We start from the raw sequence: 72,089 nt of genomic DNA, 5'->3' as shown, positions 1-72,089 counted from the left end.
TTGTTTTGTAATATCTTACTTAGTTGTTAGATAGATTTTTTTTGCATTCCAGATAAGGATTCATAAGGATGGAATATGCTCCATTTCTCATTTTTTAAAAATAATTTCAGAAAATGGTAGTAACACAAAATGAATATATAAGTAAATTTTATATCTTTCTTAAGCATTCACAAAATGCTAACTTGAAAAAGACAATTGCATTATGAAGTATTTATTAGAAATGTCTTAATTTAGGGATGCCTGGGTGGCTCAGTCAGTTAAAGCCTTGGTCTTCAGCTCAGATGATGATCCCAGAGTCCTAGGATCCAGTCTTGCATTGAACTCCTTGCTCAGTGGGGAGCCTGCTTCTCCCTTTGCCTGCTGTTCCCCCCCCCCCCCGGCTCGTGCTCTCTCTTTTTTTCTCTCTTTTTCTCTCTCTCTCTGACAAATAAAAATCTTAAAAAAAAAAGTTTTGATTTATTAAATTAGTAAAGTACATTTGTCTTGTGGTGAATGAAAATTAATTTTGTCTTATTGTTTTTTGAAGAGCACTTAAAGTTCTAAATTGCTAAATTACATAAATTATTTTCTTAATAAAAATGAATCACTTTCTCATTACCAAGATAATAAAAGAGCTATCATTCATCATTATTACATGTGTTATGATAATGAGACTGTTTGAAATGTTTCATTTAAATTGGTGCTTTCATACTTCACAAAATTAATATAAAATCCAAAAATTTTTATACCATCTCAGAAAGTTGTAACACTTAATACCCACCTTTATTAAGTCAGAACATTTTTTACCTTTGATAATTCTGTTGGGTATATCATAACTCTTTCAACAGATGATTAAGACTAAGAATGATTTAGTAAAAGCATCTTAATTACAGCTTAGAAAATTAAATTTTAAAAATTGTCTTTTGCTCTTGGAAATTTTTTAAAAGGAAAGAAATCATTATTGAAAATTTTATATATTTATTTCACTAAAACTTCTATTGTACAAAAATAACCAGTAAGACATTTTTTGCCAATATCCATATATTTCCACTTATCATGATGGCACCAAAATATCTTCTTTCAATTTTCAACTTTTTCCTTCTTCTTTAGTCACATTAACATATAAAGCAGGTAATATTTCTCATTTAAGACAGAAGAGGGGGCGCCTGGGTGGCTCAGTGAGTTAAAACCTCTGCCTTTGGCTCAGGTCATGATCTCAGGGTCCTGGGATCTATTAAGCCCTGCATCGGGCTCTCTGCTCATCAGGGAGCCTGCTTCCCTCCACCTCCCTCCCTCTCTGCCTGCCTCTCTGCCTACTTGTGATCTCTGTCCATCAAATAAATAAATAAAATCTTAAAAAAAAAAAAAGACAGAAAGATAGGATTCAGACATGAAATTGGTGAAAAAATGTTAATCATAGTATAAGGGCAGACAAGAACAGAGGGAGAAGCTTAGAAATTATTTCAACATATTCCTTCCTTCTACCATTGTATATTTAATATTAGTTGCTAAGCTAGATGCTGATGATACAAATGTGAAATAAGATATGGACTCTGACTTTGTAAAACTTTCCCAACATGCATACTGGATATGTGTAAAATATAGGTTACAATGTATAACTTGGGTGCACTAACTGTGACTATATGGTTTCACTGTTTTGGCTAATTAAGGGGGGGATACTAGAATGTTGTCCTTCCTTTTTGCTTACACATTGGAATTTTGATTCACTATAGACTTAGAGTACACTAGGAATTTCAAGGAATCAGCATAATTAAGAAGTATTAAATTATTTGGCTAAGATCATTCATCTACTTGCAGTGACAAATTTTACTCTACTTCTCATGATACAAGTCTGGTGTGTTTGTTGTTGTTGTTGTTGTTGTTTATGTCCTAGCATAAAAGAATGGACTTAGCTGACTAGGTCATTAATTATATACCTTTTATTTCCTTATATGATTTAAAGGAAGAAGGGAAAAAATCTTTTTTTATTACAGTTTTTATGGTCATGCAGTCAAAAGTTGGTAATTATTTTTCGTATGGCTTTGTAATATTTCTATGTCTACTTTCCATTTGTTGTGTGACCTCTAAAAAATAAAAACACCTCAGACTATTTAATATTCTAACAATGAAGAAAAACTTGGACACGATACTCATCCTATAGTTAAAATTTTAAATAGCAATATTTAGGAATCTTCAGCATTATTTTTGACTTTTAATACATAATTATATCAGTTGTTTACAATAAAATATTAATTTTGACTTGATTAGAATCAATGTAAGTTGGTTATTCTAAACCACTGTCACTTCTATTTCTTTATATTGTTTCCTTAAGTTTAAATTTTTAAATTCCCCTATACTCTCCAGTTTTGTTTTATTTGTTACCTTATTCATGATTAAGTTTATAAGCTATTTTAGACAAAATGAAGCAACACTTTGTGGTCTCTGTTTAACTTATACTATTAGTCAAATATAAATGATATCCTAATAGGACCTTTATGACTCTTGCATGTGTTCAAAGAATTGAAGGTTGCCTTAATCCTTCCCCTGCCCTGTATTCTTTTGTCATTAATACCCACTCCTCATTTTATCATTGCCTTGTTTCAACATGTTCCCTAACTGCCCCTTTACAACTGCCTTTGTGTCTCTGCCACATTTGTTTAATCCTTAGAACATTATGCATTTCTCACTTTAGCCATTTTATTTTTCAAAAAGGATAAATGGTTATTTCTAATAAATTTTCAAGTTCCATCCCCAAAGTGTTACTTTTTTAGAGAATGACTGTGAAATTATCTTCTTTTGTACCCTTTGAACAGGAAAATTTTTTCAAAGTGCAATATTTTGTAAAGTTACACTGGACTGTATCTGGTACTTTGTGCCATAATTATTGTACTCTTAATAAAGTGTGACTGTTTCATAAGAAAAAACAAAACTGTATATATATATATATATATATATATATATATATATCAGAAATTCATTAAAAATTACTAAATTCAAGCTAACATTACACTGTATGTTAACTAAAAAAAAATTAATTAATTTTTAAGCACCTCTGTAGACCTCAAAAAATGAGAGTACAGATAGCCATTTAAAAAAAAAATTATTATTTATTTGACAGACAGAGATCACAAGTAGGCAGAGAGGCAGCCAGAGAGAGAGAGGAAGGGAAGCAGGCTCCCTGCTTAGCAGAGAGCCCAATGTGGGGCTCGATCCCAGGACCCTGGGATCATGACCTGAGCCGAAGGCAGAGGCTTTAACCTACTGAGCCACCCAGGTGTTCCCAGATAGCCATTTTTATCAAAGAAAAAATGTCCTGGTTCTTTCTTTTGTTTGCTTTAAAGATTTTATTTATTTATTTGGGGGGGAGAGAGAGAGTAGAGGGAAGAGCAGACTCCCTGCAGAGCAGGGACTTGATGTGGGACTTGAACCCAGGGGTGTGATCACGACTTGAGCCGAAGGCAGTCGCTTAACCAACTGAGCCACCCAGGTGCCCAAATGTACTGGTTCTTTTGTGGAAGCAACCTTTGTCTAGAAAATTTCACTAAAGGGGTTCTTCATAGAGCTTCCTGACTTTATTTCCAGTTTCATAGTATTAAGTCCTCTCTGACCACTTTCTACTCTTTAACTATTTTGCTCTCCATGCACTTTAAGGCACAGTGCTCAACAATCCTTAAGTATTTATTATGATTTCACATACTGTTTCTCAAACAACTAGATTAAGTAATTTAAAGTCATCTTGTATTTCATTTGCATATAAAGCTAGGTCCGATATTAATACTTGGTTGAGATTTGCCTTGGCATACTTCAATATCAATATACTTATGAACTGGTACTGGGAGAAAAGTATTTTCGTTTGATTTTATATTTGATAAGATCCTGGGCCAAGACCATGGAATTAAGAATAAGAGTAAAATGAAGAGTCAAGAATGACTATGATTTTCAGCCTTGGTCACTTAAGTCCCTTTATGTTTAGAGACTGGAAGGGGCAAAAGTAGGTGAGTTGGGAACAGTGGTAGGAGGAATAATAGGTTTACAGGTGGAAATAATGAGTAGATTTGGCTTGCTAAGCTCCAGGTGCCTGCATTATTTTCAGGGGTAATGACTAATAAGTAGTAGGATCCATATATATGGGTGTAGCAACTGGGTGATGAAATAGATGTGCTAAGATCTGGTATTTGAAGCTATTATATTAAATGAAATCCATTGGGAAAATGCTAGGAAAAGGACAAAGGAAGGAAGGGAGGAATGGAGGAAGGACAGGAAGAGGAAGGCAGGGAGGGAGGAGGCGAGAGAGGAAAAACAAAATGGCTTAGGAATCTGACTATAAGACTAAGGGTCAGTTATTTTCAGGCCAGATTACTGGGAATAAGCCCAGAGGAGGGTATAAAACAAGTTTAACCCATGGGTTTTTTTAGAAAGTGGTATTTAAACATGATTTATAATTTGGAAACAGAGTCTGAGACTCCAGCTTTCTACCCAAGAATATAGGAGAAACAATTCACAGGAGCTTCTGATCAACTGTTGGAACTCTCAAGCTTATCTTCAGTAACTACTAGTAGCCTAGCTAGAAGGAATTTTGAATTCAAGGAGTTTTTCTCATGAATGGACTTGGATAGCAGGTAGAAAACTAAGTTAAAAATGAGCTGAGGGTGCCTGGGTGGCTCAGTTAACTATCTGCCTTTGGCTCAGGTCATAAGGGGTCCTGGGATAAAGCCCGGCATTGGGCTTCCTGCTCCGTGGGGAAACCTGCTTCTTCCTCTTCCCTACCTCACTTGTGGTCTCTCTCTCTCCCTCTCTCTCTCTCTCTCTGAAAAAGGAAAAAAAAAAAATCTTAGAAAATAAGAAATATTCAATTTTATCAGACAAAATGAAGTTTACATAAGGGGCTTAGTTCATAAGGAACTCTAGTGCCAATGCAAAGTAAGAACACAATAGGAGTGCGTACAAAACCACCACATAGTCTCAGTATTTTCACTTGTGTCCAGAGTGGAGCTCTTTAAAGCAAAGAATACAGTTAAGTTGTTTCAGTAGACGGTTCTATGAAAGTGGGAAAGCAGCTTATCCACTCAAACACAGGCCTCCCAAAAAGGCAAAGAGCAGGCCATGTAGGCAGACCCAAAGATCAGGTGTGGAGTCTCGGGCTCAGCTCCTTCCAGGCTCTCCAATTAGCTTAGTCCCCCTTCTTCTCTGGGTAGGATTGAAAGGCAAGAGGACTGTCCAGGGAAGTCCCTCCACCTGGAAAGAAGACGATGGAACATAAAGCATTCTCCCCTAAGAGAACACTTAAGTTTTGTAGTCTCTTCTTCCAGAAAAAGTTACTGCTACTAAAGCTAATGAAAAAGCTCTATTATTTTCCTATATTCCTTTTGTAAATAATTCTTTCCTTTTTCTTTTTTTCTTTTTCCTTTTTGACAGAGTAATTCTGTGTGATAGATCAAAGTTTCCTCCTTTTAGCCGTGTTCTAGAGTGTAGTACTTCCGGTTTTCCATACTAAAGCTAAGAAGAAACCAAAGGCAGTTAAGATTTGATGAGAAGAGGCTAAATCTAGCTACTCTTATAAGTCACTAGAGTATGCCAAATAAAAGATTCATATTAGCAAGAGAATTGTTATTTTATAGTTGTTTCATTCTGATAGTAGAACAGAATTTTTCCCTTTCCTTCATCACTATTTTCTGAGCATAAAATCTGAAGACCCTGACCATTTTTCCTCAACTTGATAATAGGGAAAAAGGGGTTATAAGCCAAGTACTGAAGACCTCAAAAGAGGACTGTACTGGGATTTTCTCTCCAAACTTCCAAGGTATAGTTAGGTGATTTGTATTTATATCGGGAAAATATCCTCTTATCTGAAAAAAAAAAAAAAAATTTAAATCCACTCCCTACCCTATAATTACAGTTTCCGATTCTGAATCTTTGATACACCATCTGTATCAGTATGAACTGTGATGATAGTTTAGAAATCTAGACCCTGATCTACCCTACTGAAAAAGAGTCTCTCCTTTTGAGAACTTGACCTCTATACCTTTAATAAATTTTCTAGATAAATCTTGAGCATTCTGAATTTTTAAACCCCTGAAATCATTAAAATGTAACACATTTTTAAATCTTTAAAGAAGATTTAAAGAAGCAATATAATTGTAGATATATTATTTTCTTACTAAGAGAGCCCTGCTTTTATCTGGTTAAAACACATGGTTAAAAATAATTTCACTGGGGGCGAGGGTGCCTGGGTGGCTCAATGGGTTAACCCTCTGCCTCCAGCACAGGTCCTGTAATGGAGTTCCATGTCAGGCTCTCTGCTCAGCGGGGAGCCTGCTTACCCCTCTCTCTCTCTGCCTGCTTCTTTGCCTACTTGTGATCTCTCTGTCAAATAAATAAATAAAATATTAAGAAAAAAATTTCACTGGGGGCTGTTGTGATCTAGCCAAAGTTGTAAGTAAAGCTCCCTCAAAGCTCCCTCCCTCCTCAAGGAACTGCCTTCTTTTTGTTCTTCCTTCTGTGGTCAAGTTCCTGGGAAAAATAGCAATGTCCAAAATTACATGCTAAAGAAGGCAGATCAGGAAGCCAGTGTGAGTCTTGGTCTTTTGATGGTTTCCTTAAGTAGTTGCACTAACCTCAACTGCTACTTCCTGACTCTTATTACTTGATAAATAAATCCTATTTGTTTTAGCCACTGTGGATAAGTCTGATAAACAACTGATACAGGCACTAACGTAACACTAAAACAATAGAGGCAATCACAGCAAAAGATTGAATTTGGTATATAGTATAAGCATCACTTAGAATCAACATATGCATATGGAGTAAAAATATCTACATAATCTAATTTTGTTCACTTAATTCTTTAGAAGTTAGCCTATTTCGATTTTCATTATTTTCTTCAAAGATAAATTTAAATTTTTAAAGGTTTTTATTTATAGTCTCTTTAGTCTTTTTATTTATTTTCTTATTTTATAATATTTATTTATTTTTAGTCTCTGTATAGTTCATGAACTATTCTTTGGGAAACACTGGTGAACTCTCATAAAGTTCATTGAAGATCTTCTCTATTATTAGGAGCAGCATTCAAAGACCTTGATGTTTTACTTTATTTGAACTTTATGCTTCTACTTCCCATAATTTTAGCTTTTTACTCCCTCCTAATATTTTATCCCTATTTTTCTCTCTTTCTCTGTTTTTACATACGAGACTGACTCTCATCATTGCAAAACTTGCCACATCTAGGAAAATAATAATAATGACTAAGTGCACTGAAGAAGTATTTTTCTAAGTCACAATCAGTCTAGAAACTGTTATATACTTTTGGGAATATACTCTGGATCTATTACTTCAGGTGATTTTTCAGACTTATATATGAAGATGGCAATTTTTGAGAATTTTTCAAGTTACACTTTATAAGCATTAATTCCTCAGAATATGTTGGTGCAACAAGACTCTTTATGTCCATCTCCTGTCTTAGATTTTGGTATTAATTTTAGAAAATGTTTCTTGGCCTTTCCTTGAATAAAGCATGGTCTACCTTAAAGGAAGCAAGGAGGCTAGCAATTATAAAGTACTGAGCAGTTTCTCCTGCCTTGCTCATATTTAGTGATAAGCTAGAGAAGGCCAATGTCAGCTAGTTAAGGTCATTTCCAGTTCCATGTTAAGTGACAACAAGTTGATAGTTTGAAATTGGCCTTGATAGGTATGTTTTATCCCACAGAAACCAGCAAAGGGTACAAATTAGGACGCTGCTTTTCTTTGTTTTTACTAGAACATCACTACCTATAAAGTTGTCCATTGTATCACCTTCAACCCTGTAAGAGTTTGAGTCTTACCTCACATACCTAAGAGGGCAAGTTGATGGGAGAAATGGAAGGAAGGGAGGGGAAGGGAAGGGAAGGAAAAAGGGGAGGAAGGGCCAAAGGAAAGAAGGGAAAGAAGGGAGAGGAGGAGAGGAAGGTGGGGAGGAAAGAAAGAGGAAGGAAGAGAGGAAGGAGGGAGGAAAGGAGGGGGAGGGTAGAGAGGAAGGAAAGGAGAAGACTTAGTGAAATCAATCAAAATTTGGACCTGCCTTGTTTTTAATTTCATTCAAAATTTAAAAACAAACAACAATAAGAAAACATAAATTGGAGGGTAACGACGTGAAATAGAATCTTTCTTAATAAAATAAAAATTTTTAAAAATTGTTGCCAGTGCCATAACCAGCTTCTACTAAAATTTCTTGGTTACATTAAAATAGTTTTACTCATCCTTCTTCAAATAAAATCCAGGCATTTTTGAAAGATGGGATGGGCTATAGGAAAGACTGGTGTGGAATAGTTCTAGAACAAAGTGAGTCATATAAATGATTATTATGTTCTGTGAGACAGAGATCATAGGTTGCTGAGATCATCACAATGGAAAATATTGATTTGCTTATAAGAAAGTAGAAAGTCAGAACTGAGTCAACCCTCAAAGAACACTACAGAGTGATGCCCTATAAAATCCTACAAAGACAAGCTGCATTGTTAGGCAGCCACCACGCAATCTGGTTTTGCAAGTTGCCCTTGACTGATGCATCAAGTCAGCTCTCCTCTAATCAACATTGTATATTAATAGTGAAGAAATAATTTTGTAATTGCTTTTGTTTATGTCAGTTCCAGGGAGTCCTCAAAGCAAATTGCATAGCAAAATGGGATGAACTACCAAATCAACAGCACTCCAAAGATAACAGTTCCATAGGCTATTGATAAAGGATATTTATCATGATATGATATAGGATATACAATACATACACTCTGGTTAGAAGTCTGTATTTTGAAAGTCAATCCAAACAAGCATGTCACACACTGTGTAGCAGACTTGGAGAAAGGGTTTCAACAAGGATATGAACTTTGGGACGATAGATATGACAAAGAGACACTGTAAAAAATACAGTCACCATCCCTTCCAAAATAATACAATGGTATCAATTATTTAAGATTATCTTCCTTAGAATGTCCTAGTGAATTAATTACAATATTAGTAATTTTAAAATAACAGGAAGACTGAAGTAGACTAGGCAGTCATAAGAATGTATTAGCTATGTATACATACACATGAAGTGATCTTATTTGATTCTACTCTTTATATAAATCTGTCTCAATGGATGTCTGGTTCCATTCACTCTCACCTATATATATGCCATGAAAGACATTTTTCCTATTAGTATTAACACTGTTAATATTATCAAATGTTCTAACTACTGAACTACTTAACTAATACTAGAGAGTAAAGTTCACCTAACCTCATACATATCAAATACTCACTTGACAGAAACCTACGGAAGTCAAGAAATTAAATAAAGGGTGGATTTCACGTTAACTGGGAAGACCAGGTGTGGAGGAAACAGAGGTACAGGTGTGGATCCAGGACTCACATGTATTAGAACTCTTTCTACTTACCCTGCTTCTCTCTGCGTTTTGGCCATATTCTCTTCCCCCATTCAGTGGGGGAAATGGACAATGCCAGGACATAATTAACATATTTCATGCGCTGGGAATTCAGAAGCAAGAGAGTATCTTTTTAGCCCTCCCAGCAAAGAAAGAATGCTTCGGCAATTTAAATTATGCGCCCATTTTCTAAAACAATCACTGTGAACCGGTCAAGAGTCCATCTGTAGGCCTAAATGAGCTTAAATCAGATTCCTCCTACATCTGGGAGTGGTTTAGGTGATATGATCGACAGCCTCACCATTACCACAAGAAAGGGAAATTCAAATATTCCCCAAAGAAAGAGATTTAGGGGCAGACCAAATCAAGAAGTATTCCCTATCCCATGTAGCAAAAAAGGCAGATTTGATTTCTGGTACATTTTAACTTCCCCACATAAGTAAGCAGAATTCTAAAAGTTTTCTCCTATTCACACAGGAATAGTTGATCATATGAAATATTTCCAGCTTGCAAAGTGTTTCTTCACAGTCATCATCTTATTTGCTTCAGGCAGTTCAAGAAGATTTCTGTCACTTGTAGCTGAGAGGTCTAATTCACAAAGGTATAATGGACATAGGTTTCCAAATTTAGTTCAATTAATTGTAATTATAATGATTCCAAATGCAAAAACTGAGACTTGGAGATATTTGCCAAGTACCCAAGGTGAATAAGCATTTTCTTGCAGAATTTGAGACCAAAATTAATATTGTTCTTTTCTTTGTTTTTAAATCTTGAATGTCTTTAAATCTTGGTTTAAATCTTTTAAAATCTTTGAAACAGGTCCAAATTCTGATTTCACTTCCCTATTTGTTTATTTGTATTTATTTTATTTTCTGTATTATTATTAACCTGCCTTTTAAGAGCAACCATGCCCCCCCCCTTAGAAAGGGAAGAACCCAAGGGTTGCATTCATTTCAATGAATATTTATAAATTACCTTTTGATCAATTAGAAACAATGACTCCATTCACACTATAAGAATTCTTTATTAATTTCCCAATTTGTATCAAAAGAAATAGAAAGTTACCTTGGTTCTTAAAACAACACTGTTAGGTGAACATATTGCTCAATTTTCTGTTCATTTTGTGGAAGAAAATCAAGTGCCCTTGGCCAAAGGCACTGTTCAATGTTGCCAGGAAAAAGAATGCTCAGTAAGAACATTTTGTCCTGAAGAAGCAAGGAGGAATTTTACAGAGTTTTAGTAAGAGGGGGTATATAAAATTGAGCTAACTTGGAGAAGAGTTGATCAAAATCAGTTCTGAAAGAAGGAGAAACTTTTCTGAAAATTTGCAGTTATGTGTTGATCAATGATCAAATGAGGTCAGGAGGACGATTAGGAGCTAAGGTGATGCATAAGTAGGGTAAGAGGAAATAACTTGGGTGATAAGGACAAACAAATGCCACATTTGAAAATTACCAGTCATTCAAGGTCCCTTACAGCTCTATCCTAGTTTATGGGAATATGGACTCCTTCACCCTCACTTGTCTTTAGGTAACATTGTCTAGACTGCATTTGAATAAGATTCTACTAATGCATCTCCTTATTCATTAGCAAGAAGATTTAGCTTTTAGGTTTCCTTTTTTAAAATAAGTTATTTTTATTTCATTTGATTAAAATCCAAAGCCTAACCAAATCAAACCAAAACATTAAAAACCCTCTTTTTACTCTTTCACTTAAAAAAAAAATTAAAAATTAAATATACCTCTGATTAACCTTGATCTGTATTCTGATATAACCTGTAATTGGATAATTATGAGGGTGTAGAGCTTGATTAATGTATGAATGTAATATAATATATGATATATGTTTTAATATATTATAATTGTATAATTAATTATAAAATTATATAATTATAAATTATAATAAAATTATATAATTGTAATTTATAATAAAATAATTATATAATTAATTATATATTGTAATATTATATGTTTGTATATATATAATATATGGTCATTAAAAGGATGAACTAATATCCTAATTTAATGTTAATTCATCTAAAATCTGTGTTTTAAAATAGATTATTTGGAAAATAATATCAATAATTCTGTCCAGGGGAAATGATATAATAGGGAATCTAAAAATGTATAGGAGTTGGATAATATTCATTTTGGAAATTCATTTTCAATAAAGTATCACTGCTGTACTGTCCATCATATCATATGCTCAACAGATTTATAGTGATCTTTCTTGTGTAATAGTATCAGGGTAATACAGAGATAATAATCCAATACATCAGCCTAATTTGAAACTGTTAATTGTTTTAGTTAATAATTTAATTAAAATATATCCAAATTGTTAGGTATTTTGGTGTATTAACATGGTGACAAAACAGGTTTAACCAACATTGGAAGGTTCTCTGCCATCACCACAAAACAACATAGAAGGAAAAACAAAGAAACCCAGAGATATCTATCTATGCACAGTGTGTACATTAGACCCACCTATCTTTTGGGTCAGACTGGTTTTGAAAACAGAGTGTTTGTATAAATAAGTACAATCACCACAACAGAGAATCTCTCTGTTATGAAAATAACAAAAAATTAAAATATATCAGTTACTTCATTTTTCCCACAACATTGGACTGATCTGAGAAGCATACATGTTTCACCCTGTCAATATTTCATTGTCAATGCATATTTTAAGCATCTATTTTAGACAAACCTCCATGTAATACACGGTGCCATTGTGCTTATAAGGAATAGGAAGCCATTTCTCTAATTCTAATAATTAAGGTTTACTCAAACACAGCTGTCTGCCATTGGATTAAATTTAAAAAACATGCAGTAAAAATTATCTAAAGTAGTGAGCTTGAAAGCTAATAGTCAATTCCCTTTAAGAATAAATTTAAATGTTTCTTCTCTTCTGACTCAGAGCCTCCCAGAAATAAATGTAGCAGGGGAGTAACATTAATTGCTTCATCCAAAAATAAAAAATTTATGTGTATCAAAGCTACCAGATATCCTAGCACCCAGCCTTTCCTGTACTGTAGGACCCCAGTGGCATTAAACTCTTGGCTGTTGAGAGGCAGAATTCCGCAGTGGCTAGCCCACTGTACAGATTCTAGAGACAGCTACCTGGATGCAAACACTGACCCTATCAACTCCCTGTCTTTAGGACTTTAGACAAATCACTTAAAGTATCAACCTTAGTGTACTTACCTTCCAAAAGACAGAAACGAGAAATAAAATCCTACCCATAGCATTACTGAAATGGTTAATTAGTTGCATAGGTGCAAAACACACTATAACAGGAGCACCTGGGGGGTGCAGTTGGTTGGGCGTCTGACGTGGCTCAGGTCATGTTCCCAGAGTTCTGAGATCAAGATCCATGCCTGGCTCCACGCTCAGTGGGGAATCTGCCTCTGCCCTCTCCCTCTTCCTTTCCCCCTGCTTGTGCTCTCTGTCTCTCAAATAAATAAAATATTAAAAAAAAAAAAAAAAACCCTCTAAAACAGTACCTGGTTCATATTATGAACTGTGTGTGTTTATATTATTTTTTTATCTTTATTCTAGGTGTTCAGAGTCTCTTTCTATGGAAGAAAGCTTTTACATAAAATTTAAGGCATAAGCCTGAAACAGAGAGAAAAAAAATAGAGGTGATTAATGATTAATTTGAGAATCTCAAGGAAGTAGACTCAGTAAGTGTAGTGATTCCCATCAAAATCCAACCTTCTAGGAGCATGTAAGGAGACATGAATTGAGGGCTAGACTTTTATTTTCTTGTTCTTTTTCCTCTTTCCCAGCTACTTTTAGCGTACCGTATGGGTCCACTTTCAATGCAGTTTTGTTTCATAGTATCAATTCTCAGTTTCCAAGCAAATACAGTTGACTCTTGACCAATACAGGGATTTGGAATTCTGACCTCCCATTCTCGCATGCAGTGGAAAATCCACATACTACTTTTGACTCCCCCCAAAACTGAACTACCAGTAGCCTACTGTTGATCAGAAGCCTTAGGGATAACATAAACAGTCAATAAACACAAATTTTATTTATTATGTGTATTATAGACTATATCCTTACAATAAAATAAGCTACAGAAAAGAAAATATTATTAAGAAAATCATGAGAGAATACATGTGCAATATGGTGCTATCTTTATATATAAAAACAATCATGTATAAATGGACTTGTGCAATCTAAACCCACATTGTTTAAGAGTTAGCTGTCCTCAGAAAATATTTAAATTTTCAAAATAATTTTAGTTATCATTCTACAGATAAAATAACCCAATTTAAAAGTGATTAATTGGTCTTAAGTCACACAAGTAATCATAATTGTTAATCTCATGCTAGAATCAACCTGTAAATCTTCTAAACAATTTCATACCCTTTTCCCTGTTCTAAGGTTTTGAGTGGTAAAACTACAAGATTGAAATACTTCCTTTGGAATCCTACTATATCAAACCAATCAAGGTCAGGTCACATTTAGTAAAAAAAAAAATAGTAAAATATGTGAACTATAGAAAAACGAAAGAAATTAGTACAAAAAATCTATACCAGGCTGTCCAAGGTGAAACCACAGAAAAAGATTTAGAATGCACTGCCAAAGAAAATTTCATATTCTGAAGTTATCAAAAAATTTATTTTTCTAAATCAATTTTCTACTTTGACATTCTATCTCTCCACATCAATGGTACCATTCTCTCAGTGTGAATGACTATCTGGGGGTTTATTCTAGACTTTCCCTTTTCTCTTACCCCTACATCTTTGCAAGAAGCCCAGTGATTATACTTCAGATTTCCTCTTCATCTCATCCTTCCTCCTTTCCTTCCACAATCTCTACCTCACCTCAAGCTCTCACCAGCTTTGTGTGGATTATCTCCCGGCTTCCTTTCTCAGTCATCTTCTGTCAGAGGCCGTGAATTCCGAAATTTTAGGTTGAAATAGTAAGGCCTTATACAATGTGACCCGATCCGCATTTCCAACCTTATTTCTTACTATCCTCCATCAGCACTCTGCCTTCTTCACGGTGCCCGAAACAGCTTCTTGTACTCAGCAATTGCTAACATGCCTTCAAGTTTCCATCTCCTTTTCTTCTTCCTCTTCATTCCTTAAGATTCAAGTACTTCTTCCTCTGAAATTGCATATTCTGGATTAGCCACAGGGGAAATTTTTGGTTTTTTGTTACTGTTTCCTTCTCAGATTCCTTTCTTTGCCTCTCACAAGAAATAGAAGGACAGATGTTCCTGGGTTGGCCAGCCACAATATCCCTGCTCCACTGACAAAAGTTATTGGTCTATTTATGGATTTAGCCTGTCCAATCAGACTCCTTTTGTAATATTTTTCTTACTGTGCTAACAAAGAAACTCTTTATTTTTCCTGGCACAAAGAACAGGAAACATGTGACTCTAGGTCAGACCGTACCCATATTCTCCATCAGATGTAGGGTAGAGAATGATGCTAGGTAGGAAAAGCAAGTATAAAGATAATATTGGCAGAGTTGAATAGCTCTCTCTAATCCCTGAGGTTCCCAGAGATATCAGGGTTACTATAGAACTTCCTTCCACTGTGAGAACTTCTCTTTTGTCTTTCCAGCATATCTAATTTTTTTTTTTTTTTTTGTATAAGTAAGTTAGCTGCATTTCTGTCACTTGCAACCACAGAGTCCTAATGAGGAACAGGGCCTACCATGGACTACATACTATCAGGGCACTTTCATTTTCTGTTGTATTCATTTTATTCCCCAAATAAGACTGAAAATTGTTTTCTTTGTGGGGAGGGAAGACAATGGTGCCTCATGCATGATTCTGCAAAATACCAACACAATAATTAATACATAATGATGGAATAACTATATTAACAGAGGACTTAGTAAGCTTTTAAAATAGAGCAAATTTAAACAAATACACAATTATAAACTGAAATAATAATTTTTTGTAAATTTTAAACTTTTTTCTTATAATAAAATTATGAATTATAATGTTTGACTGCAGTTCATAAAACCCAATATTATCATTTTGCAGATGAAGGATATAGTATTCAAATGATGAAATTTTATCAAGATCACACAGTTGATATGTGACAACTTTCTCAAAAACAACAACAAAAGTAGTAAAAAAGGAATGTCCAACCAAAAGTAATTCAATAAATTAAATTAGATAAATTACTTTGTTATCTTTGTTAGTATCATTGTTTCCATTTATTTATAAATTCCATTATTTATATTTATTGTTTCTGCTTTTAACAATGAATCCCAGGGGGCACCTGGGTGGCTCAGAGTGTTAAGCCTCTGCCTTCAGCTCAGATCATGATCTCAGGGTCCTGGGATAGAGCCCCGCATCAGGCTTTCTGCTCAGCAGGGAGCCTGCTTCCCCCATCTCTCTCTGCCTACTTGTGATCTCTCTCTGACAAATAAATAAATTAAAACAAACAAACAAACAAACCCAACGAATCCCAGGAATTAAAATTTTAACCACTGTAAAAATAGATATATTTCTCTTTTATCTATTTATGTTTGTCCAAGAGACACTAAGTCAACTGTAAAAAAGAGAGTGAGTCTGTCAATATGGCACTCCAGGATAAAGAATTGATTCTTAAGCTTTTGACATTTATCATAATCATATACCATGAACATCAACCACTGAGACTTTTTGAAGATTTTCCTCCTTTATTAGAAATAAACAGTCAAAATTGATGCGAATCCGTCTTATAACATTTTCTCTGAGTACTTCACAGAGTACTTGGTGAGAAATGAAACCTTTCAAAAATATGTGTAAATATTTTTAAGTTACAATGAATTCTAAATCATAGAAAGAGTGTAAAATTTAAAAAGGCAACATTCTGGGGGTTTTTTTGAGTAAAAAAACATCGAGTTTAATCTGTTTTTATGAAAATTTCAGCATAAAATTAGGGATTAGTTTCATCTACTGAATTTAGTATCTGCAAAAACAATCGGCAACAACAACAAAAAAATCCCTTCTTGTTTAACTCATGCCCCACATCTCATTTTTCAATAAAAAGTTCACCACAACATTAGCGCATATATCATTTGACTAGTTTTCATTACCTCCATTGCTATCACCTACAGTCAATCATCATTTCTCATGTGAATTATTTCCGTAGACTCTAAACTAGATTTATACTGTCCTGTATACCACACCTCCAGCTTTCTGATCTACATAGAGTGTCATAGGGATCCTATTAAAACATAGATTTTGTCCCTCCTATGCCTTCTCAGCTTACTTAGAGAAACTATAGCCTGTATGGTGACCTATTCTACCTGCACAACCTAGCAATTACTTTCCAGATTCCCAATTACTGAATTCTTGTCATGCTTCCAACCACCCACTCTTCCCAACTCTTCTGTGAACATATCTCACATGCCCACAACTCAGGGTATGTATTTTCTCTTTCTCTCTGGAAAGCTGTGCCCCGTTATTTATACATCTTGCTTATTTACTTCCTTCAGGTCCTAAAACAAATGTCACCTGTGCAGAGGGACCTTGATGAACTGTTGTATGTAGTAGCCATTTTCCTGTAATATGCCTCACTATCTCATGGTCACCAGCTAATATGCTGAATGTTTGTTTATTTTTCATCTCCATGCACTATGATATAAGCTTCATGAGGGCAGGGACATTGCTTGTTTTGTTCATGGACATATCCTCAGAAGCAATGAGGTTCAAAAATATTTACTGGATGAAAGAATAGATAAAGAATGAATGGAAAAGCAGCATCTATAATTTTTACTGAAACGTTAAGGATATACATAGTTTTCTAACTTTTTTTCTAACTTTTGTCATTACTTCAATCATTTCCATTTTAAAGTTTGTTATTTTTATTCTAGATGGTGGTGACAAATGCTACCATTGGAGTTAGATGTGGACTTTAAAATAAATGTGACATATATTTGTATTTCTTCCAAGTTACCAAGTGATTGAGAATGCATCCTTTCCAATTTGAGCCTTCAGCAGAGATCACATTGATTATAGTCTTGTGAGAGCTTGTGAAGGAGAAGACTTGGCTTCCTAGGTCGCTGACCCACAGAAGCTGTGAAAGAATAAATTTGTGTTGTTTTTAGGCTGCTAAATTTGAAATAATTTGTTATGCGGTAATCAATAACTAGTCAGAGGAAGTAATTTTGCATGAGTTTATTTGTGCGTAGAACTTCAGAAGTACATTTTTTTCCTGGTGTTTCCTAAACTTATTTATTTATTTATGCATTTATTTAGGCAGTGCAGCAATTTATCATTAGCAATACAGTTTCCTCCAAAATAAATTTTTCTTAACCCTCAAAGGCATCCTCACCCAGATCTAAGAATAATCAATACTTCTTGAAAAGTTTTTTCTTTTTTTTAATATGGAGGGTGCTAGATAAATTATTCCATCACATATCATATGTAAAGGTTAAATATTGCTTTGAATTATTTATCGTGCTCAGTTGGTTTCTTATATAACCTATTTTACTGATGCTAAAAGAAATTGCTTATCTGTGGAATTTTCCATTTCCCACTTCTTCTAGGGCCTTTTTGATTGTTTATTCTGTTTTTGGTTTTGGTACACCGTTTGAGATTAGTCTTTGCCTACATAATCACTCACCTAATTTTATGACCACTACTTTTTTTTTTTTCCTTCCTGACTTACCATTGTTTTCCTTTAATTTATAGCAATTCTTTCTTTCTGAGTGATATATTAACTTTTCTTCTTTTACTTTATGTAATTAAGACCTTATGTCCCCAAAAACAACAACAATAATGCCGAAGACCACCAAGGCTTTACTGTCATACAAAGTTCCCTTAGCACATTTGTATTACAACATAGTCGTAGGTCATTTGTGAAAATAAGAAACTCAAAAGGAGACTTTCCTTAGAGAAAAAAGAATTGGCTGAAACTAAAGCTAATGGAATTTGGAAGTCACAAACTTAGCATCATTAACCTAGAATTTCTGTCTCTAAACCTTCGTGAAAGAAGTGGGTGGTCAATATCTTGACTAGAAAGAGCTTATGGGATCAAGTAAAATATATTCAGTTTTCAACAGGTGAGGAATGAAAACAGAATCATGATTTTAAGATCATCTGTACTAGAAAGAAAGCAATTATTGTGCCTGTTTTTCCTATACGGTTGAGTTGCATCCCTGTGTAATTAAAGGTTTGTTGTAACCTGGAGGAATACCCTTCATCTCACTGAATTCCTGAAAGAAAACTACTATATTTTTTTCCTCCATGACTTAGTGATATGTCTCTATGTATACCCTGGAGCTTAATTATGTGTCTTCAATATAATGTAAGGCAAACTATTAATTATTTGTCCTTAGAGGTCTTTACCATAAGATACAAGAAAATAGGAACAGAACGACTTTTCAGTCCTCAACAACCACAGCACTTACCTTCTTTTTTCAAGTTATTTTCTACACAGGAACTAGCCTTCAATTCAGCAGATATATTCTATTGTAAGGGATTAACTTCCTGATTTCATGCATGTTCAAGAGTTAGTTTGAGCCAAGTGACATTGAAAATCTCTGAAGTGAAAAATGGCTTAATAGCAGTCATTTTTATTGCCGAAACTAGCAGAATACTGGATTTATTCTTATTAAAAATAATAAATAAAAAATTCTTTTAAGAAATGTTAACCTACATTTGGGTTATTGTTCACTCGAAGGGAATATTTGTTTCTCACTTCCCACATTGTTGTTGCTCCGAAATGGAGAGAGGTGGGGAAGGGGCAGGGGGAGGGGGAGAGGGGGAGAGGGAGAATCTTAAGCACACTCTGTGCCCAGTATAGAGCGGGATCTCACATCCCTGAACTCATGACCTGAGCCAAAATCAAGTGTCAGAAACTTAACCAACCGAGCCACCCAGGCACCCCTCCCACATTGCTTTTAAAAACATCAAATGTGTTTGCATATAAGAGTTCATCTTTTCCAAACCCAATTATAATCATACTTTTCATCATATGTCTAGACTTGAGACAACATAATATTATGTATTATACCAACTAGATTGCCTCTTGACCCAGGTGTGGACATGCAGCTGACATAAGTTCACATTTGTCTTCAGTTGTCTGTTTACTTTCCGTGAGAACAGGAATTAGCCTTTTATTTTTTTTTAAAGATTTTATTTTGTTTATTTGACAGAGAGAGAGAGAGACAGTGAGAGAGGGAATACAAGCACAGGAAGTGGGAAACGGAGAAGCAGGCTTCCTGCGGAGCAGGGAGCCTGATGTGGGACTCGGTCCTGGGACTCTGGGATCATGACCCGAGCCGAAGACAGATGCCTAATGACTGAGCCACCCAGATGCCCCATGAATTAGTCTTTTAAAGCCAGGGCTGAACTTCTTTTGTGATCAGTGGAACAAATTGATCAAGTTGACAATTTTATTTTATTTTTTTACTGCAGGTAGAGCATATTCTCACCGTAGAAAACCTGGAATACATAATTGGGTCACATGAAAAAATTAAAACCAGGTTCTATATAGAACTTCTCTGTTACTTTCTGATTATGTTCTTCTAGGTTTTTTCCCCTTTATATCTACATAAATCAATATACACACACGCATTATATATTTTGTGTGTCTGTGCATGTGTGTGCAGTTGTATAGAAAAATACATGTAGTTGATGGACCTGTTTATATGTTTGTCTATGAATTCTTGTTACTGTAGTAACTAATCTGTTTCTCAACATCTATGAACATTTTGAGGCAAACACTAACCTATTAATAACTGTCTCATTATCTTAGAAATATGAGTATTTGTACATTCCTTTGATGTTAGTATTTGAATGTGTGCTTCAACTCATGTAAAATTAAATGTAATGGAAACAAAGCTTTGTCTACTGAGGTCAAGGCAAAATAGAAATTAGCTGAATACTTAATAAAGTAAAATTGGAAAAAAAAAGATTCCAGATTAATTTAATTACTTCTCAAAAAATATGAGAAAATAATTGCTTAAACTACAATTTAATCGGGATTAGGTAAGCCAGTATTTCTTAAAATGATTCATAAAATGTATTTCAGTGGATATTTCTAGGTGTAGGGAAAAAAATTTAGTAACAAAGTAAGTTTGGACATAGGTATCATAAGTAAAGATTATTTGTTGTCACAAAGATTATTTGTTGAGTGGATTTTGCTAAAGAAATTATGAAATCTTCTATTAAAGTACAAATCAAAATCTTGGGTGTTTCAATTATGAAGGATCTCATGGGAGCTCCCAATATAGAGATTAAAAAAGCCACCTAACTTTTACTAGTTAAAAAAGAAAACGCAAAAATAAGGAAGGAAGAATGAAAGAAAGATAAAGAAAAACTAAGACACAAAGAAAGGAAAGAAAGAAAGAAAGAGAAAAAGAGAGCAATTTTTCAATTCTAGCAATGCCTTAAAATCAGCAAATCAGAATCTTACATTTTTTATCGGTTCTTGATTGTACTAAGTCCCAATTGACTTACAATCTTATATATATTTTTTGTCCCTCCTCAACCATAACCCATATTTTCAAACACTTTCCTACAGATGATATTGCTGAGCATCTCTCATATCTTTTCTTCAATATTCCCAGCTGCAGCTACCCTTAAGTGCCTTATTGCCTGTGACCTAGATTTTTGCAATAGCATCTCTGCAGCAGGTCCTTCCACAATAATCGTCTCAAATTTTCTTGATCATGTTATTGCCAACTTATTGCCTATTCAAATTAAATATGGGGCGCTGGGAGGTTCAGTCAGTTAAGCATCTGCCTTCTGCTCAGATCCATGATCTCGGGAGGCTGAGATTGAACCCCATATCCTCGCTGAGCGGGGAACCTGCTTCTCCCTCTTCCTCTGTCCCTCCCTGCCTCATGTGCTCTCTCTCTGTCACACACACAAATAAATAAATAAAATCTTTTTAAAAAAAATAAATAGAAGCAAATGCAACATTTTTTGTCATTTTTCTAACTATGCTTCATTTAGCCAGACTAGACTCCTCAGATCTTTTGCTCATGCATTAATCTTTATATTCCTTTCCTTATATTTTTCCTCTCTACTTATACCTTTCCACGTCATTCAGGATCCAAAATGAGATTTTTGACTCATGCATTTAATTTCAAATCTGACATGTTATCATGAGAAATTTGTTTATTCTCTTTTGGCCTCAGTTTTTTGTGTGTTTGTTTTTATCTATGTGGTTGAGATGCTATCTCTCAGAGTTGTGAAATTGAAATATAAGATAATGATTGCAAAATCCCGAGCTAAATATAGATCCCCAAAAGGTTAGCTCTCTTTCCTAACTGATTTTCCCTCCCATGTAGGCCTTTTTAAATTTCTGTCATGTTTCTTTCTATTATAACCATTATTCAACTCTTTCATGGCTGTACATCTTGTTTTTCAGTAAGCTCTTAGGAAACTACACTCCTGTCTTGAATCATACTTCTTTTGTAACCACCATAGTACTTAACATGTATTATATTCATTGTCAGGCTCATCAAATATTTGTTGAGTGGATTTTGCTAAAGAAATTATGAAATCTTCTATTAAAGTACAAATCAAAATCTTGGGTGTTTCAATTATGAAGGATCTCATGGGAGCTCCCAATATAGAGATTAAAAAAGCCACCTAACTTTTACTAGTTAAAAAAGAAAACGCAAAAATAAGGAAGGAAGAATGAAAGAAAGATAAAGAAAAACTAAGACACAAAGAAAGGAAAGAAAGAGAAAAAGAGAGGACGGAATGGCAGAAGGAAAGATGGATTAAAATCTTACATTTGAAAAGCAAAATATGTATGCAGTTTAAGACAAGATCCTGATATGAGAAAGCCAGAAAACTAGTTTTATTCTCTGTGTACAATTTTGGCTACATGGTAATGCTGGGAAGAAAATATTCTGATGTGTCCTAGTTTTAATATCTTTAAAATATAGGGACTCCTGGTGGCTGAGTCAACTAAGCATTTGCTTTTGGCTCAGGTCATAATCCCAGGGTCCTGGGATAGAACTCTGTATCGGCTCTGGTGGGGAGCCTACTTCTCCCCCTCTTCCTCTGCTAGTCCCCTTGCTTATGCTCTCTCTTTCTGTCAAAAAAGTAAATAAAATCTTTTAAAAAATCTCTAAATTGCAGGTAAATTAGCTTTCAACTGTCTCATGTGAATTATAATAGTAGGACCATATCCTATATAGAGACATATTTTAAGGCTTTTATAAAATTTCAAAGAACTACTATATATAAAATGAGATCATTGTATATACTATAAACATTGTATAGATGTGTTTCTTCCCAGATATCTGATATTTGATTTATTCTTATAATTTCTTTTGATTAGTCATAGTTTTATGTTTATACATCATTCATTACACACGATATGATCTACTCTTCCTCCCCTGCCTCTCTTGCTGAGTGTGCTACCCAAAGTTGAGGCCCATCCAAGTTCAGCTGCTTTACTCATTCTTAGGGATTGTGTGCATTCGGTTTCAGAACTAAGCCTGGAGATGTCTTTATTATAATCAGAGTACAGTAAACTCTCAATTATCTATGATAATGGGTTACTGGGAGAGCGTATATAAGCAAATTGCTTTGGAGATTTGTCACCTGGAATAAACTCTCCCATCCCTGGGGAGTGGCAGAAAGGGCAGAGTGGGAGAAGCAGGCAGTCTCACTGAACCTGGGGAGGGAGCTTCACGGGTAACTTCCAGCAGTGGCCCTGTGTCATTCCCTCCTCATGCATAAAAGGCCTCAGAGCCTCTAGCAGCAAATGCTTGTTTAGCAAATGCATAAATGAGAGGATTTACTTTGGTGGAGTTTCACAAACCTGAAGTAAATAAATACATTTCACTGAAGAGACGAGTAACACCAACTTGGAACTAAGGGAGTGATCTATCATCAAATGCCTGATGTTCTTGGCGATTCTATAAAATACAGTCACTGCAATAAGGCAATAAACAACAATGAAACATTTAAAAATTAATACTAAATATAGAATCATACCTCTGTAAAGATTGCCCAATTCAGAAACAATCCTTCTTCAGCTTCTTTGGAAACTGCTGCTGATTTTCCTGTAGTAAATAACACAGAAAAATGTAAACCACTTTTTGAGACTGACGGGAAGACACATACCTTCTAATTGTGCAACTAGCTGTCAGTGACTGCGGTAGCTTGAATTCAACCAATATTCATTAAATACTTGTCAACTCTAGGCATTTTGCTAGTGACTGAGGACGAAAAGGTAAAGAAGACAGTGCCCCCTGACCCTTGCTGCTCTTATGGGTATGGGGTAAAAGTTACAGAAGGATGTGATCTCAAGCTCTAGCTTTTTAGGGCTACCTGATATTTTCCTCTCCATTCTGGGTATGGGTGTGTGTGTGTGTGTGTGTGTGTGTGTTCCAAAGAAAATGACAGTAAGTAAATATTCTTAGAAAACTAAAATTCAAAAAAAAAAAAAATTAAATTAAAAAAAAGAAAAAAACCAAAAAACTAGAATTGGGACACCAAGTGCTACATGAAGGCAAAGACTGAGGAATCCACTTTCCTAAAGGCAGTATGTGGGAGAAGAGGAAAGGACACTCTTGTGAATTCAAAGGCCCGAATCTCAGTCATAATTCCACCATTAATGATAAAACCTCAGTTATCCAGGACTCTTTTTACTCTTTGATAGGATGGGACATTTGGAGTATGTGAACTCTGAAGTTTGTTTCAGACGCCAACTACCATAAAACCATGCGTAGAGAAAGATGGGACTTTGGAGAACTACATGGATGTCAGTAGGATTTGGAAATATTGCATGTAAGGATTTGGTAGAGTGGGGAGGCTAAGGAGATCCTGAGGATTTCAGTTTGGATCACAGATCCCTGGGTAACCGTTTTAGGGAAGTTAGTTCACTCTTCCCTCCCTTAAACTGCCGGCAGGATGAGGAGAAAGCAGCAGCCAGGGGTGATTCACATGCCTGACAATTAAGCACTGATTGCCTGGGAAAGCTATAACCATTTTTTTTTTTTTTTCTGTCTCCAACTTGTGTGTTCTTGTTCTCCCATTCTAGAAAATTCCCCTGGCATAATGCATAAAAACTCATTACTCACTTAGCATGGAGAAAGCACACACTCTTCAAGGCTCATTTAATCTGTATTTACAAGGAATGATGAATACTAAGCATGGGCTTGAATTATGATTTTGAGTTAGTGGGGTAGAGCATAAAGTCATGACCACCCATGATCTCAGAGAATGGTGATATTAAGTGCAATAAGATGGAGACAGAGGCTTACAAGGCCAGTGTTAAGCGAGCTTCCATGGTGACAAAGACCCACATAAAATGAAGTAAAGGTCTGCTTGGAAAGACACATGACTGCATCAAGGGTTTAAATTTTATCACGTACTCCAGTTCCATTATCTACAAAACTGTCACCTATTTATTTGTATCCATATGACATGTTTGAAATCTTTTTTTTTAAATTTTATTTATTTATTTAACAGAGAGAGATCACAAGCAAGCAGAGAGGCAGGCAGAGAGAGAGAAGGAAGCAGGCTCCCCGCTGAGCAGAGAGCCCGATGCGGGGCTCGATCCCAAGACCCTGAGATCATGACCTGAGCCAAAGGCAGAGGCTTTAACCCCCTGAGCCACCCAGGTGCCCCTGTTTGAAATCTTTTAAGTTCAAAATAAGTTGACAATGTTCTCTTTTTATCATAATTTTGTAATTCTTCATTTTCAATCATTACAATTGATACTTGGTTTATAAGATAATAGTTATATAATTTTTCCCCCTAGGGTATTTTTAGCCCTTGTAGCTCCAACATATTGGCGGCTAAAACAATCTTTAAAATTGTGACATCAAGATAAAGGTCAGACCTGATCTCTCTCTAATTATAACACAATCATTGTGTAATTCCTTACAGGCCTATGCTCAGCCACAAATGGCCTTTCTAGAGCAATTAAAGAGAAGAGAAATTACAGGAAGATGTTCTTTTAGAAATTGGGATCTTGATTATGTCATTCTTGATGTTATCTGCTCTAAGATGTTCATTATAAAATAAAATATACTATACTTAAAATAATGCATATTTGCCCAACAAGTTTTTGAGGAATAAAAGAAATTCTGTGTGGTATAGCATTTTTTTAAAAATATTTTTTATTTAATTGACAGACAGAGATCACAAGTAGGCAGAGAGGCAGACAGAGAGAGAGGGGAAGCAGGCTCTCTGCTGAGCAGAGGGCCCGATGTGGGGCTCGATCCCAGGACCCTGAGATCATGACCTGAGCTGAAGGCAGAGGCTTAACCCACTGAGCCACCCAGGCATCCTGTGGTATAGCATTTTTAGCTAACAGTTCTATCACTGTCTTTTTCTGTTATAACAGAAGTTTAAGTATACATCTTCCCATTAAACATTCCTAACTTGTTTTAGATCACTTTTGAGCCTTGGTGATTATGACTACTAGTTCACATGTATATAAAATGCTGGTTTTCATAACCAATATTTACAAGCTTCGTCTCTCTCTCTTTTTTTTTTTTTTTTAAGATTTTATTTATCTGACAGAGAGACACAGCAAGAGAGGGAACACAAGCAGAGGGAGTGGGAAAGGGAGAAGCAGGCCTCCTGCAGAGCAGGGAGCCCAATGCTGGCCAATCCCAGGACCCTGGGATCATGAACTGAGACAAAGGCAGATGCTTAATGACTGAGCCACCCAGGGCCCCTAAACTTCATCTTTTAATATTGAGGAAAAAAAAAAAACCACAGAATAGATGCAATCTACACCTTCTGCTTTAACTTAATTCCTTAATATAATTAAGTTGAATATTTATGGGAATTAATTTTTTCTGAAAACCAGTCCAATGTTTTTGACAAATTATCATTTGGTGTCTCAGAGATAGTCTCCATGACACATAACCTACTCACACCGGCATCTCTTGGAAAATTCTGTGCTTTCTTTTGAGATACTTGACAGTTTTATGTTACCTTTAATTGCAATTGTTTGTTTCCTACATGGGCAATCTCTTCATAATTGTAAGGTCCTTCTTAGCGGGAGCAGCCCCACTTCAGTAGAACAGCCATTTTGTTGTTTATGCAGTGAACTTAGATTGACCTTGCCCCCCAGAGGAATTCACTCAGAAACGGGTCTGGGAAACCGGTAAAATATGGCTGACCAGGCCCTGATAAAAGAGCCCATATACCAGGACGTGTCAGGTCAGGGAGAGATAACAAAGCCCAGAATGCAAGGACGAGTCAGGCCAGGTAGAGACATCCAATCAGTAAAGCATACATACTATCTCCCTGACTACCAGAAATGTGGGCCCTGCCTTTTTGGCACCTTTTGGGTGCCATTTCTGACTAGAGTGATAGGCTAGTTCAAATAGTTACTATAGGGTGAGTTGTAATTCAATTGGCCACCTGTGTGTGGCCAGCCTCAACCACATGGCCTTTGCTCTATAAAAGTTAGTCTGTAAGGCCGGGAGGGGTCACCTCTTTGCAAGAGACAGCCCCAAATGGTCGGTTTGATTCTCGGTACTTGGCGTGAAATAATGTTTTGCTTGACCTTCGCTTTCTATCAGTCTCGCTCCTTTGACCATAGACTCAACAATAATGTCTCAAAAATCAAATATAGTGTAACTTTATCTTACTTTTGCACTGTATAAAACTTGGTTGTTGCCTCAAGGTAAGTGGTCACCCTGTAAGAAGAATTACATGCATTGCTTGTAAACATGTTTATATTGTATTTTCTATTCCTTTCCACAGAGGAGAATTTTTTTTTTTTTTCAATCCTGGATTGTAACAAAATATTTTAAGTTATTTTTTACGAAGTGGTGCAAATTACATAAATACTCAACTGAAGTCACAATGAGATAAACACAGAGATACTCTGTAAATAACCCCCAAAACTGATAGCAAAAACTACAATATAACCTACTCTTCAAACCGATGAACATTGAAGTAAATTTAACATAAATGGAAAACTGCATGCTCCTTTTCTTATCACTAATGTATTAAAAAGTAGTAAGATCAAGAAAATACATTAGTAATACAGTTGTCATAATAAGAAAAGCCTACTCTGTGCTCTGTACTGTGCCCAGGTTTTTCATGCTACACCTCTTAATCTTAAAGCATTCCAAAAAGTCAAATATTATCTCAGTTTTCTAGTTGAGGAAATTTAGGCACAGAATGGCTGAATAATTTGACTAAAATCCTATAGTTAACAAATGCTGGAACCCAAATTTGAACTGAATCTGCATGGCTTCTTGGATGAGAACTGTCTTAGATATTTTGGAGGAGAAATAACATTTAACTTAAACCAAGAAAACACAACACTTTTGGACTTTATTATTCTTAATATGCAATAATGGGGCACCTCATGGGGTGCCTAGGTGGTTCAGTTCATTAAGCATCTACCTTCAGCCCAGGTCATGATCCTGGGTTCCTGGTGATGAAGTTTCAGAATATTGGTGAGGTTCAGTGGGGTGGAGTTGGAGCCGATGATCAAGAAAGAATTCTTGAGAGTCTTGGTGCAAAATGGTGGTCTATTAAAGCTCAGGGACAGGACCAGTGGGCAGAAAGAGTGGTGCCCCAGGGTTATGAAGGGTGGCAGGATATATAGGATGGGGTTGGGAGAAGCAAGGAAAAGGGAGGTTTCAAAAGAACTTTCATATGCTAAAGAGGACCTACAAGATACCAGAGGAGAGGCCTTGCCATTGCCAAGGTTTATCCCTCTAGGAAGGTATTAACATTAAGATAGTTGAGAGAGTCAGGGGAAAATGTCCCACCTGTCCTACCCAAGAGTGCCAGTGGGAAGAGGTTGTCAGTTCGTGCTGTCCTCAGCTTGCCTTCTGTTCCCTCATCACTGGGATAGAGTCCCATGTCAAGCTCCCTGCTCAGTGGGGAGCCTGCTTCTCCCTCTCCCTCTGCCTGCTGCTCCTCCTGTTTGTGCTCTCTCTGTCTCTCTGTCAAATAAATAAATAAATAAATAAATAAAACTCGTTAAAAAATATATTCAAGCCCTCTGATGGGCATGTTTGAAGGAGAGGATGAGGCAGAGCAAAAACAGCTGTAATACTCTTATGACAGCAGTAGTTCCCACCATAGCCTTATTTCTTCTATCATTTCCACCTCAGATTAAGCACATTATCGAGAAATGAACCAGTAACCCTCTGTCCTTGGGCACCCACAGTCTCTGGAGCTTTTAATAAGATTCTATTCTTAGATGGCCTTTGGCTTGGGGCCCTAGAATCTTCTACCTCTTTTCAAAGCCCACGACCTCTTTCCGTCATCTTGAGAATGCTTGCTCTTCACAATCCTTTCATCCTAGCTTGGTGAAAAGTCTTTCATTACTCACCAGCTCTATTAAAATCAAGAAAGCACACTCAAATGGCATTGCTTTAGAATCATTTTGGTAGCTATTTAAAAACACAAAAGATGGGGCCACATTCCAGACTTCCTTAATCAAATTCTCCAAGGCGAAGTTCAGGAATCTGTATTTTAAATAAACACTCTTTGTGATTCTGTTGTGGAAACAGGTTTGAAAATTACCACAGAAAGACTCATGACTCAGGAGGGCTTCAAACTTAAATATCCAACCCAAGGGCATTTTCCTCCGCCCTACTTTTAAAAAGCTGCTATTTGTGCATTTTATTGGAAGATGAACTTGGGAGTGGGTAGTGTGGTTGGATTCTGATATCGCCTACCAGTTCATTTTTCATTTTGGGGCTCTTTGCCCATAAGGTAATTTAGTTTTCCAGTCAATGATCTATACTTGAAAAGCAGAAACATCATTAAAATCACATATCAAATACCTGCATGTACTAGAGGAGAGTGATTCATGAAAATTTCACTTACACAGAAGGTAATGCTGAGAAGCATTTTCAAATCTTCTTTTCAGCTCTAAGACTTGTTCTACTCTCTTGTCTGACAAATGCTACAAATGACAAATGCTTACAGTGGGGGGAAAAATAACCTTTAAAAAATAGGACTAGGAATGGAAAAAACCTTACTTTGAATATGTATCTGTATGAATGCCAGTGTATTTGAGCTGAAGGATAGACATTTATGATATGTACTTTTCAAGATGCTTAAGTTATAACAAAGAAAGAACTAATTTGCAGGAAGGGAAAGAGGTATGTGCATTTTGAATCTAGTATGGAAGCATATTTTTCTCAAGAATAGAAGTTTCATTCCTTACAGTAATAATAATTAACATTTACAGAACAACTTTTATGTTCCAAAAACTGTGCTAGCCCTTGAGTTACACATCTAATTTTATTAGTTTTTTTGTTTGTCTGTCTGTTTGTTTTGGGGTTTTGTTTTGTTTTATTTTATTTTATTATTTTTTTTTTTTTTTGCAAATACTAGGTGCTAATCTCTGTTAGACACTGGGACAATATAAAAATAAAACAAGTTACTTTCTTCTCCGCCTCTATTTCCAGTTTTTATGTTCTGGAAACACATATGGTGCTCTCTTTTTCCTGGCCATAATTGTTTAGTTAACAGAAATGTGACTTTTTTATCTAACCAGGCCCATATTAATATCCCTACAGTCCCACCCTAACTAATTTGGAAATAGATAAGAGTGAAAACGTGGGGAGAGACAGAGTTTTGAGATTAAACCCCCTCTTTTATCAGTGGGCTATTCCAATTTAACTTTGTGTAGGTTTTACCAAAATACGATAAAGAGAATAGAGCCAAGAACAGTGAGCAAATATTTCATATTTGTTATGCATGTACCAATCCATTGAATGTGTTACTTATGTAATTTGACTACGCTGAAAAGAACTGTAAAAGTCATCTAATTTGATTTTCTGACTTTTTCTTTTCTTTAAAATTTTTTGACTTTTTCTTTCCTTTAATTTTTTTTTTAAGTAGTTAAGCATCTGACGTTCCGAGTTTCAGATGGTTTGCTGACAAGATTCAGAATTCTAGTCCCCAGTTAGCTGATCTTGTCATTGTTCATCACCTCATCACTTTCTAGCTGTTAGATGTTTGTAAAAGGCTCTAAAGAGCCTTAGCAAAGATAGAAGAGAGTCAGAGTGATATCATATGCAGGAAGCATTTTAAAATGTGTTCAAATTACAAAAGTTTTATAGATTTCTAAAAACTTTAACTCCAGTATACTTAATATACAGGGTTATATCAGTTTCAGTTGTGCAGTTTAGGGATTCAGCAATACTATACCTGACTCAGGGCTCATCATGGTATGGGTACTTTTAATTCCCACCCATCCTCCACTCCTACCCCTTCCCTCTGGTAATCGTCAGTTTGTTCTCTATAGTTAAGAGTCCAAACAGTCTATATTTTTAAATATAAAATATATATTTTAAATAAATATATTACATATAGAAATAAATTAAAAATATAAATATATTAAATATATTTTAAATATTAAAAAAGAAATACATAAGCCCCAAATTATCATTTTCATTCAAAACTCTCAGCAAAAATTTTGTATTTCCATTTTCCTCTGTATTTTCTTTTTGGAATGCATTTTTTAAAAACATAGTTGGTCTATATACATTTTTAATTCCTTTTTTTAAAAGATTTTATTTATTTGAGAGAGTGTGCACAGGAGAGTTGGTGAGGGGGAGGAGGGGCAGTGTGAGAGAGAGAAGCAGACTCCTCACCAAGCAGGGAACCCTCAATTCCAGGACCCCAAGATCATGATTTGAGCTAAAGACAGACACTTAATAGACTGAGCCATCCAGGCACTCCATAATCCTTTCTCTTAAACTGGATCTCACTATGGTATGGTCTCATGACCCTCAATATTTACAAAGTTCTCACCCAAATAATACCTCAGAATTAACAAAAGTCATTATTATGCTTTTAATTGGCTTTTATACATAAAACTAGATGAATGTTTAAATGCATTTGTTTTAACAAATTTTGAAATATTTTTTCCATTTATTATGAATGGTAAGAATACTGATTGAAAGTGTGAATAGTTGAAGACTGTTGGTAGATACCAATACCTCCAAATTACTTTTCAGTGTGTTATAACAATCACCATAAGTAAATCTGGATGACTATCAAGTAAAGCTGCCTCATTTATTTTTTGTTCAAAGTGGGAAATTCTTCAGTAATCTGAATGGTGGTGTTGGTGCCTGGTACCAGCATGAATCCCAATAATGTGAAAAAGCATAAGAGCTAAATACCAGGAACCCCCATAGAAATCAGAGTCTTGGATAAATTTAGTAACTGTTAGTTCTTTAATCACTCTTTTTGCTTTTCTTTCTTCCCATTGTCTAGAATCTAAAGTAGTTACTTTTGTAAGCAATATTTTCTTATCTCAGAAGAATAGTGTTTTAACCTATTATTAACCATCCTTATAGATAAGAATTAAACAATACTGAAAGGAAATATGCTTCCCTGCATTGAGATTTTTTTGAATTTTGATTTCATTGTAACAGAAACTACAGAATACTTGTCATGAGACAAGGGTTTCAAAAACTAATAATCTGATTAGTGCTTTCTCAAGCACCAGTACCTATGGAAGCATAATAAAGGTTATAATCTTTGACATCAACTTGGGCTGGCCGAATTCTTGGCAAATGCAGATGGTGCCAATCATTTTAAAAACAGTCCTAAATTGTACCCCACCCTCATGTTTACCTCTTTTTAAGTGAAATGTTCTATGCATTTGCAGCCAATAAGTTTCTTCTTTTATTTTTAAAATAGAAGAGCTGTTTTCTTTTAATAATAATAATCCAACTCCAATATTACTAAATTATTTGCAACCAAGGACAATATCGGCCTCTGGGAGATGGTTAGAAATAATGAGAAGTAGGAAGAAGGGTTAGGAAAGGGAGTTTTTATTTGCTTGTCTCAGGGAAGAGTGGGGGGTGGGGTGCTCTTGAGATTAGGCAGGAGGATCTGGAGTTGCTAAACATTCTGCAGTTAATAAGTGAGAGGCACACTAAAAAGTCTGCTGCTGAAATGCCAAGAGAGCTACTGTTGAATATCAACAGGTTAAGCATTCTTCTTATGTGACATTCATTTTGTAGCCTTATAATGTTCCTACTTGACCAATAACCCATCTTTAATAGACTTGTTCTTTTTATCTATCTTATGGTCATGGTCATTGCAAATATTACTAGGAATACTTCATATACCCTGTCCTACACAAATAAGGAGAAATGTTAGACTTCTTTCACATTCAAATTTCCTTTGATTGTACTATTTTTGGGTAGAGAAAGTGTTTTTCAGGAGTAAAATACACAGCCAAATTAATGGAATGTTATAGAAACTCCAGAAATAGATCTCAATTACATGCCAGAATTTGCTTAAAAAAAAAAAAAAAAAAAGTAACATTTAAAATTGGGACTATTCAGTGATGTGAGTTAATTGGTTAAGTATCAAAAAATATGTGTATTCTATCTAATTTTGTACATGGTAACAAAATAAATTCCATATAGTTCAAATGTTTAAAAGTAAAACATAAACGAAGTGTTGTATAAAGAACACATGGGAGAGTTTTTTTTTTTTTTTTTGACACAGAGAGATATCACGAGTAGACAGTGAGGCAGGCAGAGAGAGAGAGAGAGAGAAGCAGCCTCCCCACTGAGCAGAGAGCCTGATGTGCGGCTTGATCCCAGGACCCTGAGATCATGACCTGAGCCGAAGGCAGAGATTTTAACCCACTAAACCACCCAGGTGTCCCGAGAGAAATTTATTTTTAAAATTAGTTAACATGGGGACGCCTGTGTGGTTTAGTGGGTTAAAATCTCTGCTTTCGGCTCAGGTCATGATCCCAGGGTCCTGGGATTGTCCCACATCGGGCTCTCTGCTCAACAGGGAGCCTGCTTCCCTCTCTCTCTCTGCCCTCCTCTCTGCCCACTTGTGATCTCTGTCTATCCCATAAATAAATAAAATCTTTTAAAAAAATTTTAAAAAAATTAGTTAATATGGGGGGGCACCTGGGTGGCTCAGTCCGCTGAGCGTCTGCCTTTGCTCAGGTCATGATCCCAGCATCCTAGGATCCAGCCCCACATTGCTCAGCAGGGAGCTGTCTTCTTCCTACCCCTCTCCCTCCACCTGCAGCTTCCCCAGCTTGAGCTCTCTCTCTGTCAAATGAATAAATATTTTTTAAAATAAATTAAAAAATAAAATAAAATTAGTTATCATGCAGTGGGAAGGGCTTTTTAAGAATGACAAAGGAAAAAACAACTCATATTGTTAATGAGAAAAATCTTTAAATTAAATTAAAAATATTTTTTTTAATTTACCTTAAAATAATAGAGACAAACAGCACGGGTTGGGGGAAGAGTATAGTTTCAACTCAAGTCTTAAGTGATCAATTTCCATAAAGAATAATTAGCAAAGTTTATTAAATTTTAAAAATTCATTTCTTATCCTTTGACATAACATTTCTAATCTAGAGATTCAATCCTTCCTCACATAAATGTATTGATTAGATAACACTGTTTATAACGATACACAATTGGAGAGCACCTACATGCCCACTGGGAAAGTACTGGTGAAATAAATTAGTATAATTGATACAATAGGATTCCCTGCTGCCATCAAAATAAGGAGTCTCTATATGAATAATATAAATATATATGTGTGTATATATATTATATACTATATAAAATGTAATACATTACATTTACATTTTAATGTAAAAGTTGTCAACCAATAAAACACATGATATTCAAATTATTATTCTATAATTCAAATTCTAAGAAAATGTACAGCATGAAAAGTAAGTCTTCCTTCTACCCATGGCCTAAGTTCCCAGATATCCTCTTGAGAAATGTCCTATGTTAAGTGTTATTTGTGAGTTGTTCTAGAGACAATCTATGCACATATAGGTATAAATGTATATATGGCTAAGAAAATAGTGTTGACTTATTTCTGTGTGATGCCCCTGGACATTATATACAATCTTTTAGTAGAATCATTTCATGCTCATTTATAGAAGAATGAAATGATTTTCTTAATTTTCAAATGATTTGTTTATTAAAGACAGTCAAAATTAAAGACCTATTTTGAGAAATAAAGTAGTGCCCAATTAAATAATAGCAGGGAACATTTACACTTGAATATTATTACATTAAACTGGATTTCATTCTAGAAAGCAAGATACCAGCTCATAAAACCAGCCTGCTAGTGTAAAAGTGAGGATATTCTTTCATGACAAACTGAAACAGATATGTACAAAACCTAACAAAAAGTTTTATTAGGTCTTATTTGCTATATATTCTCATGAAATAATACCTGATCTTACCTTGTGTAAGTTAATTCAGCAATTATATAATTCTGACTAATATAACATTTATTTTTAATATAGCCAAGGGTCACACCCAAAAAGACAAGCAATGTCACACAAAAGGGCATAACTACTTCTTTTATTATTCTGGATTAGTTACACTTGAAGAAATTACAGATACTTTATATTTGTTACATCAGGTTTATTAAACCAGTCAGGTAGTATGAAAAGAAATAGCCTAATATTTAAAAAAAAAAAAAAATCTGTTTCTGGATTAAAAGGTATTCATTTGTCAACTAGAAAAATACATTCTAAATAAAACAATAATCCTACTTCGAAAAACTATAAAATTCAGCCACAGAAATGTGTTTTGTCATGTACAGATGTTTAAATAATATAAAAATAAAATTTTAATGTATTAGAATAGCTTCTATACACTGAGGCCATTTATTTTTTTGAGTTAGAAAGAAAATAAAACAGATATTTCATTTAGGATAATATTCTAAAGTTATTTTGTGTCTACTACTTAAATTTCAGTTCTACAGAATGCACATTTTTTTCTACATGCATACAATGCATAGGAAAATACCATAATTTAACCATTGTGAGGCTTTTAAAAAGACTATTTGTATTGCCTTAAATCAGTAACTGTGATTTAAAAATAAAATTCAAAAATTTTTCAAAGCACAATGATTTCGTGCCTTCCCTAAAGAATTTGTAAGTAGAATTACTGTTTGAAGTCTGCTAAAATGCATATTTATATATAAAATGCATGAGCATCCCAGAAATAATTTTTAAAATGATTGAAGTAAAAAAAATTAAAAATGAAAAAAATAAAGTAAAAAAAATGGTTGCGGTCTTCTAAAATTTAGCATTTCAATTCAAAAACTGGGTGGGGCAAAGAGGTAAGGAGGTCGATTGGAGGGATTATAGTTAACAAGATAGAAGACAAAGTAATAAAACAATAAAAAATATACATTGGCAAAAGGAAGGTAGGTAAGTACGTAATAAATATGAGCTAAACCGTAACGTAAGTGCTCCTGTATGAAAAATACACCTAAAGTAGTTGTGGGATCTGAGATAAAATATTACAACTGATTGAATGGAATAAATGTTTCAGAGAAAACACAACATGTTAAAAAGACAAAGTGGGTAGGTTTCTGTGTATAGCAGATAGAGGGAAAAAAGGCATTCCAAGGGGGAGGATGAACAAGGTAAAATCTACATTGTTACAAGAAGGAAGAAGAGTCCACTTTGGTTTGCTACTTCTAGCTGCATATAGCAATTTCATGGTTAACCTGTTAGGTTACTCAAAAATTAATAAACACTTTAAAGATTCTATACAGAATTAAAACAGTAAAGACTCTATCAAGTTCTATATTTATAATTCAAATTCTCATTTTAATAAAGAATAGCTTAGTATCTAAGGATGAAGGCAATTGTAGTTGTTTATCTGTATTATTATATTACTCTAAATTAGAGATTCAGCATGGTCACTGATGATTTAATATTGTAATGAGTCAAAAGCACAAATACATTTGTATAACTAAAAAACAACTAGAAGTTCTAAAGTGTATTTGAAAAATCAACAGTTCTACTTTTTGAGAAGAGTCTTCAACATAATTTATTATAAAAATAAAGGAGTGGTCCTTAGAATGTATGTACTGCACTATATAAAAGCAGAAGTTAATTCAAAGATTCTAAAATGAAATTATCTTTCCAGTCCTATTTCTTAACAGAACCTCTTTCGAATTCAGATAATTAATCAAATTATATAACAGATAGGTAATGTTCTTTTCATTATTTTCTCACTAAGGAGTAATACAAAGAGAGAGCTTTCACTTTTGGAAAACAAAATTGCAATTGGTTTATCACTGATGACGATCTTCTGAATTTAATCCCCAGTACTGAACAATGAATATATCAAACACTTTCCTTACTGCTGAATGATTTAATGGAATATTTGGCAAATAAACTTTCCTTTCTCAGATGACCATTCAATTCCTTTCCTTTTTTTTTTTTTTTAAATTCAATCCATGTTACCATTATTATTTACTCTTTTTCACTTTATTTTCCCTGAAATGGAAATTTCTACTTTCTTTACCAGCCAATTTCAACTAAAGCCTTGAGCATTATCTTGGTGCTAGAAGTGATAACACAGAGGCTCTCCAAAGTGAAATACTAAATCGTCCTAAATATCTTCCCAAATATTGGTGAAAAGCCTGGGGATTAGAGAAATGAAAAACTAGCTTAAGAAACTCAGTTAAAACATGCACTATAGTAAGCATGGGAATAAAAGGGAATTATAAATACTGAAATCTTCACCAATATGCACATATTAAAACTAAGTAAAATAATATTCTTACATGTGTGCTGACATACAGGAAAAGTGTCAGCTAAAGAAAAAAATAAACCACAGTGGTATTTATTTAACAGTACAATAAAACAATAAAACGAATTGTTTACAATATGATTACATCACATGTTCTCTGGCAAGAAACAAAGAAAGGAGAGAGGTTGGAATATGTCCTAACTAAGCACCAGGCAAAACCAAGCCTTGTCCAGCACTGTAATAAGTGTCAGTCAAGGTAGGATCTAAATAGTCTCTCAATTTGTTGATTAGTTACTAGCAACCTTGGGGAAGGAGTAGGAGTTAGAGTTAGTACACTTAGTACTTTTATTTATTTTTTTTTTTAGTTTGTACCTTAGATGAAGTTCTACAGAGACCATCTGAATTCCAGTGTAAAAGAATAAAAGATTTTTGTCCATGTGAGTTCCTCTCTGTAGGTTAAAAGGCAAAATGCTAATACTTAGCGTATGCAGAACTCTATTTTACCCAAACAAAGGACACCAAGTTGCCTTTATAGGAGGCTGTTTTGTGAACAGGGTGTAAATAAACAGGACTGTGACCCTGTGATTTTCTCTGTAGCCCACATCATACCTCACTCAAAAAACAAACCTGCAGAGACCATTTGTTTGATCAGAAGATTTGCTTTGTCAGAGAAAGCCCAGGCATAAGTCTTAATAACTTTAGCCATTTTTAGAAAAAATTGCTGTTGTATGTAGCCCTTGGCCCTTTCTTATCTATACCCCCACCCAATCCACTGCTGGTATTTGCACATGTCCCACTGGGAGCCCTTCCCGCTTTCTGTTGTCTGGGTCTAAACACGCAGAGGGGTTCAGAAAGTCTCAGAGATGATGTATATTCTAAGTATCAATGAGAAGAATCAAGACCTGAATTAATACAGTTATAACAGCATAATTGTCATGTACATTACAGACTTAAAAATTCCAATGATATAGCTTTGAAAAAAATATATCACAGCACATTTTTAATTTTACTTGTTCATGTGTCTAGTTTCAATACATTGACTGCAATATTAAGAATTAGTTTTGTTTGTGTAAATCATTTCTCACAGAAGCTCTAAGAGATGATAATTCCCATCAAATCATTTCTGTTAGACACCTGCAAGCTATTTGCGTTGCATTCCTAATAAACATCTCCTCATCTGAACTTGTAATAATTAGGTGACTTTGGAACTTTTAAATCAAAAATAAACTTTCTCTTGTTTTTACTAACTACTGGATACTCAACATGATTTACATCATTTTTCAGAATGTGATATTTAAAATAAACTTTCCTGTTAAACAAACACGAACGTTAAAGTAGGTCAGAAACAAGCCATTCAAATTATGTTGACAATAGCACCACGTCTCCTCCAGTTATTTCCGAGTCCTGACTATGGTTAGAGCTGATACCAGTGTCCGAGTCAGTGTCATTTGTATACAAGTTAAATACTCTTTGAGTCAAGGAAGGAACCTCCCCACTGCTGCTGGGGCCCTCAGATTCCTTCCCTCTGTTTTCCTTTAGTTGGCATCCATCTTTGTTGCTAATATGCAGCGAATTGAGCTCCTTGGCCAAAAATTCATACTCTTTTGCTTTCATCTGAAGCAGTGAGTCAGTGTATTTAATCTCTTTCTGGACGCCACTCAAGTGAGAGTGAATTTTCAAACCAGCTTTCATGCTTTTCTCCAAATCACACTTAACATTTTCTAAATTAGAGCTTTCAAGCTCACTTGCAGCGGCCCCTTCCACATCTTCATTTATCTCTGTGCAAACACTTTTTACCTCTTTTTCTATTTCAGCAGAGAGCTTATCAATGAGCATTCTGTAATACGCTAATCTCTCCTCCAGGTGTCCAATTCCATCACTTTCAGTCAGGTCGTCCAGACTCTGGTTTTCATCGGAAGGCAAGTCCAGCTTCTGCTCAATTTCACCGAAACTGGGCATTAAATATGCATCTTGGACATAATTTTCTCCATCATTTTCTATCCTATCCAGGTGGAACTTAGCTTCACACTTCTCAATTTCCAGATCCAGCTCTTTCATTCTCTTGACCTGCTGATGAATGGTGTGGTCCTGGGAAATAATCAGATGAACTAAGGTCTCCATGCTATCTCGGTCATGGGAAACTGTGTCCTGCTTAATTTTAGCCAGTTTCCGGAAAGTTTTTCTGACTATTCTTTTTTGCTTATCTGGTGGTAATGTCTTCATGTAATTTGCTGGACTGAGTTCCCATACTTTTTCCGTGTTTTGCACTAATTTGGCTTCAGCTGTCCTCCACAATGGAGCTGGCAGAAAAGCATCTGCTTTAACCAAGACAAATTGCATATTGGGTTGCTCATCTCCCCAGGCTTTCCAAAGCTTCAGGATTCTAGTTAGTGGAGGAAGAGCCCGCTCTGAACCCCTCCACTTTTCTATGATGCAGTAATCACTGGGCTTCCCCAGCAGAAATCGTTTCTCTCCAAATGTAGCCTCGTGTTCCTCAAGCAAAGCCTGGATGACATCAGCAGCGGTGGTGCGTTTAGTTAACCCACAGACAATCTTCTCTTCTTGGCAAACCCAAACCACAATTTCCTTCTCTTCTGAATCCATGTCTTTAGTGGGAGATCTGAAAGAAAAACAAAATACATTATATTTCTGTCATCGCCTGTGTAAACTTAGAACCATGGTTTAACTTTAATACCCTTTTCAGATTTTATCCTTAATGAGAGATGCATCTTGAGGCAGAGAGTACATATGAATCAGAAGTTTTAATGCAGGGATAAGAAAATCAATCTTAATTTCCTTTTATTCCCTAGTGGGCTCTGGAAAGAACAAATTGTCACCAAAGACAACTGAGGCTATTTTATCTATAGAAGTCAGCCACAATATAACTACAGTCAGAACTGCTAGAGTTAAGATAATAATTAAAGTGGAGATGAATAAAGAGAGAAAAAAAATGACAATTTTTCCTGGAACCTTAGGATTAAAGACCATGGAAGCATAGGTAGGAATGGTGGGGTAATATTGGAGTCATAGAAGTAAAAATAAACCATTATTGAAAACAGTCATACTTTCATCCAACAAATGTTTATTACATGCCTACCATATGTTAGACATTTCTGAAGCTACCAAAGGCACCACAGGACACAAAGGAGAAGACAACACAGATATAAATGTGTAATTATTATAATGGCAGGTAGTGGTAAATACTAAATTAAACAAGATAAAGGGACAGAAGAAAGAGAAGTCTGCTTTACTCACAGCGTTCAGGAAAGACTTCCTCTAAGAAGATGACCTTTGAATAGAGGCATAAATTTTGAGAAGGTCATCAGAGACCTAAGAGAAGAATTTTAAGAGCGAACGGAAGGGCAAGGGTCATGAGGCATGTTCTAGAGACAGAGAGAATGCGAGGGTAGTTGGAGGCTTGAGGATAGTAGAGTTGGGGGTTGTTGCCGGAGAGAGGGAAAGGTCAAAGGGTAGGCGATGAGATCTAGCAGAAATGCACATCCCATGATAAGGCATTTGGATTTTGTTCCAGTTTTAGTGAGAAGCCATGAGAAAGGTTTAAGCAGAAGAGATTTATGATCAAATTTATGCTTTAAGTATATCCGGCCTGTTTCATGGAATAAACTTAAAAAAAAAGGGGGGAGGGGGCAAAAGCAGAGGAAGGCAGGCTTAGGTGAAAGCCTAGTACAAAGATCTAAGAAAGAGAGGGGAATTGCCCAGACTAGGGTTTTAGCAGCAGAGGTATTAGGAAGTGATCAGAGTTAGGATATATATACAAGTAAAGACTTGATCGTAATTTCCTTTGTAGCAGAGAAGGATGGGAAAAAAATCAGTTTTCTGAAGAAAAATAGCCATAGACGTAGTAAAAGAAACAAGGAAGTTCTGTGGTTTCTGGGCTATACTCTGTAGAGAATTTTTACGATCATATTTCCATCATGAGTGTAAGTCAAACTGACCGTCTTTCATAATACCTCTTTAAAAGAATGTTAAGAAAGAAATGATATAAAGTGAATTATAATCCAATATGATTTATGGAGACAAGATTTTCAAGTCGTAATTGGCTTGTTGTGAAAGTTTATTTATGTAGCACCTTTGAAGTACATGAACTCATACAAGAAGCATATATGGAAGAAATTTCCCCTAGCTTCTAGAATCTTTTAACACTTAGAATTACAGTGTTTATCTTTTAGCACCAAAAGTGACTAATCCTACATGATTATCTTTATTTTAAATGACTAATCATTACACCTTAATTACTGACTTCCCTGAGGTCATAAAGTGACTACTAACAGTGAAAGGACAAATTAGTGACACCTAACAGCAAAGAGGACCCAATAAAATTGATATATCCAACTGTACCAACATTTTATAAATGATTATTCAAAAAATCCTATGGGGTTATGATAGTTCACTTATAAAATATTTAACCTTTAATGACCCAGCATTGAATAATGTGGTATTTGACAATATTTAAACTCATCGTTTAATAATTCTAAGCAGCAAAAATGTAGGTAGAATTTAGGGCAACAGAATTATTTTTATATTTCAGTTAGTAGAGAAATAGCACACAAATACATTCTAAGCAGACCAGTAAGTACGCAAAGTAACTGATACTAACACTGTTTGTGTTATGGCTGTACAGCACAGATTACCTCTAAATTAATTGTTACTTTCATCTGTTTTGATAACAAACTTTTTTTTGCTTTATGCAGTTAGAAGTTTACCTACCAAATTGCATAATTTGAAAAGAAGTAAACCATGCCGCATGCACTTACTGTATGTTAAATTATAGCCATTTCAATATGCACTTTTTATAAATAATGGTAAAAATAACAAAACTGAGCAATTGTTGCAGTTATCAACTTTATAAGATCATGCCAATAGCTATTACATTAAAACTAAGAACACAGGACATCTTTATTTTATACTATTTTTTAGTATTCGTGATTAAATGTTAAAAAAAATTCCTACCAAAAAAAAAAAAATCCTACCAAAAATAAGTAGTCCCAAAGATAATAACCATCAGTCATAAAACATTTAACAAATAAAACTGTTTCAAGCTCCTGCATATATCAGTCATTTAATCCTCACAATTCTGTAATGCAGGTAATAATATTATCACCATTTTATAGATAAAGAAACTAAAGCACAGGGGTTTTTAATGATTCACCTAAGGTCACACTGCTGGTGGTGCATTGAGGATTTAAACCCAAGGAGGAAAGCAGGCTCCATAGCGCAGTGCTAACCATTATATTGTAAAAACAAGTTTGTGAGTTCAATGATTTTCTTTTTAAGATTTTTTTTAAAAGTAATCTCTACACCCAACATGGGTCTCAGAATTTACAACCCCAAGATCAAGAGTCACATGCCTTACTGACTGAGCTAGCGGGGCACCTCTCCTTTCATGATTTAGATATGTGGATTCAATTGGAAAAAAAAAAAAAAAGTCATAAAATACACTTCTCTTTTAAGAGGAACATTGTTATATAAATTTGCCTTTGATAGGAATGGAACTCTAATGTCCTATTAGAACATAGAACAATTGGTCAAGGGAGGACTTTTCCCAATGGCCAGTTATGGGAAAAAGTACATAAGAATGCATTGCCTTCTCTGCCTTTTCCTTATTAATCTTGTTCTTACTCTGATGCAGTACCAAAGGATTTCTGACAGGTCTGGGCACCTGTGTTGGCTGACAAAACTCTCATTTATGTATATGTAACAACACCTTACTGTTGTTTTCTTAGAGTAGTCCCTATATCCTGTTCCATTTTTCAGAAATATTAGTTCTGGGTCTGTAAGAAAGGATGACATATGACCTATACCCTCTTCAGCACTACACTGTAGTTGTGAAGAAGACTGAGAAGCAGAGATCCGGAAATCCTTTGGTAACCTACATAGAATAATAATGATGACATACATGCCAATTCCCCAATACTTCCATGCCCCTACTCCAATTGGGACCTGTTTTGTTTGGGAAGGATCAAGTGCTTGTCTATTGTGGCCTCCCCCAGAGACCTGCTACAGCTCATGTGGATAATGTAACCCTAGTGGTCATTAAGCACCATCCAAAGATAGTTATTTCTACATTATGTATGAGAAAATTAGTTCCTTAATAATAACATCACAGTCTGACTGGTTCCAAATATTTTTTTTAAGTCTACCTTAAGCATTTTTATATTTTCTGAGTCAGTTATCCCTAAATATTTTGAGGAATTTTTACAACCATCATCCAAACCAGGTGATTTTCAGAAGTTCTACCCCTTGATTGAATATATTTAAAAGAAATGACTAACGAATTTCCATAATAAATCTTCCATGCCTACTAAAAGATTCATCATGTTTAAATTCTACTTTTTAAGCAGGCTTCGAATTCGAAACTGTATTTATTTTGTAGTATGGCCCCAACTGAGTTTCTATCTTCATTCATTTTCCAACCCTCTGTACCCTTCACTGCAATACTGCAAAATCTGACTTACATTTTCATAAGGTTGCTACAAATATCAAATAACAGAATAATTAAAAGAGCTTTGAGAATTGTGAAAAATGTACTGGGTAAATATAGGTTATTAACACTAACAAAATTACTGTTATTATTATTTAATACAGAGAGGGGTGTAGTGTTTTTAGTGTGCTCATTCAGTAATCTTATTGACCTTGTATAGTAGTTAACATTATTTTACAAATACTTTCTAACACGTTTCATAATACTTTTTCACCTGTTTTAACTCATCAATTTTTTGCATAGGCACTTTCAATAATAACATAACTGTTTGACATTATTAAAGAGACATTTCATTTTATTTATTTTATTTTTTAAAAAAATTTTATTTATTTATTTGACAGAGAGAAACCAGGAGCACACAAGCAGGGGACTGGCAGAGGGAGAGGGAGAAGCAGGCTCCTCACTGAGCAGGGAGCCCCATGCAGGGCTGGATCCCGTAACCCTGGGAGCAAGACCTGAGCCGGAGGCAGATGCTTAACCAAATGAGCCACCCAGGCACTCCAATAAGAGACATTTTAAAACATCATTAATATAATCATGGGATCACAGAGGAGCCAAGAAAACTTTTAGTCTTTCTCTGATTTATAACCCTCTGATTTTGTTTAAAATTTGTGCTACTGAGGTTCATTACACTTTATATATATACATATATATACACACACACACACAAATATGTGTGTATATATATACACACATATATGTATATATATTATATATATATGTATATATGTGTGTGTATATATATATATAAAATTCTATAGCTATTTCATTATTTGGTGCTCACCTTGGTTGGAATATCATAAGATTCATATGATTCATAAGATTCATATGCTAAATAAAGCTCTTCAACAACATCTATTAACCTTACTTATGGGTACTTTTCCATATTCACTCTGAAATAATAAAATTAAATATTGGGCTTCTTGCATTCACTCTATAGTCAATCAAGAAATTAAAAATATTTCTCCATTGATAATTAATTTTAATAACACAAAAACAATTACACAGAATTAAGTTGAGTTGGCTTATAATTACAAATGCAATGTTCATACACTCAAATATTTCTTCAACAAATATGGACAAATCATCAGAGAATAAATTAACTATCTAAATATGGGAGTTTTAAGATAAAAAAAAAAGTATTTACTAGGATATTACAATGCCAAACCGAAGATCTCTGAAAACATACTTAGTGAAAAAAGACTTATTGTGAAAGCAGAGAAAAATGAAGATAAATGGATAAACTTTGGCCATCTTTATTCAGTTGCCCAGAGGAAAAGAGCATTGAAGTTAGGGCACAGGGGATTAAATTAAAGAGTAACATTTATTCCTAGTATATACTAGACATTAACGTTTAATTGAAATTTGACATATAAAACTTATTAGGACTAATATATTATATGGAAGCCTACTTTTTTTTTGTTTTTTTTTTAATTATTTTACTCATCATTTTTTTATTTATGTGTTTATTTGAGAAAGAGTGGGAGATAAAGACAAAGCACAGGCAGTGGGGAGAGAAAGAGGGAAAAACAGACTTCCCTTTGAGCAGGGAGCCTGATGTAGGACTCAATCCCAGGACCCTGGGATCATGACCCGAACTGAAGGCAGAAATTTAATGGACTAAAATACTCAGGCACCCTGGAGGCATACTTTCAAAATAATGAGAATAATTAAAATGATAAACTAATTAATTAAGAATTACATTATAAGATAGCTTCTAAAACCTACTATACAAATACTAGAATGCAATCTATAGATATTTATAGAAAATAATTTGAACATGTGAATGCATTTTCCACAGAACCTCTACTACAACTATTTCAGAGGTCAGCCCCGAAAATTGGATATGGACACAATCTAGCCAGTATGTATAGGAGTGACTCAAAGTGAAATGCTTTTATTGCTTAAGTCTCCTGGGAACCATATTCCATGCTTAGAAATTAATAGTTAAACCTTTCCAGGTCCAAACTATTGGTGGCCCCTGTGCCAACATTGTGATGGATTGAAAGATGAAGAACTGTGGAGCTCTGAGGGCATATCTGAGTCCTGGTCCATTGCTCAAAGACTGTTCTCTGTTTCCTTCTTATTATTATTACCTATTTTTTAAACTGGAGAGTCTCTCGTTCTAAACCAGTGGTTCTCTACCAGTGGTGATTCTGCCCCCCTCCCCCAGGAGACATTTGACAACGCTCGGAGACATTTTTTATTTTTACATTAGAGTTCTGGGGTACCATCAGCATCTAGTGGGTTGAGGGAACATAAATGTTCTGCAGTGCACAGAATAGTTTCCTGGTAGCAAAAGCTTATAGCTACAAATGTCAACAGTGGTGCAACAGAAGAATCCTCTTCTAGATTTACAACAAAATCAATGTTACAACTTCACCTTTACTCTTTTTCCTTGTATGTTCTGGAGAATCTAATACAAAAATTATGAAAGCAAAAATAATAAACAAGGGAGACATTTCCAATCTCGAAAGTTGGCATTCTACTGCCAAAATGCAACTTTTTTTCCTCCTTTCACTCTACAGCCTGCTTTATGTTTATTATTAATCCTGCCCAACTGGATTTCCCTCTGTTAATCCCAGAACTGGTCCTAAGGAATGCTGATACTTGCATTTAGAAACACAAACACTCAGAACAGGGTTAATTATAGTTTAGGAAAAAACTTTCATTCATAGACTAATAAATCTTTCTCCTTCATTAAGAAATGGTATTTGAATATCTATGACATGACAGACATAGTCAGGAGACCAGGGCAGTGTCAGCGGTTTTAGGGGGGAATGGGAGTCTGCAGAAGGGGTTTTCATTGTGTTTTTCTCCCACTACTTTACCGTCTATTCTGCCCTGACAGAAGGGACAAAGACCAGAATTAGGAATGGACCCAGAGTTTGGGGGAAATAGAGGCCAAGACCTACAGTCTTTACAGGATGAAAGGGAAATTCCTAGAAACAACAGTGAGAAATGAGGGAAAGCATCTGTAGCACCCAGGCAAGGCTGGGGGCATTGTAGGCATGTAAAATAAGCCTAGAGAAGTCAAAAATAGTCTAAAATTACCTTAGTCATAAAACTACAGTGAATATAACACTACCTTGTTCGGATTATTTACAAGACACCTTGGGTTTGAAAACTGTCCAGAAGTCACCATTATTCAAGTGAAATGGCAGATGACACTGTATTTACAAATCCAGTTATTTGTGCTGATTGCTGAATACACACCAAGGGTTATGAGTATTCTACATTTTACTGACCTTTAGCCAAGTTATGATATTGTCATAGTATGTTTTTTTTTCATGAAGTTGAGTAAATAAATGCTTTTTAGTCAAACTTCTCATTCTATAGGGAAATGAGAACTGTCTCCTTAGTATTTTAACTCATAATACAATTTACTCCCTTCGAGTTATTCATTAAACCTCAAAACACATTTATATGCCTCAAAAGATTAAAGTTGATTTGATTCTGATGTCACTATGCAATTCAATGTTATAGCAAGGAACACAACTAGAATTGATACAGTATGAATACATATATAATTCATTTTTGTGTCCTGTATTCTGATAAATGATATACAAAATAGCAATACATAGGAAAAAAAAAAAAAAACCTTAGTTCTTGCACAGATTCTGATCCAGTAGAAAGCAGAATTTAATGTCTCATAATATATATATATTTTTAAAGAACAGATAGACAGGTTTGAAGTTGTGAAAACCATTCTCAGGCAGCTCTTTCTTAAAACATCTTGCCCAAATAAGTAATAACCCTCATAGGATATGACATCCAGTCAAATAGAACCTTCAATGTATAGCTCACTATATGTGGCACTCATATAAAAACGTATCAGTACATAATATTGGGAGATAGAATAACCCAACAATGCAAGTTTCAGAAATGATGAATGGTAATGAGAGCTATAAGACAATAATAAGAAAAGAAATTTAATTTCAGTATATTATCTCATGCTCAGATCTGACAATACCTTGTAGAAATTCACATTTCTTTTTTTTTTTTTTCCTTAAGATTTTATTTACTTATTTGACAGGGAGACACAGTGAAAGAGGGAACACAAGTAGGAGAAGTGGGAGAGGGAGAGCAGGGACCCTGATGTGGGTTCAATCCCAGAACCCTGGGATCAGGACCTGAGCTGAAGGCAGCCACTTAACAACTGAGTCACTCAGGTGCCCCAGAAATGCACATTTCTTTGAATAAAAGCAAGTAAGTCATTAAAGAATAAAAATGGATGATGATAAAAAACAAGTTTACCAATTTAAGTTTTATACTCAAGGTTATAAACTAATATTTGAGTTCACAGATCCAACTCTATGTCAATTTATCAAATTTAAAATGCTGGGGATGCCATAAATAATCATTTTGGATGCTGAACATTTAAATCACTTGTTACAGCTATTTTCAAACAAAAATACCATACTTTCAAATTTAATAGCATCTTTTCCCAATAATCAAAATTATCACAACTATAAATAAGTTAGCTAATAAATTAGCCTCGTCATTATTATATAGGAGAAAAAATTATATTTTGTATATGAATGGGAAGCTTTGTAACAAAAGTAAAGGAATAACCCAAACACAAACAGAAAATGGGTTGGATAAAACAGAAAAGTGGGTAGGATAAAACTTAAATGTATTAAAAAAACAGAAAGTTCTATGCAAATTAACTGAATCCATTCCAAGTTAGTTATCTTCCAAATAAATTGTCCATTTAGAATTACAGTATATGAGCTTTATAACTTGCTTCAACAATAATTAATGAAACTGTAGTTTTAGCAAATATGAATAGATGCTGAGGATAAAATGATATAGAAGGTAATTATGTTCAGGAATTCGTCATACAACTCGGGAGGAGAAAAGCTACACTTAGAAAGGGAGATTCTAAAAATTCAAGACCATTTAAACATTACTGAAATTCATGAGATAAACTCTGAACAAATATGTTATAAAATACCTCACAATAAAAAAAAATAAAACTTAAGTCATATTTAATAAATAATAATAAAAACATTATAATTGACCTCTAAGTCTTCAATTCATTCTCCAGTCATAAAACTCTTTGTAGAAAGTCTGATTAAATAAAAGAACCTCAAGAGATTTAATATAGGGCAACATATTGATTTAGATATGGTCTATAGGGGCCCATGGCTGGCTTACTGGGTACAGCATGTGACTCCTGATATTGGGATTATGAGTTTGAGCCCTACTTTGGGGCAGAGTTTACTTAAAAATTAATAAATAGTAAAAATACTTCAGATTTTGTCTGTAAAGAAGACCCCTTCAAATTGTGACTTCACATGATTATGTGTGGACCTGGTAATTGAATGACAGATATTTAAAACATAGTGAAGTGTGTGTGTGTGTGAAGAGGTACACTGGATAGTAGCTCACTTTGTTAAATGCTTAGTATGTGCCTGCCATTGTTCTAAATGCTTTATATACATTAACTTATTTAGTTTCCATCACAATCTGACCAGATATAGCCTGTTGTTAAACCCATTTTATAGATTAGAAAACTGAGGCACAGAAGATTAAGGATTTACACACACACATAGAAATCACTAGTTTTATGTTCTACTAATGCCAGTTCAATTTTCTAGGAAGTAAGCCAGGAATGCAGGGTAAGAAAAACCCTGTACATAACATAATTGCAGGGTAGCTACAGTACATAAGTCCCATAAACAGAGAAAAAGGAAAGGAATGTGTAAAGAATGTGTGTTGGAGACAACTGGAGGTTAAGTAAACTAAGCTTGTAATTCAGATTCCGGAAATTGATTTAATCAAAATGTAAATATTTAACATGTAGTATTTACCAGATGAAATGCTGAGCAAATACCTAATCTCATTGGAAATTCTTCTGCTCATTTCCCAGTGTTACCTGTGCCTGGCAAATACCTAAAGTTTCCTTGTTGATTTGTACATTTTAGAGAAGTATTTTATAACAACTAAACATACATATATTTATTAAAGGAAAGTTACCTAGTCTGAATATTTAGTTTAATGACAATTGTAGTTTCGCCAGCTATTAGCGTGAGTTTTCCTGTGGGCAGCTCAGTCCATAACTGGTTTTGCCTACTTAGTGGAAGATATTCCCTAATATTGGTCATTTTTTTACCTTGTATCTGCCTGCAGCTACCTATTCTTCCCTCTCTAAATGTATTCTGAAATATGCTGGCATATTCGAATGGCACTAGAAAAATGTAAGAATTTGCATTACCCAGTAGGATAGCTGAAAACATAAGATGAGCTCTTTTATCCCTGATTTCCACTTTCGGAACAAAATCTAGAATAAAATGTGACTTCCAAATGGAAGGTGAAATAATAAGCTGCTCACCTTAGTTGCAAATAAATTACCTAAAGAGCAACAAAAAATTTATAACTTTAGCAACAAGAATATACGAGGGCCTGTCATGCCATTTTGTTAAAAAAAAAAAATTAAAAAAAAAAAAGGACTTACTTGAAAATACCTTGGATAAGAGAAAAACTGGTCATCCATGCCCAAAGCATCATATGTCCATCTCCCTTCCCCAAACTTTAAGCTTTTTCATATGCTCTGAATCTCACTGTCTCCACCTCCTCTAGAACTTTGCTTCAAAATGTATCCCTTCTTAAACTCTTTTTATCCTCTACCTTTCCCTCTGGTCCTTCCCACTCTCCTGTCATGTTTTATCTACAATTATTATGACCACAAATTGCATCAACTCTCTTTCATCCACAAACTCAAATAGCAATCCATGCTCACTTTCTTTCATTATTTCTTCTCTTTTCAGTAACAATAATCTACCATAAAGTGACTTCCCGCCCTCACCTACCTACCCCCCACCCCTAACAGACACAGTTCTTCTCAGGCTTGTTAGAGATCTCAGAACTCCCAAACTTAGCCACCATTTTGGAATGGATTTAACTTGACTTCTTTGTAACATTTTGCATTGTGATCTTTCCTTTCCATTCTTGCAGCAGCTCATGCCTTGACTCCTGGATTTCACCCTCTAAGCTTCTTGCTTTACCCTTCTAGCTTCTCCTTCACAGATCCTGCATGATGGGACTTGCTTCCTTTGCATATGTGTCCTGCAGGGTGGCTAGAATCTTTTGCAGCTCCTTCCATCAAGAAATGGAATCCATTTCCTCCCCTGGAATAAATCTTGGGATTTGCTTAGCATATGGTGAAAACCACATATGAAAGTTCTGAAGTCCTGGCCTCAAGAAGTCTTATAGCTTCTGCTTTCCTCCAGAAATGCCATCCTGGTACTGCTGCTTGATGAAAAAGCCTGAGATGAAAGACCATATGGAGAGAGAAACCCAGTCATCTCAGTCATCCCATCTGAACCTAGACCTGCTCTCATTGAAACAGCCTAGGTGAAACCAGTAGAAGAACCACCAGCAGAAGAACCACCGGCAGAAGAACCACCCCCAGTTCACCTGCAGAATCAAAACAAACAAGCAAACAAATAAATAAAAATTTAAAAATAACAAAAATAAAAATAAAAAAGAGGACAAATAAGTTGTTTTCAGCCACTAATTTTTAGGATGTTTTATTATGCAATAAGATTGATACAAATAATTACTGATACTGCTATAAATGGCCTCCCCCAGTTTCCTCTGAGTCATTTCTTGTCTCATTAAACACATTTTATGGGTGACTCTAATATTGTCCACAACTTTATCAGCCCATTGTATGCTGATATTCCCAAATCTACATAAATTTGCCCTTGAGCTCTAGACCCGTATTCACAAGCTCCTTTCTTGCATGTTTACTTCATATTTACATTGTATAATTCACAGGAACCTCAAATTTGACTGATTAAAACTAATTCATCATCCTTTTCTCTCATACTCCAAACTATTCCATCCCCTGATTCCTCATGTTATTGAATGTGATCGCTGTCCCCCATCCTTTCTCACAAGCTTGAAAACTAGGATCTTCCTAGATTCTTTTCTCTATGTCATCCCCCTTTAGTCAGTAAGTCTGCCTTACTTATTCTCTCAACTCTCAGTTTCACTACAGATTACTGTAGTAAGCTATTAACTATGGTTTTATTATAAACTTTTCCCCACATTACATTTGTGTTCCACGACATTGCCAAGCTGTCCTTTTAAACGGCAAATCTGCCCATACACCTTCCTTGATTAAAGTCTTTAAATGGTTTCCAAGTCTTTTTAAAAATTTCTCTCTCTCTCTCTGCCCCCCTCTCTCCTCTCTGTCTCTTCCTTTCCCTCTCTCTTTCTCTCCTGTTTTCTCTTTCCTGTCTACTCCTAGGATTCCTTCCATGATCTGATTCCCCAAATCATAGCCAAACACTCCTTAGTATGAATGTTAATATGAACCCAACAGGTTATCCCTGACTTTGATCTCTGACATGCTTTGGGTTTCTAGACTGCATTGAACTGCTTCTGCCAGTTTTGTTTTCATTCTGGGCCATTCTGTAACTTGCTTCCTTGCCTGAATTACCCTTTTCCCCTATTCTCTCTTACTCTTCTTTAAATGTCCCTTCAGTTAGGCAAATTCCCTTACCTTCTCCGAATAACCCCCTTCTCTCCACCCCAGATGGAAACAGGTGCCCTTTCTTGACACATTCAGTAATAGTATTTTCTACCTTCCTTTTTTCTAGTTTCCCAGTCAGGTCCTGGACTGAATCTTTCATTTTTGAAGCCTAAGTGCCTACCATAGTAGATGGCAAATGTTTCTTTTATTTTTTGCAGCATGGAATTGGAAGTAGGTTTTGGAGAAGCATACAAAGAGAATTTTTCAGTCAACTAGCACCTAGTAGTTACAACTGTCCCACCATCTATTTTTGTAAGTAAAGTTCTATTGGAATACAGTCATGCCCATTTAATTATGCATTGTCCATGGTTGTTCTTACACTCCATCGACAAAGTTGAGTAGTTGAGATAGTGACATTATCCTCCAAAAAACCGAAAACACTGATTACGTGGCCCTTTCACAAAATGTTTGCCGACTCCTGACCTAGATGATTTACCTGCACCAAAAATTTAGATTTTATTATTTAACCACATTATGTAAAACTCCCATACATAATTCTATGTATGACTCTCTAGAGGATAAAAAGGTAAAAATCATGTAATCTTCCAATAGGAGAAATTTCCAATCCCTGGAAGTGATGGCCATGCTTGGAAGTCATTTGGACCAAAGGTAATGATTAAGGGATCACTAAAAGGAAGCTCAGTGGTTCATGGAGATTGAGTGGGTTTAACATTAGTCAGCTTGAAGGCCCTGACTAGGAAACCAGTCTTTTGTCTTTAAAGCCCTGTTCCAGGTGCTGTACACTCTATATTAATCAGTCATATATGGATGTCAGAAGGTATCAGAGTAGGCTGGATGAAAGGCCGCTTTCACAGTCCCATCTCAGGTGCAGTGTGTCCAAACACCAGGTGTTTGGAGGTGGAATATTTGGAAACATACAAATTAGACCTTACATTTTTCACTCCTCACCCCATGTTTTTCCCTCCCCAAAATGACCTTTGCCATTCTTTCTGTTGTTCCTGATGACACAACTATGTTCCCAGTTACTCAGACCCCAAATTATAGTTATTATTGATTCTTTGTTTTTCATCCTGATATCCTTTACTACCTCATCCACTCATTTTTCAGTTCCTATCAATTCTGCCTCCACAGTGACTTTTTAACAATAATCACTATGTGACCTCTTGTTCATTTACTGTTTGTTTATTGTCTGCCTGCCTGTCCTCCCCGGCACTACCAGCTCCGTGAGAGCAGAGATCTTGACTATCTTCCTCACTATTTCATCCCCAGCACCTAAAATAGCATGTGGCCCTTATTACAAGGTAAATAATATTTATTGTTGAATACTTATGTTGAATGCATTTTATTGATACTTTATAAATGCCTGCCTTATATGTTAATTATTTATGTATGTCTGTGTGTCTCCTAGTCAGCAAATCCCTTAAAAGCATGATCCATATCTAGTTCATCTCTAATCTTTCATCATCCTGCCCCCTGCAAAATGTGTGGTTCATTTATACTTCTGAATTAAAAAAAAAAAAAATCATCAAATAACCATCATCTTGAGTCAGCACAAGGCAAATATAAATAAGTATATGCCAAATCTGACAAAGTGGGATAGTCGATGAATGTTTTGTTTTTAGAAGCTTAGGCAGGTAAGTCAGCGGTATTGTAGAATGCTTGGACTGTGGACAGTGTTAACAGCACAAGCGGATATTTCACTTAATCCTTGAACCTGATCACATCAAGTTCTCCTAGTTAAAAGTAGAACCACTAATGATGATCAACACTTTTAAAAAAAGTAATTTAGTCTAAGTTTCATGCCTAGTATTAATAGTTCTAGAGAGAAATTCTTGGGATTTCACTATTAGAGTAGAACAGGCAGTCAAGAAACCAAGGCTAATACTTTGTAGTCTTCTGCTAAAAGTGCCTAACTTCCCACATCATTTAAAAAGATGTAATCTCAAAAGTCCAATATAGCTTTACAGGTACTTTTCCTAATGGTGTACAACTCCTGTCTTCATATGAGATTGCAGTTATTCTATGTCTGCCCATAGAAACACTCATGGTTTTTCAATAGCATCCCTCATGGCTTCTAGGCAAATGTTAAGGTCCTTATGTGCAGATCTAAAAATAGGTATCCTCAGGCTCTACTATGAATGACTTTGGTCTCCCCAAACTAATGCTCTCCTACTGGATCTTCAGTACCCTCAGTTAACCATAACTGCAGGGAATTCCAAGAGGACTGAAAAACATCAGAGTAAAAGAGGAGCCTTGGAGTAACTAGAGGTAGCTATAAAACATGCTAGTCATTGGTTGAAAACAAGTATATACTGTGCAAGTATATCCAGAAGTCTCAGCCACAGAACTCCTATCAATTATATACCCTAATTAGTGAGCATAAAAACTTGCTGAAGTTGGACCATTATCTGCATAACTAAAACTAAAATTAAAATGTCCACAAATAGAATAACTCAGTTTTATGAACTGATAAACTGACCAATTTAATATGATTATTAGAAGGAAAAACAGTCAACGGTAGTTGACTGTAAGTCTAATGCTGCTATATAAACACATTCTTAAAATCTTTTCTGTACACTTCCTCAACTGTAAAATTCTTTTTTATTTTTAAACAACCCAATCAACATTATGGATTCTTGCCAAACTGACCATATTTCTGTCTGCTTCTTGATCCTTATCTTTTGATTATCCTATCTTAGTCAGTCTTACCATTGTGTGATTCAACCCCCTCCTACATCTTTTTATACATCTTATTGTGTTCCCTACTCTTGTCCAAGCCTGTCACCTAACTGTGGGAGTTTAATAATAAATGCTATCTAATTATGATGATGCTCATTTTATTTTTCTTTACCTCCATATACTCCTCTGTTACGTACTTCTACTTAGAGGTAATCAAAACCATTTATTGAGCACCTACTGTACAAAGGAACAGCCTTTTTCACTGCAAGAGAGTACACTCTCATCTTCTTAATTGCATCATAAAGACTGTGATTTTACCTACCCTGTCAAAGACAGTTTCCCATGCAAGAGTGATTTAAAAGAAAGTTCATGCTTGAGATATTTAACTACAGTGCTGTTCTCTCAATTAGTTTAATCTCTTAGGAATGAGGTTGTGTCTTTGCATGTCTGGTACCATACCAAATACATAGACTACCAGTCTTAAAGAACTAAAATAAAAAGATAGCTACTCATAATATTCATATATTCATATTATTAAATGTAAAATTGTACTTAGCAAATAGCAAACACTCAGTAATTCCTAGATATTATCATTTATAAACTAAACACACCTTTTAATAAGAGAAAATAAACATTTGATTTTTACCATAATGCTACCTTTTGTGGTAGAAGTTATGTGTCAATGCATCTTGTTTTAGACAAAATAAAATTATACACTAAAAAAAAAAAATCTATCTTTTAATTCTATTTTTAAAAGTTATCTTCAAAAGGTAAACAAGCAAGATAAGAGAATTAAACTCTACTCTGCAGAGGGTATTTTAGAATCATAGAACTTTAGAAATTAAAGGGAGCTTAAAAATTTAATTCAGGGGTACCCAGGTTGTTCAGTGGACTAGGCATCTGCCTTTGGCTCAGGTCAGAATCCCAGAGTCCTGGGATCAAACCCCCAGGTTGCCTTGGGCTCCCTGCTCAGGAGCGGAGTCTACCTCTCCCTCACCCTCCCCACTCCACTCCCTCTTTCTCTAGAGCACTCTCTCTCTCAAATAAATAAGATGTTTAATTTTTTTTAATTTTAAAAATCTAATTCAATCTCTCATTTTATTAGACAAAGATAAAACTAAATATTTAAATTATGCATTCTTTCTTTTTATCAAAGCTCCTGAAAGACACATAAGGAAATCCCATAAATTACGGTATGCTACACATTGCCAAATCATTAATGGTCTCACAGTTTGGCTCAAAAGAGGAATAAAGATTAAACCTAAAAGCTGTAAGAATTCAAATACTTCATCAAGATCCAAAGATAGTTTTGTACATCACTGATAGACTCATTCCAATCATATTCAATAATTTATAATATACCTCTTTCTATCTACAGAGGAAAAGAGATCAGTGGTAATATAGAAGTTCTGAGTTGAGATTTCCAAGACCAAAATTTCATACCATGTTTAAATATGAAAACTTAGATATACTTCATAGCATTTTAGTCCTACAGGCCTGAACAAAAGGTGAATATTTATTGAGCTTTTATTACTATCCTCCTGGTACTGTGCAGTCTTTTAAATATAACCAGAGTTAATCTCATACTTGATGATTTAGGATTAACTCTATTTTAGAGATGAGATAAGCCAGTCCTAATCAAGCCATGAAGAATAATGATTAAGTGCATGGGTTCAAATCCTGTCTCTGTTTGTTTATTTATTTATTTATTTATTTATTTATTTATTTATTTATTCTTGCACTGCTTCGAATGTAAAATAGGGGAAATAATAGTACCTTCTTCACAGCATTACATTAAGTATTATGTAAATCACTCAGAACAGTGCCACATGGTGTTAAAAGAAGTGTTAGTAGAGTTGGATTTACCCTGAAGCTCACGAAGCTTAAGCATACGGGTTGCCTCATTTGCACAGCTGTCTTCCCCAGAACAACCTTAGTAATACTTTTATTCATAATTGTGTATTAAAGAGCAACCCTCCTCTAATTGTCAAACTTGAATTTTCCCTTGCATGCTGTTATTATTGGTGTTGTTGTTGTAGTAAAAAGATTAAATATTTGCCCCACACCCCACAATTAATAATGGCATATCTGAGAAAGAACCCAATGTCTGCTGGAATTCTTAACCAAGATATTTTTCTGCCTCTTTCTAGAATTTTCCTTTGTCTCATGAACTATAATTATCCTATAGAAGGAGAAGAAATCCTCATATCATATAAGAAAACAATATTTCCTAACCCTATTTCCCTCTTATCCCAAAAGAAGGGGGAGATTCTTTACACTTAGCAGTGGGATCTATAGTAGCCACTCAGCATCCTCAGGCAAACCTCATTAATATACATGGTTGCACTCAACGAACTGAAGGGAAATAAGAGCATGTCTGTGAGATAAGTTACACTGTTTCTTTGTTTATTTTCTAGCAGAAGCTCAGTAAAGTCTGTTTGTCAGAAGTGGCCCTTCACCATTTGAAAGCCAAGCATTGAGCCTAAGAGCAGGAGTAATGAGAGGTCAACCCTGAACTTACAGATTCATTCTTTAGGTTAGCTATGCATTCACTCAACACACACATACTGATGTACTCCGATCCAAGTACTCTATGGGGACCAGATGTATTTGAAGAGTATATGCTTAATTCGTTTATTCAATCAACAAATATCTGAGAACCAACTCTCACTGAATACCTAGAAAGAAACAAGATAGGTAAGATCTCTGCTCTCACTGAGTCTACAAATGAGAATCTTTTATAGATATCTTAAGTCACTTTATTTATAAAAACAGAGGCCTTTCTAGCCTGCAGATATAAGCCTTTGAGGATAACTTTCCTTGTTTCTCAGCACATTTAATACCCATTGATCATTCTTATTCTTGAAATATCTTGCTTCTCACTGCCAATGCTGAGCACGTATCCATGTATCCATGATTCTATTCCATTTACATGACATAATTACTTTGCCCTTGGGTGACCATCTACATTAGTAAGTTTTCTTAAATGATAATCAACAAATATGCAATCTTCCTCTAGAAGGTGTAGAATTATAACAGGTTACACAGGAATGGAATCTATTTGTTTAAAAGGAAATGTTAGGGATGCCTGGGTGGCTCAGTCATTAAGTGTCAGGGATCAAGTCATGATCCCCGGGTCCTGGGATGGATTTTCAAATAGGGCTCTTTGCTCAGCGGGGAGCCTGCTCCTCCCTCTCCCTCTGCCCCTGCTCATGTGCACTTTCTCTCTCCCCCACTCCTGTCAAATAAATTTTAAAAATCTTAAAAAAAAAATGTTTTATGTGTTGTGTTTTGTCAAAAAGATGTCTTTAAAAACTCCTAAGCAAACAGACATTAAAGAACATTAGAGCACAGACGCATGTTGAACTTGTTTCTTTCACATATACATAGTACAGATAACATATTGCCTCATTTTAGAAAGCCAATATGCTAGAGTCAAAGAGATTCCCTTTCAAGGACTGGTACCAACATACTTCTGGGAGAGGTAAATACATCCATTCCTCGACTTTATTCTATTTTCAGAACTAAAATTAAAAGAAGAGAGCCGAATTTTTGTAGACTTTTAGAGCTATTATCAGATCTCCTGGAACCATACACCAATCAAATAACACCAAAGCTTTCTAAGTTATGCAGTCCAGGTAATAAAGATGTTCTGTAAATAAAATTGTTAACCAGCTACAAACTTTTAAACGTTTTTTTTTTTTCAAAAAGTCCATTTAAGAACCTTTCACCTTGACTTGTTTCATGAATTGATAGAGTACATAATACAACCTCTTATATAGTGGATTTTTAAGTTGACTTTAGTCATTTGAATAACAATTCAAGTTTTAACCTAGAGCTCAATTTCACTGCCTTCAGTGCTCTTGGTATTTTTTTGGCCAGGGATAAAGCATTCCAGTCATTGTTCCTAATGGGCTATCTCCTGCCAACTAATAACTACTTAAGTTACCAAGTATCATCAGGGAAAATCTCTTTCAGAAACTCCTGGGAACTAAGAAGATGTATGTACTCAAATACTATGCATTTCTCAATTTGTTTTCAGGAATATTTTAAGTGTTTATTTGAGGTTAGACAAAATAGTACATGATAATTTTCCATTTCACAAATCACCATACTTCTAATTTCAGAGAAAACATCCATCTTGCCAGCAACTTTTACCATAACTGCAAAAATTAAATTCTTCCTTCTGATGAAGTATTTGTGGCATTGTTACTACAATTAAAAGATTAATTCTGATTACAAATATAAAGGATCTAAGATTGGCTCCATTTCTTTTACTTCTATGAAAGCTAGAAATGAAAAGCATACAAAGTTTGTGTGCCAGAATACCATCATTTGTGACCATGCATTATTCTCAAATTCCCCAAAGGTTATTGCCCCATTTTTTAAAATTTAAATGCTTCTTAAAATTTAGAAAAGATCATGTAGTGGGGTAGGATTAACTTGGTGTCCAATTCCATAAAATTATTTGTCTATTTCCTTGGGTTTTAGATTAGATCAGATGTCAACCAATCCTTTATGAAGCATTCGCTTCTATACAATACCAATCGAGCTCAGAAAATGAATAGAGAATAAAATAGTAACTATGTTTTTATAATTTAATTTACAAATTATGAAAATAACTGTATCATGGGTCCAGAATATGCCAGGCACTGTCCTAGGCATAAAAACACAATGGTGACTAGACAGATATGGCACTGCTCTCTCTAAGCTTTACAACTTGCATTTTCTAAAAGATTTTATGCCTCATACTTCGAAAAGACAGAAAGAGAATAGATGCAAAAAAGTTCAATAAACAAACTTTGTCAAAATTTTATGATCTCAAATTCCTTTTTTTTTTTAAGATTATTTATTTATTTATTTGACAGAGAGAGATGACAAGCAGGCAGAGAGGCAGGCAGGGAGAGGGGAGGAAGCAGGCTCCCTGCTGAGCAGAGAGCCCGATGCGGGGCTCGATCCCAGGACCCTGGGATCATGACCTGAGCCGAAGGCAGTGGCTTAACTCACTGAGCCACCCAGGTGCCCCTATGATCTCAAATTCCTAAGATTCCTTCTAGTAATCTATATTTTTTCCTGCTTACAAAGATGCAATTATGTTCAAGCAGCTCTTTTACTTGTATAAATTATATATCACAAGATATACAAAAGCATTGCTCAAATTCTTCTTTGCATTCTACTAGGAATTTTATATATTTGAGGAATGCCTTAGCTGTTATCAGATAAATGTTTTATCATCAATCACATTTACTGTCAAAGGATGAATCACTTGTCATTTAAGGAAAGATACTTAGTTTCAGTATGCCCAAGTAAGATTATTTAAATCATTATGGAACCAGATAAAAGGGACAGACTTAATCATGTCACTAAGTTTCATGCGTAGTTTCACCTTTGAGAAGGTACAAAAACAAAGCAGAACAAAACAAAAACCCCTCATCTATGGTAATTACTGGACACTGAAAAATAAATACACGTTAATTCTATTTCAATATAACACGTGGCTTATGGACTGCTTAGTTTAAGACACTCATATTTTTATCTTTCTGACCACTGCTGTGGCTTACAAATTCTTAAGAATGGGAAAAGACAAATTTATAAAGGGAAGCACTCAATTATTAGAGCAACTTACATATATCCTCACTATTACCACTTCCATCAAAACACATTCTTAATAAAGCATCGCCATTGGGAACACCATTCTGTTTTCTCAGAAGAACTTGAAATACTTTTAAACTCCTCATTTTTTGTTATTTCTTTCCATTTTTTCATAATTTTGCATAGAAAATGTTATATTAAAAACTGGATACTCACCGTCCTGAATGAAAGCCAGTTTTATGGGTAGACGAAACAGTGGCAAAAATGAGATAACATAAGTGGACATGTACTTCCGTGAGGGAAACTCACAGGGACGCACACACAGTTATTTATACTGAACTGTTCATTTGGCACACAAATGACAGAATTCTAGACTTAATAATAATCAAAATAAAAAATAAGAACACACAAACACAAAACAATCCTGAACTATAAGGGTGTATTTAGAAGGATTAGCAAGACCATGAACTTTCCCCAACTAATTTTTATATATTTTGATGGCATTCTTACAAACATACTTCAGAAATAATGCTACTGTGTAATCATTTAAAAAGTAGTAAGGCTTTTCTATTGGCAGGGGAAGGCTTTTGGAATTATTTTTTAATGCACTGATACCAAACTGATTTTAATGCATTGATACCACTAAATTACAAGCCTATTTTTAGTAACCATCACTAACTTTTTTTAAAGAATATTCAGACATATTTCTTTATTTTAACATATAGTTTCACTAACTGCCAGAAATGTCATATATGTGGTATATTACCAAATTATTAGCAAATAAAACTAGTTCTGAAAGTTTCATAGTACTGATTATTGTTGTTTTCCTTTCTTAAGCAAACTTAATGAACTCAATCATGAATACATTTAGAACAAATTAAAACCAGAATTTTTCAAGTAGACATTTAAGCACAAAATGTGAAGATTTACTTTAAAATTATATCATCATAAATTATGAAGCAGACACTTTAAAATAATTGTGTCATTTCCTACCACGTAATTGTATGCTTTTAAATTTACCCCGAGTAAATTATGACAAGTACTAACAAGCATGATGGAGAGAAGAGTTATGGAAAAGCCCTTATTTCAAAATAAATATACTAACAGTAAAGCCCAGGTCTAAAATTATCCTCACATTGTTTTAGCATATAAATGTAACATTCGGGGTGTTAATAAATTATTTAGTAAGACTGAAACACACATACTGGCTCAAGAAAAATCTGTGTGTGTGTATGTGTGTGTGTGTGAGAGAGAGAGAGAGAGACAGTAATAGAGGAAAGAGAAAGAGAAAAACATTTATTTATACATTTACACAAAGGGCACTGCAGGCTTGGAATAGCAAAAAAAAAAAAAAAACCAAAAAACAAAAAACAAACAACAAATCAAAACAAAGTAAAATTGTAGCAATATGGATTAAGGACTCCTTCTTACTGCTGCTTGAATCCTCCTTTGGTGCCTAAAACCCTAAAACCACCTAAACCTCTCAAAGATATTTGAAACATCAGTTCACATAAAGTTTCTCCACAGAGTATTTTCACTTTGGGAAACTTTCCAGGTTTCAGGAATGCCCCTACTCTAAGGGGAGCCAAAGCATTGTTTCCGGATTGTATCAGCAGCTGTGATTTTCGTTCTAATTAGTGGCTAATAAATTATAGTTATATCTTCATCAAAATTTTAACCCTTCCTATGATATGCTAAAATTTCATGCGGACCAAAATGAAACTTGCCTTCCCACTACACTCAAATACACAAGGCAACACAAAGAAATTTTGGTGATGGTAGCTGTGGAACCAGGACTGGCTAAAGGGGGAAAGAGAATCAAAATAATACATATATATGAGATGTGTATATATATATATCTATATATATATATAAATGATCCTTGAGGTTGAATAATAGCCTGGCCAGCTGAATATAAATACAGAACTTCATTCCCTAGGGCTTTTCCCACTCGTAGCAATTGTCATCAGAATCTAATTGCAACAAAACACCTACTTTCACACAGAAGCCCCCTAACCCCCCCTCCACCCCGACACACACACACACACACACACACACACACACACACACGCTGCACTTTACTTGTTTTTATGCCGAGTCTTTAGCAAGTTTCTTCCAAAGGGAGCCATGGTCCACCAGGCCAGCGAAGAGAAAGGGTCTTATCTCAAAGTTATCTGGAGATGCGGGTGGGGGGTGGGTATCCGGATTTCTCGGTGAAAGGAAGAGGATTGAAAGTTTCCTCTTCACCTCCTCCAAAGGTTCCTGGCTTTCAGCTCATTAGCAGCCGGCTAAGAGAGTTGCTAGAAGTTGTGCAACTGCTGCCTCACTTTGAACTGCGGGATTGTTGTGGCTGCTGCACCTTTGGAGACCTGCCCAGCTTCAGCCTCGAAGAAGGCGTTTGGAAGCAGGAAAAGAAAAAAAAGAGAGAGAGAGAGAGAGCAAGAGAGAGAGGAAGGGAGGGGGACTCTATTGTGTTCTGTAGTTATTTGCAGACTTGCTAAACTTTAAGAACTCCCAACCCCAGGGGCATGGTAATACCCATGGAATGGGAATTTCACTCCGTTTGGAAACCCCCCCTCCCCCGCTCTCCACACCCAATCACACAAGGTGAACTAAACACACAAAAGGATTAAAAGTAAATATACCCCTACCTCCCAACCAGCTCCAGTCTGTGAAAAGTAATCTGATCGTGGCCAGCGAGAGTGAGGGCCAAGAACTCTTCGTCTGCGGGTTCGACACAAAATCCCCCCCCCGGGGGGGGGGGTACCGGGGCGGGGGTGGGTGGGTGTCAGGGCTGTAAAGTACTTAGAGGAGGAGCCAAGCCGAAGACTGAATCAAGGTGGACTCAGAGGTCACTTGGAAATTGGAGCCTAAATTATCCCCCAGGTCCACTGCTGCAAAAGTTGGAGGAGCTGAAGGACCAAAGGGCTCCAGCGCGGACCGATGACAGCATTGACAGTAAAGAACCAGCCGGGATTTGGGGTCCGACTCCGGAGGCGTTTATACAGAGCCCTGCCGGGTCTTTGGCGTTCTGTGAGCCTTTGGGGCCCTCCGAGTTTGAAGAAGAGCCAACTGTTGGCTCCTGCCTCTCAACGAGTAAGTGAGAGAGGACGCGCCCTAGCCTTCATGGAACTCGAAGTGTGCGGCGCAGGTCGAGAGATGAGGGCGGGCATCACCGAGTCCCACGCGAGCTCGAACTCACGACCCGCGCAACCGGGGCCGAGCTGGGCGAGCGGATGTCGGTGCGAGCGGCCCGGCCCAGTCGCCACCCAGCTCTCCCGCGCCCGCCACGCCAGGGGAAAGCGCAGTCCAGGACCACGGCCCGGAGAATTTTCCCAGGGCGTTGTTTTTTTTTTTGGGGGGGGGGGGAGGTTCGGCCCCCAAACCAACTCCCTTTCCGCCTGCCCTTCCCCCGCCTCTTCACCTTCCCCCGTTTCCCACTCCGCCGGGCAAAGCCAAGCTACCAATCTTTGGCGTCCGCAGCTAGAGGAGGGAACGAGGAAAAGGAAATCCAAGGACTATGGGTTCATTCTGACTCACACTTCAAGCTAGTGGATATCTGGATCTTGGCAGAGAACCTGAACGGCACACAATTTCTTTGAGTCCACCTCACTCCCAACAACAGCAAACCAAAAAAGTGACCTTAAGGGTTTCTAGAACTCTCACATGCATCACTTTAGGCAAGGTTCTACAGAGCTCCAAAAAATCACGTTTTCCAATATTTACTATAATTGCTCTCTTGTTCTCTGTATGGTATACATGTGTATTTCTATATGTATGTAAAAATACATGTATTTTATGTGACATTATCTTACTTTAAATCTGTTATGTATTGTTTATAATTGTTCATAAATGTTACATATAAATTCCAAGTTGCTGTAAATTAGAAAATGTTACAATAACCAATGCCTTCAATGGTTATTGTAGGTCAATTCAATGACCGTTTTTTTCAGTTATTGGAAGAATAGATAATTTTAAGAAAGTATACCCATCTTTTAAATGGGTCTATAGTAGTGTTACCAGGGAAAGCCTTTGAAATACCAAAAGCAGTGATGATATATTTTGGTTTATACACATATATTAATACATATATACACACATTATTTAATATAAATAATGTGGGCACACTTTGGTTTCAGTTTTTATTTTATGTGACAAACACATCACAAAAACAATGATATAAACTATTATGGAAGATTGCCCAGTTATTCTAAATTGTTCAAAATATAATCCCCTAAAGCTATACTCTTTACTTATTAATATACTCTTTGTAGTCAATTTACGAAGAATTTTGGATTTACAAATATCCCTGTGTTTCCTCTAGTTTCGGTTCCCCACCCTTATTAACATTACTCGTATATATAGTTTTCACATAAAACATTTTTCATTAAGAGAGTTTTAATGGAACAAGAGGAAACAACTTTACATCTTTATTAGCATAATCTTACGTTGAGTTTCAAGTTAGTACAGATGAATCTCATTTAGGATGTTATTATTCCTCACATAAAATATTCTATTAATACTATTTATGACAAGCTCTTTGATGTATAAGAATAAAACACAAAGGGTTAATGTCCCTCAGATATTAAAAGCTGAAAGTAATAGAAAACATTGGCACTGATACCTAAATAGAAAAATAAGCAAATAATAAATTTAAAAGAAAATAATAAAACCATGTTTTAAAATATCAACTCTATAAGTAACCAGGTAAATTGAATATATAGGTATATTATATATATATATATATAGGAATATATAGGTAAATTGAAATGAGTTTTTTAATTTTGCATGTACCAGATTTTTAAAATGTGATGCCCAACTCTATCAGTATGATAGTAAGAGTAGACTTCTCTATATGAATAGTGCAGATAGCCATATCTTTTATAGAAATGAATTTGGTATCTCAATAATCTTCAAAATACTCAAACTCCTTTAAGTTTATTCTTATAAGAACGTTTTCCAGGGACACCTGGGTGGCTCAGATGGTTAAGCATCTGCTTTTTGGCTCAGGTCATGGTCCCAGAGTCCTGGGATCCAGCCCCGCATTGGCTCCCTGCTTTGCAGAGAACCTGATTCTCCCTCTCCCTCTACCTGATGCTTCCTCTGCAGGTGCTTTCTCTCTGTGTGTCAAATAAATAAATAAAATCTTAAAAAAAATGTTTTCCAAGCAAATAATCAGTTTCCTAAAAAGCCTTATGCTTATTGACATTCATGAGAACTAAGTAAAATATTGCATACAAAGTGTAGACACATAGTATTAGACAAAGTATTATTTTTTGTACAGGGTAGAGAATAATATGAAAAATTATCTTAACTTGAAAATAAGACAAACTGATAAGTGCATGCCTTTTCAGTGATAAAGCGAAGCATTGTCTAATATTTCATCCCAAAGATTATCCAGTCCTCTGGAATAATGCATTTTTTAACATGCTATTTATTATTGATTAGGCCCAAATTCTATGAAGATATATGTTAAATTATTTTTTTAAAAAGGTAAAGTCGCAAATTATTTTTGTTCAGAAAGCAATACAAATGATTTTGTCTGGTAGAAAGATAATACAAAAGGTTACGGTTTTATTGCCCTATATGATATCAACCAATTTTATACTCAACCTACTTTTATTTCAGCATTCTCTCTTTAATTCACTAACTATATATAGCAGTCTTTCCTATCCACCTCTGGACCAGCTTTGCAATTCTACTAGATCCCTCATTAAAAAGTTAAACCTTTGACATATGCCTACTATGTATTTCCATGAGACTCATGTATTTCAATTTTTTTGAAAAAAATGCTTTTTAAAAAATATTTTAATTTATTTGATTGAAAAAGAGAGCTCACAAGTAGGCAGAGAGACAGACAGAGAGAGAGAGGAGGAAGCAGGCTCCCCGTGGAGCAGAGAGCCCTACGTGGGACTCGATCCCAGGACCCTGAGATCACGACCCGACCTGAAGACAGAGGCTTCACCCACTGAGCCACCCAGGTGCCCCTGAAAATTATACTTTTAATAACTCTGAGCTTATATCAGTTTTTTTCCGAACCACTAGGAAGTCTTCATAGAAGGAGCCTGGTTACTTACCTTAAAAGACATAATGTGTAAAAATGAGTTTTGTTGGTAGAGAATAGTTAGAATGTCCTTTCACTCATCTATGAATATGAAGCTTGCCCAAAATAAATAGATATCTATTTCCTTACATATTTTGATTAACATATGAAAAATCAACATGGAAGGTGGTGCATTACACTTAATGAAAGACTGAATGAATATTCTTCAATCAAAGGAGGATTATGATCTGTGGTTAGGTTGGTATCAAGAGCTAAATAGTGTTAGAACATGGATGTTGAGGAAAACCCCTTTTTTGAAAGAGAAAAGAAACAAAATAAATGTATCAATTTTTGTTCTAGTTTATTCGTAGACCCAGCCTCTCCTTGTATTAGGAAGTCTTTTAACGGAAATTTCCCCCAGTGGTATTGAGATATATATAACTGGCATGCCTCACTGTAAGTTTAAGGTAAATAGCATAATGGTTTCACTTACAGATATTGTGAAATAATTATCATAACTTTAGTTGCCGGCCATTATCTCATATAGACACAATGAAAGGAGAAACAAAAAGAGGAAAAATGAGTAATTTTCCTTATGATGACAACTCTTAGGAGTTGCTCCCTTAACAACTTTAATGTATTTCACACAGCGGTGTTAAATATAGTCATCATGCTGTGCTTCCTATCTCCAGGACTTACTTATCTTGTTACTGGAAGTTTGTACCTCTTGACCACATTTTTCCAGCCCTCCTCCACCCCATTTTTCCCCACTGCTCCCAAAACTACATTCAAGTTTTTTTTTTAATTATATGAACTTTTCTGTCTTTTTTTCTGACTTCATTAAAAGGGTAGTAGATACATGAATTAAGATTGTGACTTTTGAAGCTCCATAGACGGGGATCCAGGTCACAGCTCTGCCATTTTCTGGTAAAGATCTTGGATAAATTACTTAATCCAAGTTTCAGTTTTTTGATGCCCAAAATACAAAAAAAAAAAAAAAAAAAAAAAAAAGATAATAATGCATTCTCATTTTCCGTTAGATATAAGTTTAAAGGGATTTTTTTTCAAAAATATTGTTTTGTGCCAGTGTGTTGTATTCTTATTACCAGAAGTTTATTCTTTTTTTTTTTAAGATTTTATTTATTTATTTGACAGAGAGAGATTACAGTAGGAGAAAGGAAGGGAAGAGATCACAGAGAGAGGAAGGGAAGCCGGCCCCCTGCTGAGCAGAGAGCCCGATGTGGGACTCGATCCCAGGACCCTGAGATCATGACCTGAGCCGAAGGCAGCGGCCTAACCCACTGAGCCACCCAGGCGCCCCAGAAGTTTATTCTTTACATTTTAATGATTGTTTTGGCTTACTGGTATAATTATCATACACATCTGTGCTGGTAAGAGCCCGTTTTCCCCAGGGCCTTCAAAGAAAGCACGGCAGAGCTCAGGTTCTAGATGTTGGATTAGACACAGATACTCGACTTTTAGCTGATTTGTCATCACTTATATGGTCATCTGTAAGGAAATAACACACTATGTGGCTTGTTATAGTCAGTCAGTTTATCAGATTGACTCAAAACCCAACTCTCAATTAATGGAAAAAGAGTAAGATACAGAGCTGGTTTTGTCTGGACAACTGAGGACTTAGAAATAATTAAAACTGGCCAGACAAGTAAAATCGGACCTGGGATGAGAATCTTCAGACAATTAATGCAAGGCAAAAGGGTGCTACTCAGTACAGAGCTGTTTATGGCAGAAGGTAGAAAACCCCCAAAGGTCAGTAGAAAGTAAGTGATTAAACTGAACTCCAAAGCCATTATTACTAATATAATTATTATGACTCTAATGAGTATCTTTCTTCTGAAATCCTTTCTGTCTTATTTGTTCATGGTAATAGAAATCATGTCTAAAAATTGGAATGGATATAACTTCTCACAGAATCTTTTAAATCATGTGTGTTGGTGTTGTGGGTTGTGAAATAACCTATCTTAAAGTTTTGAGTGTAGAAGAAATAACTACCTTGTATGGTTTAGGAAAAGCCCGGAAGCAGAGACTCCATTTCAGCTCAAGGGTTCTATGTTCTTTTGCTTCTCCAGAAAAGCTTAAAATGGCATTTTTAACTTCTGTAGGACTTACATAATAATGTGTCTAATTAGTCACCCAGCTTCAATAGGCGGCTCCAAGCTCTTAATTAATTAAACAGTATTTGAATGGCTGACTAGTTGGGTGTTGGCCAGATACCTGTGTCCTAAATAAAAGGTCCAATTTCTTCACTTAGTAGCCTCAGCTTTTATTAACTCTAATGAGATAAAGTGACAAATCCATATAAGGGTGGCTGCCACTAGAAATTGCTCAACTTCAAAGAAAGTGTTGTGAAACCTAGCTACTTTAATAAAATTAGATGGGTGCACGTCAACGTATAAACACCTCGGATGTACGTTCACCTACTATATAAATAACAGAATCATAATATTATATTGTAGTGCTTTGCATAAATCACTTTTATGTCTAACATTTCATTTTATTATAATTATTTCAGTTTTATGAACAAGAAAACCAAGTTTCAAGCCATATGATAAATCAATTTAATTATTGCTCAAAACAAAGAACAGTTAAACTGGAACAAAAGTTGGTTTTAGAGTAAGCAGGAAACATAGATACCATCTATTTCAAATCTCACATTATATCAATGAAGAGGTGAGACTCAGAGATAAAGGCACTTGCTCACAGACATGTATTAACACAGAGAAGAACCAAAAATAGAACTTGTGAAGCCCATTAATAACTCAGATATAACTTTTCAATTAACATATAAAACAGAACAAAGATATGAGGACTAGAAAAGACCTTAGAATTCATCCATGCCAGGACTCATTTTTTTCTGCTAAGGAGATTCTGAGTGCAGAAGGAAATAAATGCATTCTGAAACATTGCATTTCACACAGTAGTATGATTGAAAGAGAATTCTCCAGATTCAGTGTTCATTTAAAATCATATAACTGTAAATGCTCAATCTGCAAGTACTTAAATAACTTGGGTTCAAATTTCACAGGACTAAATGTCCTCCATTTCATAGTTCTATAAAGAAAGAAAATAGTTTTATTTCAGTGACAAGAATTTTTATGAACTCCTGAAGCACTAGTACATTAAAAAAAAAAAAAGGTTAAGTCTTAAAATGATGTATGATGTGCTTCTTACTAGAAATTTATTCTTTAAATTTTAATGTGTCAAAGATTAATGAGTTTAAAATTCATAACTCTCCTTTAACAAATATGGGATAGATAGGAAAAGGAAAGATAATATATTATGTTTCCAGTTAGGATATTAAACAACGCTTTAGGTAGGTCAAGCCGAGTAAAGTTTAATGCAGAACATTGGTTACAAAACTGTTGAAAAGACTGGAGAAACAGAAGCAGAATACTGGGGAGCTGCTGCTGTGTTGTGCTGGAACCCATGAGCCACCAGTAACTTCTCAGCTGCTGGAGAAACTTCTTTGATCTTCTGCTTGTGTTAAACCCGCAGGGCTACTTCTTTCTTTCTTTCTCTCTTTCTTCCTTCCTTTCTTTCTTTCTCCTTTCTTTTCTTTTCTTTTTTTTTCTTTCTTTTTTCTTTTTCTTTTTCTTTTCTTTTCTTTTTTTTTTTTTTTTTTTTGAGACAGAGCGTTCACATGTGGGGCAAGGTTAGGTGCGGAGGGAGAGGGATAAAATCTTAAGCAGACTCCAGCGTAGAACCCAACAGGGTCCTCAATCTCCTGACCCTGAGATCATGACCTGAGCCAAAATCAAGAGTCCTGACTTAACCAACAGAGCCACCCAGATACCCTGAGAACTGCAAGGTTGTTCCTTTCAAAAGCCCTGAAGTGGGGACCCCACCAGAGCTGGGCCAATATTTGCAAGTCTCTTGGCACCTCCCACTTTTCAAACCTCTGCTAATACTGCTTAATGTTAGAATTTAAGAAAGGTAATCCTCTAGCTTGGCAAAGTGTCTCTAAAATATAGTTTGCAAGCTTCTAACCCTGTTGCCACAGGAGGAGATACAGAAGGATGTGGAGTTGAGAATGATTAAATCATGCACAATTTGACATTTGGTAAATAGTTTTGCAATATTGCTACCTAGTAGATTACCAAGATCACCAAAAGATATTTTCTGTGTGTGAACTAAGTGGGGGTAAAACAATTTAGGACCATGGTGCATACTTCCAAGGGAGAGAGGCTAAGTAAAGGCAAAGCTATTGGATATGTCCTATTTGATATAAATTTTAAACTAGAACAGTGAGTGCTCAGAACTTGGTAATGAAAATTCCCACTTAATACTCTCTTCCCTTTAGAAAAGGCACAAATGTTCCAAGAGAGAGAACTACTGCCTTGTAACATCATTCCTACTGATGTAAATCATGAGTTCTGGAATCAGATATATCTGAATTTGAATTTGGCTTTGGTTATTTACTGGCTGTGTGACATTGAAGCACTGAGTTATTTAAACTCTCTAAACTTTATTTTCTTAACTAACCTCAAATGGATAGAATCCACTTCTTATATAATTGTTGTGAAAATTACAATAGATAACATAGGCCATCCCGAGCACATAATATATGGCCGATAAATGTTAGCTCGATTCTCTGCAGTTCCTGCCACTTTGAGTGTGTATGATTCAGGTTAAAATTTTATGCTGGAATGGATTGTTCTTACCCAGAATTAGGACCACTTTTTCTTTTCCCAACTTTTCAACTACTCACACATGAAACTGCCAGAATTATTACTTGTAAAGAATTAAAGTTGGTGGTCAGTCTTCAGGTCTGACTACATTATATATGTTATCAGTAAATATTAAAGATGAGCAAGCATTTGTACAGAGGGAAATAATTCAAATATTCTTCAACTCAGAACATTTTTTAAATATTATGAATTTAAAAAAGCATTACAGAGAACAATCATTGGTGGTTTAAAACCCTATAGTTCACTTTGAATAGTATTAATACCAAAAAAAAAAAAAATCTTGTATCTGGTTTCCCCTTTGAAATGCATCATGTGAGTTTAACACAAATTTTTGGTAAATTTGAAAAGAATATTATGTAATAACAGACTAAAAATTATTAAATTATTAGTGTTAAATGATACAAACATAATCTTAAATTTGCTAATCATTATTTCTTACCATGTATTTTTCATGTTTAAAAAACACATTGACTTGAAGCTAATTAGTTATTTGGTACAATAAATATTTATTGGATGCCTAGAGTATTGCAAGGTCCTGATATAAAGCCTGCTTTTCAAAGATAAGGCACAGTTCTGGCCTTCAAAAATCTTGAGTAGGATAGAAAAAACAATTATAATATAAAGTATCATTGCTTGAATTCAGCTATGCAAAAAGTATCACAGTGATGTGGAAGGGAAACAATTATATCTACTAAGGAGAGTTGAGGAAAAATCGTAACTCTTGAGAAGTAGGTATTAGTATTGCTATTTTATAGATGTTGGCAGTAATGGCTTAGAATTTTAATACAATTACTTACATGGCCTTTGGAAATTTGTTCTTAGCTGATACTTTGTGAATGTAAGTTTTATGCATGTATGGGTGTGAATGTCAGCTTAATTTACCATACTAGCAGTCATCTTTCCTCGTGATGCGGAAAGCATGTTAGTTTCACATGTATCAAAGCCTAATACCAATTGTTGTGGATTGCATTGTGTCCCCCAAAATTAATATGTTGAAGCTCTAATCCCCAATTTGACTGTATTCAAACACAGGGCATTTAGGGAGTTATCTAAATGAGGTTAAATGGAGTCATAAGGGTGGGGCTTTAATCCAACAAGGCTAGGATCCTTGTTAGAAGAAAAAGGGACACAGAGTTCTGACTGCAAGCACATACAACAAAGGGTCAAAGGGACGCAGAAAGAAAGGGGGAATTTACAAGCCAGGATGAGAGTCCTCACCAGAATTGAATCCGCCATAACAT

General features: G+C 35.3%; 1 protein-coding gene across 1 annotated transcript; it reads right to left on the bottom strand.

The window, feature by feature from the left end:
- Positions 1-34,611: 34,611 nt before the first annotated feature.
- RASSF9 (Ras association domain family member 9) lies at positions 34,612-62,475 on the bottom strand. The gene is made up of 2 exons (XM_082739670.1): positions 62,179-62,475; positions 34,612-39,437 (listed from the first exon to the last, which is right to left on the bottom strand). Exons 1-2 carry the CDS (start codon positions 62,223-62,225, stop codon positions 38,177-38,179), a joined length of 1,308 nt encoding a protein of 435 aa, XP_082595796.1. The 5' UTR covers positions 62,226-62,475; the 3' UTR covers positions 34,612-38,176.
- Positions 62,476-72,089: the final 9,614 nt, after the last annotated feature.

Source organism: Mustela nivalis (assembly GCF_964662115.1).
Source record: "Mustela nivalis genome assembly, chromosome: 7".
Taxonomy (NCBI): Eukaryota; Metazoa; Chordata; class Mammalia; order Carnivora; family Mustelidae; genus Mustela; species Mustela nivalis.
This window is presented reverse-complemented; position numbering and strand designations above follow the sequence as displayed.

Coding starts and splice junctions, on each gene's coding strand:
- RASSF9 (XM_082739670.1), bottom strand. CDS start 62,225: ATGGCTCCCTTTGGAAGAAACTTGCTAAAGACTCGGCATAAAAACAA. Junction 39,438..62,178: donor AAGACTCGGCATAAAAACAA/GTAAAGTGCAGC, acceptor TTTTTCTTTCAG/ATCTCCCACTAAAGACATGG.